The 72089-nt window shown below is 38.1% G+C and overlaps 6 protein-coding genes across 8 annotated transcripts; 3 read left to right on the top strand and 3 right to left on the bottom strand.

Moving 5' to 3' along the window:
* Nucleotides 1-16997: 16997 nt before the first annotated feature.
* On the bottom strand, nt 16998-18237 carry LOC108288304 (olfactory receptor 51B4-like). Its single transcript, XM_017507186.2, is given in 2 exon segments — nt 16998-17376; nt 17378-18237. Coding segments are annotated over 2 exon segments (933 nt in total). The 5' UTR covers nt 18079-18237; the 3' UTR covers nt 16998-17144.
* An 8236-nt stretch (nt 18238-26473) lies between these two features.
* On the bottom strand, nt 26474-28587 carry LOC108288303 (olfactory receptor 51B2). The gene has a single exon (XM_017507185.1). The coding sequence runs from the start codon at nt 28444-28446 to the stop codon at nt 27505-27507; it is 942 nt and encodes a 313-aa protein (XP_017362674.1). The 5' UTR covers nt 28447-28587; the 3' UTR covers nt 26474-27504.
* Nucleotides 28588-38659: 10072 nt separating this feature from the next.
* On the bottom strand, nt 38660-68701 carry LOC108288375 (olfactory receptor 51B5). Of its 3 annotated transcripts, XM_037730950.1 has the most exons (5): nt 68504-68701; nt 45843-45986; nt 44676-44802; nt 44160-44250; nt 38660-42049 (listed from the first exon to the last, which is right to left on the bottom strand). In XM_037730950.1, the coding sequence occupies exon 5, from the start codon at nt 42032-42034 to the stop codon at nt 41006-41008; it is 1029 nt and encodes a 342-aa protein (XP_037586878.1). In that variant the 5' UTR covers nt 42035-42049; nt 44160-44250; nt 44676-44802; nt 45843-45986; nt 68504-68701; the 3' UTR covers nt 38660-41005. The 3 variants fall into 3 exon arrangements, with proteins under 3 accessions (XP_037586878.1, XP_037586879.1, XP_017362773.1); XM_037730951.1 differs by lacking the exons at nt 45843-45986; nt 68504-68701 and adding an exon at nt 45280-45416; XM_017507284.1 differs by lacking the exons at nt 44676-44802; nt 45843-45986; nt 68504-68701 and having other exon boundaries at nt 44160-44637.
* LOC108288372 (olfactory receptor 51B6) lies at nt 52532-53927 on the top strand. Its single transcript, XM_017507282.1, has one exon. The coding sequence runs from the start codon at nt 52697-52699 to the stop codon at nt 53726-53728; it is 1032 nt and encodes a 343-aa protein (XP_017362771.1). The 5' UTR covers nt 52532-52696; the 3' UTR covers nt 53729-53927.
* LOC108288374 (olfactory receptor 51M1) lies at nt 67118-68189 on the top strand. Its single transcript, XM_017507283.2, has one exon. The coding sequence runs from the start codon at nt 67133-67135 to the stop codon at nt 68123-68125; it is 993 nt and encodes a 330-aa protein (XP_017362772.1). The 5' UTR covers nt 67118-67132; the 3' UTR covers nt 68126-68189.
* Nucleotides 68702-68838: 137 nt separating the features above from the next.
* Nucleotides 68839-71823, top strand: LOC108288267 (olfactory receptor 51L1-like). The gene is given in 2 exon segments (XM_017507153.1): nt 68839-68930; nt 70860-71823. Coding segments are annotated over 2 exon segments (1056 nt in total).
* Nucleotides 71824-72089: the final 266 nt, after the last annotated feature.

The raw sequence follows: 72089 nt of genomic DNA, 5'->3' as shown, positions 1-72089 counted from the left end.
GAACTCAGTAACCCCATCAAGGCTCTGCCTGCTGAGGGCTAACTAGCTCTACTCAGGCTTCGCACTTCCAGCACCACTCCACTGATTCCTCTGTGTGTGCATAGCAGTGGATGTGTCAGCATGTATTCTTTTACTTATAGTTGTATATGTGTTTGACTGCTCATTTGTTCCTTCAACATTCTAAAATTTCTAAGAATACAGCACAAAAATAGAATAGAGGAATAAAAGCCCTGTTTTCATGGACTTGATAGTGGAAAGAGCTTGACAGTAAATAAGCAAATAAAATATGTTATATGCCAATGAGTTTAGGTGCTATGGAGGAAAAAGAAACTGAAATGAAGGCGAGTATGATTAGGACAGGGTAGAAGGGTATTGCTACTTTCAGTAGTTTTGCAAGAAAGTCTTTACTATAAAGTTAAGACCTGTGAGGGTACCCATAGACCATAAGAAGCCTATTTATATGCAACCATGATTAAATATTTAAGGCATAGGGAATGGCAAATATAAATATCCTAAAGAAGAAGGATGCTTAGAATTTTCAAGGAATATCAGTAAGGTCAATGCAGGATTAGATTAAGTGAAAGAGAGAGTAAAAGATGAGATCACAGAAGTCCTGAATTTTAAAGTTTGGGACACTAATAATACCAACATCACAGAGTTGTAAGAAAAGAAAAATCTACACACACATATGTATTTATGTATTTATATGAGAACTCTACATATACACATATATATACACACATATATATGAATACACACATACACACATATATATGTATATACACTTGCACACACACACACACACACACACACACATATATATACACTTGCCAGTCTCTGGTGCATGATAAACACAATATATGCATGAATAATTATTGTAGAGAATTATAAAGATTTGGCTTTATTATAAGTTGTAAGTGATATAGGAAACTATCAGAAGGTTTTGAACAAAGAAGCGACCATATATGACTTACATTTTGAAAAGATTAATTTGGATGTTTTATTGGTAAGAAACTGTAGTGGGGCAGTGGTAGAAGGAGGACCATTGTTATAAGTCAACAGCTATAATTTAGGTGACTTAAACCAGAATGGTAGCATTGGAGGTGAAGACAAGGGGTCAGCCTCTGAACACATCCTTTAAGGTAAAATCAACAGGATTTTCTGACAGAGAATATGGAATTGGTATGTGTGTGTGTGTGTGTGTGTGTGTGTGTATGCACTCATGCACACTCTGGTGCATGCTAATTTCTGGTTATGAGTATGTCTCAGCATAAGGATTTTGAAGCTAGGCAAAGTGAGTATTTGAGTTGAATTTTGTCAAGGTCTTTGTTCATCACAGTCTCAACCTCAGAACTAGCTTTAAAGTTAGAAAGCTGGGTGGGTATACAGGGAAACGAGAAACCATCTCTGGAGCTTGTCTACACATCATACCTTTAGCCAAAGTGACATCAACGAATATTTCTTGGATGCTGACCAGAGGCTTATGAGCCATGCCCCTCTAGCTGAAGGAAGTTCACAGTTTCTTTGAGGGGGGAAAATGGTAAGATAAGTCAAAAAACAATCAGATGGAATTTTGTTGAGTCAGGGAATTTTATGGTTTTCTTTCTTTCTTTTTTTTTCTTTTTTCTTGAGACAGTCTCACCCTAGAGGCTGGAGTGCAATGTCACTCTCCGCTCAATGCAACCTCCACCTCCCTGGTTCAAGTAATTCCCCTGCCTCAGCTTCCTGAGTAGCTGAATCACAGACTCCTGCCACCACACCCAGCTAATTTTTGTATTTTTTAGCAGAGATGGGGTTTCACCATGTTGGCCAGGCTGGTCTCAAACTCCTGACCTCAGGTGATCTGCCCTCTCGGCCTCCCAAAGTGCTGGGATTACAGGTGTGAGCCACCTCAGCTGGAGGAATTTGATATTTAGGCTGTGACCTCTGCACTAGGAAAGGAAGGTTAGCCACCCCCACTCCACCCTTCTTCTTCTAAATACCCAATCACACTGCAAAGCATCAAGCACCTTCCCTAGAGGCATTCCTCCATCCCTGATAAGTTATTCCTCCATGTGTAGAATGGAATAAGAAGGCTAGAATTCAATATAACAAGCTTTGAGTATGCTGACAACTATGCTGGAGAGAGAAATAGACAAGATATAAACTTTTCCTCAGGACCATCTACATAATTTTTGGCCCAATATAACATGAAAATGAATAGCTCCTTTGTCAGAAATTATTAAGGATTTTATGTCAGCAACAGCAGGGATGTTAAACCAAGCATGGCATCATCAGGCTATATCTGCTATTCATGCTATAAAAACAGTATTCTAGTAGCTATGAAAAAATAAACAGTGTTCTAGTTAATGTAGCCACCCTTTCAAGTTTAATCTGATATCACCCTTTAAGCACTTCCATTCAACCTAAACCATGCTAGTCTTTCTAGACCCATCCCTGGAAATTTTTCCGTACTGTTTTCTTCCTAATTAATTTGTGATTCAAATGGCTCATATTCCAGCCTATGCCACAGTTATTACACATTTAACTCACTCTCTGTATTCTGTTTAAACATTTTTCAGGTTGATTTCCTTCCTTAATGTTTGCATTTATGTTAGACATGCATCATGTAGACTGTCTTTATTCCTATAACAGGCATATACTTGAACCAAAAAGGAGGTTTTAACATAGCATCACTAAATCTTTGCTCTGTGCTCTTAGCAAAACCAAGTAGACTATAAGATATCATTCATTCACCAATGAATACAAAGAAAACTATGTTAAGTACATGTCAGGTCCTGTAATGGGTCCTGGGCCTGCAAAACCATCATAGCTGCTGACCTCAAGAAGCTCAGCGGAGACATAAATCATCTGAAAATTCCTCACGGGTCTGTTGAAATAATTTACCTGCCTCTCTTTAAATTTGTTCCTTTTTGTATAGTTCCTCAGGTCATGTCGCATTTCTGAAACATCTTTGCCACCATGAACTCCTATGGAAGCCAGCTTCCAAGCCATTCTTCTGGAGGCCTTCTTTTGACCTCCTGTTTTTTCTCCCCACAAGAATTATCTCTGACTGTCATTGTTTTTCAGCCTTTTGTAGTCCTTCACAGTTACCCACACAGGTGAACCCTTTTAGCCCTCCTGGAGGAATGTTTTTTTTTTTTCCTCTCAGGATCAGAGTTGCCTACATCTTCCCAATAGTACCAAGACTGGCCGAAATGTGTCCTTAAGGCGAAACCTTCTCAGTAGTACTGCCAGTCAGTGAGCATGTGTCCTCTAAGAGCACAGGCCTTTTGTCACTTAGCTGTCCAGACGTGCCTTAGAATGGCAAACAATGTTTGTTTTCTTTTCCTTTTTTTATGCCTTCCTCTTCCATACCCTTGTCTTAATCCAAGTCTCTAGGACTCTGTGCAATGTAGATATTCAGTATGTGAATCCTAGAAAAGTGAGAGCTGAAAAGATCCTTTAGCCATCCAGCCCTGCACCTAGTTATACACAGGAGAAAGCCTGTATATAAGATTTTGCCCTGGATTATAGAATGCATGAGAATGTGTCAGGGAATTCACTAGCATAGGTTGTATGCTTCAAATGACTCTAATAGCATTGATTAATGACTATATAGTTTATGAACAAAAACTCTAGGCGCATGTGCTAACAAAGTCTGATTCTGCCACTTTTAGATATAGAGACCACCTGTAAGATAAATATTTTATTCACAATGACTGATCATTCTATGGCAATTGATAATAACAACATATATATATATGTATATACGTATATATATATATGTGTGTGTGTGTGTATATATATATATTCAGGAAATATATATTATATATATATATATTACACATATTTACATATATATATAATATATATATATATATATTCAGGAAATACTATATTCCAGAATATGTCACATTCTGTCTCAGGCATCCATTTTCTTTATGATGCTGTTTGAGGTGCAGTTTTAGTCAGGTGGTCAACTTCTTTTTTTTGCCATCTGTCCTATAAGCATCCTGCTGGGGACCCAGATAGGAGTCATCACTCTAGGCTGAGAACATCTGGCCACACACCCTAAGCCTCAGCATGACTCAGCATGATTCAGCTTTGCTGTGCTGGAGCCAGATGCTTGCCTAGAAGGTTACACAGAACCAGAAGGCAGGGGGCAGGGCACTGACTCCAGCTGGGGCCTGACCAGAATTGCTCATGCTTGGGCTATGGGCATCAGCAATGAGACTCACAGAAATGTAACAGGAACTAAGGAAAAACTGGAGCTCGTTTAATCAGCCATGAGGAGGCTGGAAGCAACAGAGGGAGCTTGGCTTGTAAAAAGTGTAGTAATCATTCAGCTAACGGTTTTGAAGCACCTGCTGGGTGCTAAACACAATTTTCAGTGCTTGAATTATAAATAAGAATAAAGGATGTATTTTGCCCCCTTTCAAGAGTTCAAGTAAAAAATAATAGTTAATTATAACACATGCTCTGTCACCCAGGCTGGAGTGCAGTGGCACAATCTCAGCTCACTGCAACCTCTGTCTCCTGGGTTCAAGCAATTATCCTGCCTCGGCCACCTGAATAGCTGGAATTTATAGGCACATGCCACCATGCCAGGCTAATTTTTGTACTTTTTGTAGAGATGGGGTATTGCCATATTGTCCAGGATGGTCTCCTGAGCTCCAAGCAATGCACCCACCTCAGCCTCCCAAAGTGCTGGGATTACAGGTATGAGACACCACATCCTGATTTTCCATATTTAATAGAGGTATTTATGGGATGGAGGAAAAGAACGTTTCACTATGAATTAGTTTTAGAGAGTGGAGAATAATCAAGTTTTTTTTTTAATTAAGAAAACATAAGTTAGACCTTGAGAGATTAAAATTTATTTTTTGATGGACAGTACATATTCTCTATCTCCCATCAGGGCAAGGTATAAGGAACTGGCTAAGACACAGTGATACAGAGGGGCTTAGTCTTAAGGGCCCCATTGGTACCCAGATGAAGAGGCATCTTCATCACTCATCACAATCAGCTCTGCCTTGCTCCTCTCTTCTACATCAGAAATTTCATAATCCTACTAGGGTCAGGAAGATCACATAAGGAAAAAGGATGCCAGGTAAGGTCTGCAATGAGTATGAGCCCTTTCCTGATGAATTAAGGCAATCAACACTTTAGCCAGCCAAATGTTGCCATTGAGAGATTGGGAGGGCCCAGTGGGCCCAGAAATACCACCTACTTCTTAGATGATCTTGAGCAAGTTGCTTAACTTCTTTAAGTCTCTGAAATATAGGAGGTATTTCTTGACTCTAAATGTTGGCAGCAGATTCAGCTTATTTATTTATTTTTGAGATGAAGTCTCATTCTGTCACCCAGGCTGTGCAGTAGTATGATCTCTGCCTCCCAACTTTAAGCGATTCTCCTGCCTCAGCCTCCCGAGTCGCTGGGCCTATAGGCCCCCACCACGCCCGGCTAATTGTTGAGTTTTTAGTAGAGACAGGGTTTTGCCATATTGGCCAGGCTGGTCTCGACTCCTGACCTTGTGATCTGCTGGCCTCAGCCTTTCAAAGTGCTGGGATTACAGGCATGAGCCACTGCACCTGGCCTCAGTTTATTTTAAAACATTATTCAGACCTCCCAAAATAATTCCCTAGGAGATATTTAGATAAGAAGCCATCATGTTGTAACCTCTCATCTGTCTTCTCTCCATTTCTTACCCTGTCATTCGCTCACTTCTTTTGCTCTCTGTCCTGTGAAAGTGTCCTTCTTCTTAACCTACTTTGGACCAGTGTGCAAGTCACTTGGCAATATAAGACCGCTGAGCTTCGTTTTAGAAGAAAATACAATAATGGCTAATTTTTGAGAAAGAGGAACTCTAACCCATCACCAATGACACAGGAACTTCTATAGGACTGAGTTCTTCATTCTTTTTACGGATGAGAAAAACAATGTGAAGCCCAAAATGACTTTAAAGTAGCTAGAATATGGAGCAAGGGCTTGCACCGGTAAAATTTGGGGAAACTTTGCTGTCAGATCCTGCAAAGGGAGGTACAGAGAATTCTCAGTTTCTTCTCATTCTTTGTATACCTACCACAGCACCACAGCACTACTCCTAGCATAGTTTAGGGCCCTCAGTTCTTGAACCTAGTTAGAATTCCACACAAACTTAAACTAGACAAATATATGTATGTTTCTGAGATAGTGAAGTTGCTACAGGATGAAAACAGAGCCAGTGGGTTAGACCAGAAGACTAAATGAAGAATATAACATATAAACACTCCCTTTAACCAAAGTTGCAACTTGACCAAGGGGTCAAAGGGTAATTTGGGCAGGCATGAGCCTTCAGTTTTCTCAAGTATCTGCTTATAATTTGTCGTATGACAATCTCTGTAACCCAAGAGAGAGTCTCTTTATTCTGAACTTGTTTATAAATTTTCTTTATCTCTTTCTCCTTCAAACTTTCCTGAGGAGATTAAATCATGGTTGAGGAGGTATGGCCTACAGCTGTGGTTTGAACCATAACTTCCAATCTTTAAGAAGTAAAAATGAGAGGCAAGGGCCAGAGGGCAGGAATGTCTACTTCTAATTTCTTGGGTCCACAGTATTTGTGTTGATGTTTTGCTGTGGAAAGAACGTTTTTCTTCAGCGGCAGTAGAACTGAGCCTACAACCTAGCCTCACTATTTGGTGGCTCTGTAAGTTTCAACACATTATTTCATCTCTTTGATCTTTGAGTCCCTAGTTAATGAGAGCTAATGTAATGTAGACAGTAGGACAGCCCAGACCACCTGGTTTCTGATCCCTAATTGTCTACCTATTAGTTTGTGCTTTCAATAAGTTGATTTATACTACAAGAAGTATGTTGGGTTCCTCATCAATAAATGAGGTAATATTCTACTTCTGAGTATAGATGTGAGGATAAACTAAGTTAATTCATATAATAAACTTTTTTTTAAGATGGAGTCTCACTTTGTCACCCAGGCTGGAGTACAGTGGTACAATCTTGGCTCACTGCAACCTCTGCCTTCTGGGTTCAAGAGATTCTCCTGCCTCAGCCTCTCAAGTAGCTGGGATTATAGGCACGTGCCACCATGACAGGCTACTTTTTTTGTATTTTTTAGTAGAGACGGGGTTTCACCCTGTTGGCCATGCTAGTCTGGAACCCCTCACCTCAGGTAATTCGCTTGCCTCGGCCTCCCAAAGTGCTGGGATTACAGGCATGAGCCACTGAGCCCAGTCTCATATAATAAATTTGATTCTAGCATATACTAAGCACTCAAAAAGTGGTACTTATCATCAGTATTAATTACAGTATATTCAATAATACATCATACCTCACAGAACTACCATATGTAATGAGATTATTAAATATCATAAAATGGCACCTGACATATAGAAAGATTTCAGTAAGGATTAACTCCCCTTTCTCTTTCATTTACCTTCAGCCTAAATCTACATTACGTCCTTGTTTCCCTCATGTGGTTTCTAGTCCCTTCAACATCTTGTTTCTCTCTCAACCTCTGTGCAGATTCCTAAAAATTTTTCATGCGTCAGAATCTTGGGCTTTCATGTTTCCAGTGAAGTGGGATTTTTTTAGATGGCAAAGTTGCTGTTAGCCAATTTGAAGTGTGCCCTGTGGCCTTGGGAGCTTAATTTTTAATGAAAGCTAAGCTTGGACTTTGACTGCAGCATCTGGCTAGATGGCTCTACTGGAGGAGGGTCCCAGCCAATTGCGAAATTAACATCTGGCTCTGAGACTGGCACTGTATCTCTAACAGTGGTTGGTACATTGAGACCGCTGACCCGTAGGGAGCCCATAGCTCTGTCTTGAATTGTTAGGCCACTGCTCCAGAGTATGTGCATCTCCTTTGATAACAACCCCATGAGATAGAGACAGTTATTATTCTTACTTTATAAATGATGAGCCTGAAAACACAGGAGTCAAGCGCTTGCCCCTAGCTGGGAGGATAGGGAAGCAGTCCCACGTGGCAGTAGAATGAAAAATGCTGCTGTGCTGTGCCTCCCCCACCTTTCCCATGCCTGCTCTATACTCATGGTCTATCTCTCCTGGCTCCTGGGAGTCATGGACTCCACCCAGGGCCAGCAACCTGACCTAACCACCTATCTGAGCCTGCCAGCCTATAACCCATCTGGGCCGTGATAGCTGGTGACCAGCCCTGGCCCCACCCTCCCTGGTACCTCTGATAGATACATCTTGCACACCAGTTCCCAAAGTCATTATGAGAGTCTTGGGTTTGCTGAGTCAAAATTCCTTGAAATCCAAGTCCTTAGAGACTCCTGCTCCCAAATTTACAGTCATAGACTTCTTCGTGGCTGCCTCCTTTATCCACAGAATGATTCCTTTGCTTCATTATCCCATCCATCTGATCCTCATCAGTGGAGCACAGGCCCATGAGCAGCAGCTTCAGAGTCTCACAGGGGTCTGGCACTGCCTCTGAGACATGTCTGACCTTAGGCAAATGTTGGAATATTCTGAGTCAGTCCTGTCATCCCAAAATAAAGATAATAATAGTGTTTATTTATGGAGTTAGTATGAGGATGAAAAAAATAGCAAAATGGATAAGACTTTAGACTATAAAGGTCTCAATAAATAGTAGATTTTGTCATCTATTTATCCTTTCCCTCTCCTCTCTTACTCATCCCATCACCTATTCCCCCTACTTTTCCCTTACCTACAGTGATTCTTCTTATTATAGTCTTCATTTAATGAGGAAGATGTTTCTCAAAGAAGCCATTCTCCCCACATAGATCATTTCAGCAGGGTTCAGGAAGATAAGGGAGGATCAAGGTCAAAGGTAGGAGCTAAGGAAGAGCATTGGGCAAGTGGATCCAGAATGTCCAATGCTGAAAGTAGGAATCTAAGCACTAGTCTCTGGATGCGGGGAGGGCCTCCACATGGGTAGCTCTTTCAACTAGCCAGGGCCTGGACTGTGGAGAAACCATTTCCAGACAGAAGTGAGGAGATTCGAGCAGGAAAGACTTAAGAAAGTGTCCCTGGAAGTCTGGGGCAAGAGGCTCCCTGTCACATGAGGGAAACCTGCTTAGCATAGGCTCTGAGTTCTCTTCTACTCTTATCCTATGGGGCTTCCTATTTTAAGCAAGGCTTCACAAAGCCACAGACTTCTACCTGCTGGAGCTCTGAATGAAGAGGATGCAGGACCCCTGAATGGAGAGGAAGCATTGTGATTTCTATTTCACTCAGAGCTCTTTCTTGCCCTGCTTCCCTGTAGTTTATCTCAACATTTCTGTTAACAATCTGATTCATGCAGCCAAGAATTATGAAAGAGACCTCAATCATGCCTAGGCCTGTGCTCATTGTTGTGCATATGATGGGGGAGCAGATAAGAAAACGTGATGGTGTAGACCTTTTCAGAGTTACATGAGTTTGGGAATTAATCAAGACCAGCCTTTTGCTTAGGGTAGGAATCCCCTATGGGGATTTATTCAATCATCGGTGCAAAGCTTTCTATATGGTGAGGGGCTCACGGACTTTCCAAGCCCTTGCTTTTCCTAGGCAACTTAATGTTTAGAAAGTTCTTACATATATAAGAATCCTGTAATCCTGAGTCACATACTATAACTTGATTCCTCATTTCAGAAGATAGTATTCCCATGTTTGAAGTATTCATGCATTTGTTAAACACAAATAATAGGGATAGTGACAAGTGTCAGAATTCTAACAGTAAACCAGAGAGCCACAGTCTTCGACTTCACAAAGTTAACCCTCTAACTGAAGACAGCAATCAAAACCAACACCCCTTCTCCACTTGGGGTAGTGTTTCCTGATGTCAGGGATGTTATGCTCAGGTTAGGAAAGCCAGACTATCATCCCAGAGCAGGCCACAGAGGAATAAAATGCAATTTTTTAGTCATTTAGGAAAAACGGTAGACTCCATAGAGTGAAAAATGCTTTCTGGATGAATAACTTGGCCTGGGAGCCCTTCGGAATCAGAGACTGGAGCCTAAATTTAAATATCTTTGAATCCCCAGTATCTAGTGTAGAAACTGCCAAGAAGTATATTGGATAATGAGCAAAGAGATACTTAGGACCAAAGCTCAGTTCTGCCATTTGCTAGTAGTTTATGTTTTTGTGTGTGTGAGTGTGAGAGTACATGTATGCTTGAGCAAATTGAGAGGTAGTTTTTTTAACTATAGTAAATGGGGATAATAATAGTATCTACTTGAAAGAATTCAAGACTATTAAATATAATAAGTTATGCAAAGCACCTATTACGGTCTCTGATAGCTTTCAATAAATGTCAGTTATTTTTATTATTACTGTTAAAGATGAATGGCATAAAGTACAGAACAATAGTTTTCAGCTGCAGCGAGAATTATTGCAGTTAAACACAAGAATACTAGCAAACATTTCGAACGTAGTTAGCATATATAAGCACTATATATGCTTTAAACTGTTTGCATGTATTAACTCACCCGGTCCGCACAACAATCTTATAAGCCTGTTAAAACTCGTGTAATCATGGTTATAATCCCAGCACTTTGGAAGGCCAAGGCAGGCAGATTGCTTGAGCTCAGGAGTTTGAGACCAGCCTGTATAACATGTGAAACCCCATCTCTATGAAAAATACAAAAAAAAAATATCCAGGTGTGGTGGTGTGTACCTGTGGTTCCAGCTACTCGGGAGGTTGGGGTGGGAGGATGGCCTGAGAGACGGAAGTTGCAGTGAGCCGAGACTGTGCCACTGCACTCCAACCTGGTTGACAGAGTGAGACCCTGTCTCAAAAACAAACAAACAAACAAACAAACAACCCTCCATTTTACAGATGAAGAAACTGAGTCATTCAACTACTAAGAGAAACAGTCACTAACCACTCACGCAGTCTGGCTGCAGAGTCCGTACTCTTCACCTCCACTCTACACTGCCCAAGACTTTTAGAAAGCCAAGGGTCGAATCACTGAAATGAGTTATCGGGATGACTATGTGGGAAGGGTGCTAAGTTCTTTCCTAGAAGTGGGTGAGGATAGGAAAGAAGCATCCTCTTTTTTACACATGTGAACTAGCACATACACATCTGATCGTGGGCCTGGTTGAAGATGAGAATTTTGTTGCTGAGTGAGAGCGTCTGGGGACATCTTGCCAGTCAAGGAGTCTCGGGTTCAGTTTCCTTCTCAGTCTCAGAGTTAAGGGAGCTCATGAATTTAATCAACAGAAATTTTGTATTGAAATAAGAGCCACTGGAAATCATTTGCTCCAGACTCCTACTTATAAAAGGGGAAACTGAGGCTTAGAAAAGGGTGGGGGCTTTCTCAGTATGATGTAATTTGTCATGGAAATGCCCAGGCTAGGATTCAAATCTCCTGACTTGCTGTCTAGTGTATGTGCAGTGAGCCCCTTTGCCTCTAACTGAGAGAAGGTAAAAAAAAATGGAACCTAAAACATTCTATATAGTTTCCATGTCACAGCCAGGGCTGGGCAGACTCCTGTTATTTCTTTAAAAATAAATATATAATTTAAATGCATAAATAAGCAAACCATGCTCCAGGATGGGAGGGAGAGGCTCTGGAGCCCACCCCTTCTGGGTCCTGGCTCTGCAGATAGTGCTATCAAAGCCCTGACAGAGCCCTGCCCTTTGCTGGGCCTTGGAGTGAGTCAGCCTTGTACAGGGGCAGGGCAAGCCATCTCATAGCTGCTAAGTGGGAGAGAAGAAATGGCTCATAGTCTGTAAACTCAGATCGTGACTATTATTCTCACACAAAGAAAAAGAATAATGTAAGATGTCTACATACACCCTGCATCCCCTCTTGTGTGCTGGGGTCCCAAATAGCTCTCTAAAAGTGATGGCAAATTCATTGCACTAGATGCTGTCCCATCTGTTATAAATCCGCATTTGTCTCCACATACCAGTCATGGATAATTACCCTCCTCCCAGGTCCCCCTGCTTGTCTTTGTACAATACTCAAGGAAATTTCGGAAATATTTATTCTTTCAAGCTTGTTCTGTTATTTCTGCCTCAATGGCTCAGTTGAAAAAGCACATTCTTGTTTTCCCATAAATTGATAATAAACAATTTCACAACATCTATATGGGTCATTGTTTGTTGTGTTTGTGAAAATTTACAATAACTTTATATTGTTACTGCTCTAAGAAAGTTACAATTTGGTGAGTAAAAGAGAAAGCTATTACAAGTCCAGAAAATAAAAGTTATCATCTTGAGGCCACAGCTTTTGAAGAATAATATCAATATTACACAATTAATCTAACAACTGTGAACAGTAATGAGATAATGTGTATAGAACCCAGACCTCTGCCCAAAATATGGTAGAGTATCAAGGAAGTGCATTGCAGAGTATTTTCTTGTTTTTGGTTTTTGGTTTTGTATTTTCTTTTGTAAGACAAGGTTTCACTCTGCCTTCCAGGCTGGAGTGCAGTGGCAGATCATGTCCTGCCTCAACCTCCTGAGCTCAAGTGATCCTCCCAATTAGGCCTCCTGAGTAGCTGGGACTATAGGTATGCACCACCATGCCCGGCTAATTTTTTTTTTTTTTCTTTTTTAGTAGAGACAAGGTCTTGCTATGTTGTCCAGGATGGTGTCAAATTTCAGAACTCAAGCAGTCCTCCCACCTCTACCTCTCCAAGTGCTGGGATTACAGACATGAGCCACCACTCCTTGCTTCCAGACTATTTAAGCGACTAATTCCTGACACTACCTGAGGGATACTAGACAGTAGACACATCTTTAATGTACCAAATGGGTGACTGTAGGGTTGAGAGACAGATTAGAATTCAATTTTTTATGACCAAAAAAGACTTAAATGAGGCACAAGCTTAGGTCTTTTCAACTGTGGGGACCGGGTTGAAAGTGTGCAGTTCAAGGCCCTGTAGTTGGTATTTAACTGTTCCCAGGTGGAAGTCTCTTCAAAGAACTACTGGTGCAAACTACCTGGGGATAAATATTTCCTCCAGAAAGGGGAAAAGTGGAAGCTCCCCTAAAAAAAGGACAAGGCAAGTCGTTGTCTACTTTCCCTGAAGTTATCAAAAAAGATGAGACCTGTGTTTACCTTCAAGATTAGGGAAGTCTTGAGAAGTTTGAGCTGTGCCTTTGGAAGCCAACATACTTTTCTCCTTTATTGACCAAGTTCAGCTCTCCTGAATACTTCCAAGGTCTATTGCATCAAGAGTGAGACTTCAAGGCCCTAGAAGCTGGGATCTCAGATATAGGGAAAAGAGATTTCCTATTCACTCACTGTTAACATGTGGCTGAAAACTTTTGATCTAGTCATCTATAAAGCACGAGTTGTGGGTCAGAAATTGTTTTTCACATCTTTTTATTTCCTTTGACAGCAGAATAAAACCTAGGAATTGATGACTTAAGTGAATGCAAGGTACTTTGGTGTGGAGAGGAGCATTTTGAACCAGGTAGGGAGACAGCTATGAAGGAAAGCATTTATTCTATGTATGTATGTATGTATATATGTATCTATCTATCTATCTATCTTTCTAGTCTATTTTTCTATCCACTTATTTATACATATAAACAAAAAGTATAGAGTGTAGTATAATATGTAAGTGGTCAGGGCTATGTGTTTATGGATTGTTTGAAATGAAACTAAAGTGGGATTATAATTCTGCTGTCCCCACAACCCTGTGGTCCCTACACTACCCTGCAAGATTCATTTAACTGCTTAGCTTAATTGTGAGGCCGTTATGGGGGATAGCACCCTGTCCTCTCTGTCTTTCAACATCCCCATAATAACTAGGGAATAACTTTGTAAAATGGCAGAATAGGGTCATGTTTAGTTGGATGATATATAAAATTGGACAAACCACAGTTTGAGTTTACCCTTTTGAATAAATATATGACAAAAGGAAATTTAATTATTTTTAAGAGTCTGGAGGTATCCAGCATGAAATTTGGATAATGTTTGCCTTCTAGTGCTGAAATTAGAACTTAATAATATAATACATCAATGAACTTATTACAGTTCTTAGCACAAAGTAAGAACCCTTTCAATGTGTGTGTGTGTGTGTGTATATATATGTATATATGTATATATGATAAATTTCACTGATGTGAAATTTAAGTGCACTAGCTCACTTAATCCTTATTAGTAACTGTGAAGTAGGCGTTTGAATTTTCCAAGTGAGTTAAGTGTAGCTTATCATACATAAGGAAATATCCACAGATTACATACCTAGTGTATAACTGAGAAATAATTTTATTTATATTATAAAACGTTCTAACAATACAGATGCATATAAACTAAAAACTGAAAGGGCTTATGCAACCCTACCTTCTCAATCTCACTTCTCTACTTTGAGAAAACCAGCCTTAGCTGTCTGCTATGCATCCTTTCAAAACATATTTCTGAGTGATGAGAGAGAGAAATAGGGATGGTGGAAGGAAAGAAGAAAGAGTAAGAGAGAGAGAAGGAGGTGTGGGGAAAGAATTAAATTATTCTTTTCTCTGTCTCTTGAAAGAGCCCTTTCCATTACATTGAATCGAAGGTAATGTTGCCATTTCTGGACTCTCGGAATAAGGAAAGACTGATACATTAAATCATTTTCAAAGTCTACGGCATTTTTAAAATGCAAGGTGATATCTTACTAACTAGCCTTTGCTTTATTAGAAACAGGGGAGTGAGTATGGGAAACAGGAGAAACTGGGAAGAGCATCCACATGTCCTGTCCCTATAAGGTGGAGGTACCCACCTTCAATCAAAAGGGCTCCTTAACACTTACTTTCCTTGCTTGTAGCTCCACTGTCCTGGACCATTAGCTCCACAGGTATCTTCTTCCCTCTAGTGGTCATAACAGCAGCTTCGGCTACTCTGAAGAGTCCTGCCAGATATATGTCAGGGAATGTAATCCACTAATAAAAATAAAAAGAACATTTTAACTGTAGTATTGGTTTTTTTTTTTTAATTGTGACTACCAATAAAGCTCTCACTCTTTCATCAGTGATTACTCAGGTTGTTCTGTGACCAACACACTGGGAAAACTCAGAGAAGGCATCCATGTGCTTACTGGCCTAAACTGAAATGGCCACAGCAGAGTGAACCAGAAGGTTTACAGATATCTTCCGCAAAGAGTAAAAGGATTGAAGACTTCTCCAGATCAATGCATAGGAAATAACCATGGGTCCTATATCCCATATTATGATGAGCAACATTACGATAAGACCATATCAATTTTTAGTCCAGACACAAGCACAGACTACATGAAGCATGTCCAGGTGGAGGCAGGAAAAATGAGAGAAATGATAGGAGCAAGAAAAGAGGAGGCATTTGAGCAAGAAAAGTAGAAAAAGGAAATAATTCTGTATCTAATACAGATTAGGCATTTAATGAGTTTTGGTGAATAGGTAAATACCAAATTTTTCCTTAAACATTTATCAGATATTCACTATGACACATACTTATTGAAAATCAAGTAAATAGAGATTTTCAAACACATTGTAAAGAAAGATATACTTACAAATTCAAAGTATTTGGCACCCCAGGCACATAAAACCCTAAGAGTATACAGCACACTTTTATACACCCATTATTCATAAACATAGACGATGGATGCAGAAAGAAGTTAAATGTGTATTTTACATATAATTTCATGAACATAGCCTTACCAACCTCCTTCCCCTTTCTGTTAGAGTTACCTGCCTTCATGCGTCCCTTGATCTGATACCTTGAGTTATCCCCACACCCAAATCTTCAGCAGAAATATAAAGTCCCATTTAACGTGTGATAGATGAACTAAATATTCTATCTCAGTATTCATTTAACAGCATAGGAAGGAGAAAAAACCCTCTGCCTCACTTACACCACAGATTCTGTTTCTGTGGCTAAATTAGCTTAGGTACTACATTGTGTAGCCAGTTAGAATGGTGGTCGTTAAAAAGTCAGGAAACAACAGATGCTGGAGAGGATGAGGAAAAATAGGAATTATTTTACACTGTTGGTGGGAGTGTAAATTAGTTCAACCATTATGGAAGATAGTGTGATGATTCCTCAAGGATCTAGAACTAGAAATATCATTTGACCCAGCAATCCCATTATTGGGTATATACCCAAAGGATTATAAATCATTCTACCATAAAGACACATGTACTTGTATGTTTATTGTGTCACTGCTCACAATAGCAAAGACTTGGAACCAACTCAAATGCCCATCAATGATAGAGTGGATAAAGAAAATGTGGCACATATACACTATGGAATACTATGCAGTCATAAAAAGATGAGCTCATGTCCTTTGAAGGGACATGGATGAAGCTGGAAACCATCATTCTCAGCAAATTAACACAAAAACAGAAAACCAAATACCTCATGTTCTCACTCATAAGTGGGAGTTGGTCAATGAGAACACGTGGACACAGGGAGGGAAACATCACACACCAGGCCTGTAGTAGGGTGAGGGTCAAGGGGAGGGATAGCATTAGGAGAAATACCTAATGTAGATAATGGGTTGATGGATGCAGCAATCCACCACGGCATATACCTATGTAACAAACATGCACATTCTGCACATGTGCCCTAGAACTTAAAGTAAAATAAAAAATAAAAATAAAATACACTTTAAAAAGTAAAAAAAAAGTAAATAAATTGAATATACAAAAATGAAAATACCAAGTTTAATTTCATATTCCAGACATATTAAAATGTTTTTATCTAGCATTTAGAGAACACAGGATAAAAGGAAACAAATCAATTCATGAAATAGACAAATAGCACATTAATGATTTCAGACAGATTCTACTGTAGAGATTTTAAATGACACTGTATCATTTGGAATGAAACCTCTAATCTCACGACCCTCAATCCACATACTGTTATGTATTTTTATATAGCCAAAACTGGATCTTTTCTTTCCAAAGTCAATAATATTCCACTTTCCTAGTATCTCTCAATTAATAGATGTTAGTTAGATAGATAGATAGATAGATAGACGATAGATGTCTGTCTCTATACAGCTTTATGTCTACATATGAATGTATTTATAACTGTCTGCATATTAAAATATCAATTAGATGAATACATTCATTGCATTATTGTTCAATGTAGCTTTTCACTTTACATAATAATTAAAACCTATCTAACACTGATACAAGAGATATTAGGTATAAATCTGAGGTCCTCTTCAATTATAAAAAAGGCCCAGAAATCATGAAACTGACAAAATTCTGGAAGGAAGCGTCAAGCCCTTCTGTGTCCAGAAAACAGACGAATAATGCTTCCTTGAATCCACTCGGTCTTGATGCTGCAAATAATGAGGTTCATGAAGGGAGGGAAGAGAAAGTGGACATAGCTCACGGTTATGTGGGCCACATGTGGTACCTGTTTTCCAAACCTATGAATGAGTGTCAGGCTGATTACAGTGATGTAAAATACCAGGAGACAGCTAATATGAGAGACACAAGTGCTGAGCTTTAGTTTGTTCCCCTCTGGAAGCAATGCCTATAACTGTTTTAAGGATTAGAACACAGGAAAAGAAAATGATCAGAGCATCTAGAAAGAATGTCAAAGCAACCAGAATAACTGGGTATAAGCGATTAAATGTAATATCAGCACAGGCGAGTTTCATGACATCTTGGTGGAGACAAAATGTGTGCAAGACAACACAGGAATGACAATATGGGTAGGAGTAGAGAGAAAGAATTAGGGGCACAATAGCCACAAAGCCTCTCATCACAATCCCTAGTCCTACGTTCATCACTTGTGAATTGGTAAGAGTAGAGCTGTACCTCAGTGGTGTGCGGATGGCAATGAAACGGTCATAGGCCATGGCAAACAAAACACCCGATTCTACAATTGCCAGTGAATGAATGAAGAAGCACTGAATGAAACAGGCAGCCTGTGCAATCTCCCTCTGGTCTAGCACCAGGACACCCAGGACTGTGGGCATTGTAGTGAGTGTCATCCCAAGGTCCGTGCCTGCCAGCATAGCCAGGAAGTAGTACGTTGGCTCATGAAGGCTGTGGTCATTCCAAATGAAGACAAGGAGTGTGCCATTCCCAAAAAGGATGGAGAAGTAGATGACAAAGAAGGGAATAGAGATCCAATGGTGAATTGTAACTGAGCCCAGGAAGCCAGCCAGCAAGAAGGAGGCGGCACTGTTGTTAGACAACATGGTAGGTTTTGCAGATGGAGGAGGTCTACTTTAGGGGTGATGACCTCGAAATATGCAGTATTCTTTCTTTCTCTCACAGTCTTCTTTTAACACATCATCAGGTCATTTTTCACATCAAAATTTAAATACTTTGTGAATTGTCTCATAATGCATTGTAAGCCTATAATAATTAATTGTAAGCCTGTCTCATAATTAATTGTAAACCACTGAGGAAAATGCTTATTCAATAGAAATGAGCCCATCACCATGAAACCATGAAATTCCTGAGAAATATTGTAACCAATATTTCTATCTCAAGTGGACTGTGAATAAGAAGAGAACTCAGCCTGGGCAACATAGCAAGATCCTGCCTCAAAAAAAAAAAAAAAAAAAAAAAGGAAGGAAGGAGGGAGGGAGGGAAGGAAGGAAGGAAGGAAGGAATTAGGTTGGCTTGGTGGCACACACTTGTAACCTAAGCCACTAAAGAGACTGAGGCAGAAGGATCACCTGAGCCCAGGACTGTGAGGCTGCAGAGAGCTATGATTGCAGCACTGCTCTTCAGCTTGGGTGACAGGGTCAGACTCTGTCTCTTTAAAAAAATTAAATAAAATAAATTGAAAGAAAATAATTCATCTCATGTGAGTTTCCACAGAAATCTGAAAACCTGAACAAGTGGGTAAAGTTAGCAAACTCATTTTAGAAAGTCCTCAGTGGACTTGGGACTCACCAAGTTCTCTGTGCTGCAAACAGTCAAAAAATCTGAGTTTTGACACAGTAGAGACAAACGAAAATAGGAGGAGACTCACATTGGAAGCTCATAACAGAAATATTTTAAGTGCCGACCTCTATAATGAGGGCGTCCACAAAATGTTAATACTTAGAGTCATAAATTTGTAAATACGTTGGTCTGAAGGGCAATAACAACATCAGAAGTTGGTAATTTAGTTAATAAACTTCACACAACCGGATTTAGGGAAAAGATAAGCACTCTCAGAGAGAAAATATGGCACTACATTGCTGATGGAGACAATCTTATAGACTCTCTAATCATTATGAATCTATAAGGCTCCTACTGAGAAAAACTCGTAAGGACCTTCATAGGGAACTTTGAAATACAGCCTATTTATAATTACACTTTTACAAAATCAAGATTTTCGTTGTCATGTTACCAAGAAATTTTGTCGCCGGTTTATTACAAAACAAAGAAAACTACAAGGGAAACATCAGTTTCCCCCAAATTCAATTGATTCTATATGTGCCCAGAATCTTTTAGAATATCATTTTATATTATAAATATTACTACTGACACCTTTCAATGGTTGTTCAGTAGAAATGAAGTGATAACAATCTTTGCACCTTTTTTATCTTATAAAAACCTATAGAAACAATAATAATTATGTTTCAGAATTTTGGCACATACTAACATCTCTAATATAAGCAATTATTTGTGGAGAGGGATGGATAGAGGAAAAGTGAAAGGACTTTGGAAATGACTGCTACCTCATGGGACACTGTTATAACAAAAATGTCAGTCTAGGCATTAAAGTAGCAGGTACTATATTCGTATGGATACTAAAAACACTGCTAACTTGAGCCATGAATTATGACCTGTGTGGTGCTCAACTTGGCAAAACTTATCTACTCCACAGGAGTGATGTGTATATCATTATAAGTCCCCTTAACTTTCCAACATTGCCTTACAAGAGAATGGATAAATGCCAAAATTTGTTGTATAGGATAAAAGCTAACCAATTATTTGGATCTATGGTCGCCCAGAAAGTGGCCCAGATTGAGCAAGCAGGAGAAGGCCTGATTATTCTTAAACTATAGTCGTGTTTTCAAAACCTTAGCTAAGTTTTGGACATTCGGATGCACAGGGTTATACTAAAACTGTGTGGTAATTACTTGGGAAATAGTTAATACAATTTACAAGTATATTTTTATTGACCTAAAGATAGCCCACTATTTAATATCTGCAGGCTCTAGCAGCAGCTACGCTGGCATTTAATTGTGGCAAGTTTGGTGGTACCAGAAACTGTTCACATATCCAAATATTCCAGGGATAATAGTTTCCCTAATAGTTTAGGGAGTCTCCTAGAATGTAATGCATGACAATAGTGACAGTCATAACTTTGGTGGAATTTATCACTCTCAGGCAAGCACGGAGGCCCCATGAGGGATGCAAACATGACTGGAGCTCACTACTCTCTTGCCCCTTTCTGAATGCCTTTGCACTGATTCTTTGAAAACAGCTAACCCAGGGTCCTCAAGAGTTTCTGAGATTAACATAGATCAATCATCCAGGGCTTCTTCAGCTTGCCATGCTGACAAGAGGATTAGTAACTGCTCAGGAAACCATTTATAAAGACATAAACTAAAATGAGAAGGAGAAAAGAGAATATTAAGATCATGTTAAAAAAAAAAAAAAAGAAAGAAAAAGCCTTCCGTTTAGCTCCAGATAATCTGCAAGCACCCTGCACAATCAGTGTCCCCTGAATCCACCTTTTTATCTCCACACATTGCCCCCAAATTGTATTCCTATAGAAGAAATTAATAAAGATATCGAAATAAACATTTAAAGCTAACTGACGAAGGGAAGTCATAGGATAAAGACAAACTATCTGAAAAATCTCAACTTTTAAGTGAGGTTTTTATATCTTACCTTAAGTATAAATTAAAATGGAAGAGGTGGCTGGGCGCAGTGGTTCCCACCTGTAATCTCAGCACTTTGGGAGGCCAAGGCAGGCAGATCATGAGGTCAGCAGTTCAAGACCAGCCTAGCCAACATGGTGAAACCCTGTCTCTACTAAAAATACAAAAGTTAGCCAAGTGTGGTGGCAAGTGCCTGTTTTTCCAGCTACTTCAAAGGCGGAGGCAGGAGAATTGGTTTAAAAAACCCAGCAGGAGAAGGTTGCTGTGAACCTAGATTGAATCACTGCACTTCAGCCTGAGCAACAGAGCAAGACTCTGACTCAGGGAGAAAAAAAAAAAAAAAAAATGGAAGAGGTTTGGATAGAAACACTGGGAACCTAGGAAAAACTTTACTCTCAGTAAAAAGAAAGAAGATCTCAAAGGAAATAGACCCCTAAGTAGGCAGAGATATAAGAGGGTAGCAAAGTTGATCTGTACTTAAAAAAACAATGAAAAGGGAAGTTTATAGGTGTGGATACTTATGGTAGTTTAATGGTGAAAAATATAGAATTATCAACTAAGATAAAGATAGAGAATGTTCATTGTTTTGGACAACTAGGTCTTCAGTAATATTGACAATGTCAATATAATGGCAGAAATAAATGCCTAATGACTGAGAGATGAAAAGTGAATTAAAAACAGCTGGGCACAGTGGCTCATGCTTGTAATCCCAGCACTTTGTGAGGTTGAGAAGGGCGGATCACTTGAGCTCAGGAGTTTGAGACCAGACATGCCAACGTGGCAAAACACCATCTCTGCTAAAAATTACAAAAATAAGCCGGCTATGGTGGCACATAACTGTAATCCCAGGTACTTTGTAGGCTGAGGCATGAGAATCCCTTGAACCCTGGAGGAGGAGGTTGCAGAGAGCCAAGATCACACCACTGCACTCCAGCATAGGCAACAGAGAAAAGTCTGTTTAAAAAAAAAAAAAAAGAGAGAGATAAAGAAAAAAAAAGTGAATAAAAAATGAGTCACTCTCAAACGTGCCATGACCTTAGAAGGGGAAGATCAGTCACTTTGTAAATGTTAACATTTTAAGTACATTGCCCCTTTTCAAACTGTGTATTATATTCTCTAATCCAACCTTTTACAAAATCCTTGAGCCACCATCTAACCATTTTGTCTTGATGGTTATTCATCAGACATTTATTTATTCTTTCTATTTGATTCAAACCTCACTACCCTACAATGAGTTAACTCATTCATATATATATGTGTGTGTTTCATTTAATTATTTAGTATAAATATATGAATATATGGTATTTACTATCAATACACGTATTCATGTCTCTCTCTCTCTCTCTCTCTCTCTCTCTCTCTGTGTGTGTGTGTGTGTGTGTGTGTGTGTGTGTATTCACAGAGAGAGAGAGAGAAATAGAATTCTCTGAAAAAATATAATATCTACTCCTTATATTTAGACCTGATCTCCAGAATAAACACAATCACATATTAGCCATTACATTCACACATAATTTTTTCTAGATGTATAAACATATCTGCATTAAAAACCCTCAGACTTCTTTCCTGATGGGTGAACAATAGCACCAGTCTTTTAAATGTTTATCATGTAATTATTCCTAATCTTGATTTATTTCCTATGATGCTCCACCTTGTTGATCATAATAATCCGGGTGTGTCATATTAGTCACATTCTGAAATCACTTTTTTAGTTGGATCGTGTGCCAAGTTTCTATTTAAGCAGTCTAAGATTGTGCAGATCCACAACGCTACCCTAAACTCTTATCTCAAGATACATGTCAAACTTAGTCTTTCAGATTTAAGATAGTGATAAAATATATATTCTACATAATACATGTGACACTTGCAGTAAGTTGCACTCTGTTAACTATCACCTGTTTATATGTAGGGGAAAAAACTAAATATTCTCTCAGATGTTCAGGTAAAATTTTGCCAAAATGTGATTTTAGGTCATACAGCAACAAATGCATTCCAGAATTCATTTTGCAGAGCCTGTTGAATCTAGACTTGTAGCTAAGATGTGACAGCTTTTTTAATAACCGTATCATAAAGTCAATTCTCATTGCACTCACAGTAAACAAAACTTCTGAAAGATTTTAATGAGTGGCATTTTCAGTGCTTAACATGGAGCTTAAGATATGGTGGTTGCTCAGTAAGTACTAGCTAAGTAAATGAATGATGTTCACGTAATCAAGACATTGGTTTTGTAACCAAATTGTAGACCTTTACAAGCTTTACATTTGTTTGTATTAAAATTACAAGTTCAAGCATGCCAAAAAATGCTATATTCTTTTCTTTATTGCTTAGTACTTTCATGTCTCCAATTTTTATATCAATCATAATGCGGAGAAAAATCCATAACAACATGAAGAAGAGAGAGTTTTTAAAGTTTCTTTTTTTCTTTCTTTCTTCCTTCCTTCCTTTTCTTTCTTTCTTTTTCTCCCTTCCTTCCTCCCTCCCTTCTTTCTTTCTTTCTCTTTCTTTCTTCTTTCTTTCTCTTTCTTTCCTTCTTTCTTTGTTTCTCTTTCTTTCCTCCCTCCCTCCCTTTTTCCTTCCTTCCTTCCTTCCTTCCTTCCTTCCTTCCTTCCTCTCTTTCTTTCTCTCTTTCTTTCCTTCTGTCTCCTTTCTTTCCTCTTTTTTGAGACAATGTCTCACTCTGTCGCCCAGGATGGGTACAGTGGTGAGATCATAGTTCACTGCAGCCTCAAACTTTTATGCTCAAGCAATTTTTCCACCTCAGCCTTCCAAGTAGCTGTGACCATATGGGAAGAGACATTTACGTGTCTTTATATTTCTTAGTACTTTGGCTGCGAGTGAGTCTCAAGATAAAATGTCTTAAGCACTTATGGAACTTATATTCTTCCACCAATGAAAAGACTACTTTGAAAATGTTCTGTTGAAGTCTAAATACACCAAATCTACCTTTTCCTGTGATCTATCTATACTACTAACTAGCTAGACCAATGCATGAAAAGAAACTCTTATTCCCAAAAAAGAACTATACCCCAACAATAATATATCAGACATTATATTTCATTTTTTCTTCTTTATGTTGTATCAGTTATGTTACCATATAGAAAGAGAAAGAAAGTCATAATTGAAATCACTGTGTACCATGTCATATCTATGCAAGGCAATTTCGCCTAATAGTCCAGGGACAAGACTGAAAGGAGACATTTTAGTGTGTTGAAGGCATGCAGCAAAGATTGTCCTTTGGAGATTATGTTGAAAGAAGTTACAGTGAGTCAATCTAATGAGGTTATGGAAGATGAATCCACTAACCTAATGTTCCTGGTAATGACCTGATACCTGGGAAGTGTCTAAATATGTATAAAGGAGTTGATAATATAGACCACTTGCCCTTTGGGACCCTGCTGAGTAAGAATTTGTGTCAACTAAACAAAATGATAGGAAATTGTATTTCCCCAAAGTCATTTTGGAAAAGTTCTCCTTTAGCATCAATGGTAGCACCTAGAGCTGAGCACTCAACTTCCAAGCCGAAGTTTGGGACAACTTCACCCATAAATCTACATTCCTCCAATCTGTTTCCTCCATCACGGAAACAACCCTGCATATTCAAAAGTGAGTGTCCGTCTCTTATACCTCTTCAGAGGGATTCAAATATTGTCATATTCACAATCCGCACCAGGCCCAGATAACCATTCAGTGATACTGGTCATCACTGAAGATAGATTGAATCTCCCTTTCTTCTTGGACATAAATTCAGGTTATTGAAAAAACTATGGCTTGAAGTTTCATGGAAGAAAGATGGAATCTTTCTCAATAAAGCATGAGAAAAACAAATAAGTTTTAATTATAAGGGCCTTAGCCAACTTAGCTAAAGTCCCTTCCACCTAACATAAAGCTGTAAAAGAGGAGCCTAGATATATAATTTAGATATTGGAGTAGCATACAGTATAAAAATATCCCATGAGCACCAAATAAACCATACATTTTTCACAGTTTCTATTCTTCCAAAATAACTTGCAAAGACAGTCTTTCCTCTGCCTTAAGAAACTGCACCCAGGTCAGCAAATCAAGATGGAAATGGTCTGGATTGAAATTTTCTGCTAACACGGTAATAAACATCAGGAACTTACTGGGCACATTATGAGAAACAGAGGAAGTCTTTGGGGGATAAATAGATTTTAAGATTTTGTCTATACCCACTGTCTATAGCTTAAACATTGTACTCAACAGCATATAAAATGTGTGAATAAATAATAGGTTTTACATTTGAATCAATATGAAAAAGTTTTAACAAGGACGTAAAGAAAACTTGCTCCTACACCTATTTTTTAAGCATTCCATAGATTGCATCTCATTTCTCTCCACATTTTTCTGTCTTCCCAATATTAAACTTTACTCAGTGAAGTCCAGAGCAAAGATTTTTTGCAAACAAATCACCAGTTCTGATCTTTCTTCCTGAACATGTACCTGTAAAATGCGGATGCCATATATTTTTAGGTCTGGAAGGATTGTATTATCGTTTCTCTGCATTGCACTACCATAAAATTTCTAGTTGAGTGAAACATTTATTTAAGCAATTATAACTGAAAATTTCCTTCCTCCAGAAAGCTTGTCTCATTTTCTTCTTCCATGGAATATTTGAAGGATTATTCTTGGAAAAGCAGTATATTCAGAGTGGGAGGAGGTAGACAGGTATATTTAGGTAGAATCTGGGGTGTATTGAAGGGAAGCTGTCAATAATTCACTAATTAGTATAAGAAATTATCCATTGTGAGGGATTTAAGACTTTTTATTAGGAAAGCATGAAATGCAATTTAAAGTTTCAAGGAGTCTCCCAACTCAGACTAGAGGAATATCTAAAAGAACATCTGCAAAGACTAATTTCAAAATAAGTCAGTATACATTTCTCCAATGAAGACATACAAATGGTCAATGAGCACATTCAAAGGTGTTTAAGATTCTCAGCCAATGGACAAATGTAAATTAAAGCCACAGTGATACACTACTACTCACCTTCTAAGATGGTTGTAATAAAAAAAATGGAAAATAACAAGTGTTGGTGAGCACGTGGGGAAATTTGAACCCTCGTACATTGCTGGTGAGAATGTGAAATATGGCAATAGCTGTGGGAAACAGATTTTTCAAAAAATTGAACATAAAATTGTCATATGATCCAGCAATTCCATTCCTAGGTATAAATCCAAAAGAATTGAAAACAAGGACTCAAATAGACACTTTTAAGTCGATATTTATTGCAGCATTATTCATAGTAGGCAAGAAATAGAAAGAATACAAATGTTTATCGATGCATATATAAACAAAATGTTGTATACATAGGATAGAATATTATTAATCTATAAAAAGTATATCTGACACATGCTACAACATGGATAAACCTTCCAAACTATCCTAAGAGCAATAAGTCACACTCAAAAGAACAAACATTGCATTATTTCAGTTACACAAACTACCTAGAATAAGCAAATTCATAGAGACAAAAAGTAGATTAGAAGTTACCAGAGTGTAGAAGAAACATGGACTGGGGAGTAACTGATAAATCAATACAGAGTTTTTGTTTGGTGTAACACAAAATTTTAGAAATAGTGGTGGTGATTGCACAACATGGCAAATGTAATGTGTGCCACTGAATTACACAATGTAAAAAGGCTATAGTGTCAAATTATATATAATACCACTATAAAAATAATACAATAAATGTATTACAATTCATTAAATTTATTGTGAAATGTTTAAAAACAAGTTTGAGGTTAGAAATTATATCTAAGATAAAATATTGAAAGATTTGTTCCACACGTGCAGATGTCCACACACACATGCAAACACAATTATACATGTACATACTAGTATAAAGTATCTTAAATCTTAAAGACCATTTATTTGATTTTAATAAATAGAATAGAATGGTTGATTCAACAATTTCACCTGAGAGAAAGAATCAAGCATAGATTATTTTCAATTTTATATGAGCTTCCTCAAAGATCTATGGAAAAGCACGTTAAAATCATCTGAAGAGCAAACGTACCCTTATAAACTCACTTCTTACTTTTTGCAAGCTGACAGGAAGCTTGTCTAGGTTTTCCCTTCTAAGATTTTGTTTGGGCAAAAGAATATTTAAAGAAGAATAAGGTAAAGAGATATACTTTTTATAAAATCCAGCCATACTGTAATAAATGTATTGAAAACTTAAAAACTCTTATTGAAATACTTTGTAAGTGACTTATGACTATATCAAAAATATTAAATGCAAATCATGGCCCTGGAAAGTACTCTAACTCAGGGTAGAGGACATTTAAAAAGATAACCAACACTTACTTATTTAAAAGTAAATTTAAAATGTTAATTTCTTTTCACTATATTTGCCATGAGAATAACGAAAATTTTAATTAAGAATTTATTTCCAGAGAATGATGATCAAAAAAATTTTACACATGTGTACACTAGCCTATGCAAACACATAAACATGTATGCACACTGATGCAAAAGTTTTTCAAAAAGATTATATGTTCTGTCTTTTTTTTTCAAATTTCACCGAAGTGGTTAATTTCAGGTGCGTTGGAAAGAGGAATTTAAATATGGAGTTTTTCAGTTCCATGCAGTCTACTCAGTCTTCTGTCACCAGGCATCTTAGGCTATGCCCCAACCCTATAGTAAAGTCCTTAAGCCCTTCTGAGTGAAACATTGTCTTCCAATATATTCTTGCTCTTGGCTAAGAAAGAAGTCCAGGCTTTAGTTTTTCATTCTGTCTTCATTTTTGTGTCTGTGTCTGATTCTCCAGACCCGAGTTTAACTACTAAACTTATGTTTCAATAAAAGGCGGATAATACCATGTTGTATTTGCTTGGTCTTGATGCTATAGATGATAGGATTCATTAAAGGAGGAAAGAGGAAGTAGATATAACTCATGATAATGTGGACAACCTCTGGCACATTCCTTCCAAATCTGTAGATGAATATCAAACCCATCACTGCAACATAGAAAATAAGAACACAACTAATGTGGGAGATACAAGTATTGAGGGCTTTGGCTCTCTCTTCACTGGAGGCAATGCCTATAACAGTCTTAAGAATTAGAATATAGGAGAAGAGAATGATCAGAGAGTCTAGGAAAATTGTTAAAGAGATCAAAATTACAGGGTAAATTCTATTGAAAGTTATATCAGCACAAGCCAGTCTCATGATTTCTTGGTGAAGGCAGAAAGCACGTGTGACAACATGAGATTTGCAATATGAAAATGAAAAAAGACGCAAGATTACAGGCAGGATGGATACAAAACCCCTTAGAAACACTCCCACTCCTAATGCTACGACTCTAGTATTGGTGAGAATAGAAGCATATCTCAAAGGATTGCGGATGGCAATGAAACGATCATATGCCATTGTCAGGAGGGAACCTGATTCCACAACAGAAAGGGAGGGAATAAAGTAGGCCTGCAGGAAGCAGCCCACACTACTGATCTCCCTGTGATTCACCCATAGAACACCCATTACTGTAGGCATTGTGGTTAATGTCACCATGAGGTCTGTGACTGCAAGCATGGTGAGGAAGTAGTACATGGGCTCATGAAGACTGTGGTCATGCTTGATGAGGTAGAGGAGCATGCCATTGCCCAGAAGGATGCACACATAAATGACAAAGAAGGGGATGGAGATCCAGTGATGAGCTGCCTCCAGCCCTGGAAAGCCAGTCAGCAAAAAAGGGGCTGCAGTAATATTTGGCCACATCATGTGTCCACAGGTCAAGATCAATTTCTTGAAACCTTGAAACCAAGAGCCCCCAATCTTCCTGCGTGGGGATAGTTAATTGGTGTGATAAATTTGACTCTGCAACTATTTTCTTGAAGAAGAATAGTCATGTAGAGACTATGGTCTTTCCCTAATTAGAGAAAATACAGAGTTAATTGTTCAATTTTTCTCAAATTAAAAGATTTTTCATTAATTTTAAGTATGTTATCCCCAACTATTTTGAGGGTACTTATAAATATTTGCAAAAGCAGTGATAACAAAAACAAATAAGACAAATATACATAAATGGATAAAAATCTGGCTTAGTTGTTTTCTTGCTGTGATTACTAACCTTTTGGAAATGATTGTTTTATTTTCATTTTATATTTCACAATTATGATAAAGACAATTTTTTCAGTTAATATAATTTTTCTCAGTTTTTGAAATTTAATGTCAGTGTTTATGCACTATAACATGCATCACCATCACTTCTAATGGTATGCTTTGTCACTCCAACAGTTACTTGAACTTGGCCACCAGAATTGTGGGTCACAGACTAAATACATCTAACAAGCAGAGGACTTGTTAGAAATGCATCCTCAGATTCTGCCCCTTCCAACATTCTGAATCAAATTTGCTTTTTTCAGGATCCTCAGGTGATTCCAATGCAATACAATATCTGGGCATCACTGCTATAAGCATTTCACACCTAATTCATCTTTTGAGATAGAAACATTTTCATTCTTTCATCTCATTTATTTTCTCCAAATACCTTCATAAAATTATATTTTTTATTGTTCTTTCACTATTTACTGGCTTGCTTTCTACCGCTTGCTCTTTCCAACATTATTTCCCATAATCAAATACTTAGTTGGTTTTCTGTCTCTTCTTATCTCTCTCTGCTTTTCCATCAATTCTAAACTCCTGAGGTGCTGTTGCAGTTCTGTAACAGGTAAAATTCTAATGTTTCCACAGCTTAAAGATGCTGACCATCACCACTGTTTCTGTTTTCTTGGTTGTCACAAACCAAGGCTGGGAAAAAAAGAAAAGAAACTTATTACCTGCTCTGCTGCAGTCTTATGTAACCATAAGTTCAGAATCCTAAAGGCAAGTCTTCAGGACTTAGCAGTTTTCTTCATAAAATGACCTCAGTATGAAAAATAAATCAGAATCAGAAGAAATCACAAAGCATCTAACTACTGTTTAAGGAAATGTTCTGATGCTACATGTGTAAAGAACATGTACCTGTAAAGAAAAAAACAACCCCATCAAAAAGGGGGCAAAGGATATGAACAAAAGGAGACACATATGTAGCCAACAACATATGAAAACAAAAGCTCATCATCACTGGTCATTAGAGAAATGCAAATCAAAACCACAATGAGATACCATCTCATGCTAGTTAGAATGGCGAGCATCAAAGAGAGGAGACAACAGATGCTGGAGAGGATGTGGAGAAATAGGAATGCAGCTGCTCTCTACCACCCTTTCACACACTGTGTTTCATCAAAAAAATGTTAAGAATAAAAATTATTTCACACATACTTTAAAACTAATACACGTATTACAAAAGAAAGGCTTTTTCACTAGCTATTTTTTAAATAGGTGTGATAGGCATAATTTTAAAATCCACCTCTTTACCACAAGATTTCCTATGCTAATATCTGGGACTGTGAATATTACACAATATCATGCTTGGGGTTATACAGACGTAATTAAAGTTACTGATTTGTTGACTATGAGTTAATTGAAAATGTAACTACTTGGGGGACTCTAATCTAATTTCATGAGCCTCTAAAAAGCAGAGTTTTCACTGAGTAGTAGTAGAATAGGAAACCAGACATATTCAAAGTTTGAGAAAGGTTCATGGGCAGTTGCTGGTTTGAAATATAAGGAGGTCACAAAAGAAGGAACGGAAGAACCCCCTAGGTACAGAGAGGGGGTCCCAGCTAACAGCTTGCAAAAAAAACCGAGACCTCAGATTTCAGCAATAGGAAACTGAACTCTGATAACTGTGTGCAGTGGCTCACTCACGCCTGTAATCCCAGCACTTTGGGAGGCTGAGGCAGGTGGATCACCTGAGGTCAGACCAGCCTGACCAACATGGTGAAACCCTGTCCCTACAAAAAATGCAAAAATTAGCCAGACATGGTGGCCAGTGCCTGCAGTTCCAGCTACTTTGGGAAGCTGAGGCAGGAGATCACTTGAACCCAGGAGGCAGAGGTTGCAGGAAGCAAGAGATTGTGCCACTGCACCCCAGGCTAGGCAACAGAGTGAGACTCCATCTCAAAGAATAAAGAAAAGAAACTGAACTCTGACTATAATCTGAATGAGCGTGGAAGCGAAGTCTTCCCCAGAGCCTTCAGATAAAAGCCCAGCCCTCCTGACATTTAGAATTTGACCTTATGAAACCCTAAGCTGAAAACCCAGTTAAGCCTATTAGAGTACAGACCTATCGAAGTGTGATATAATAAACTAATAATGTTTTAAGCAGTTCAATTCGCAGTAATTTATGTATAACAGAAAATTAATGCAAAGTATTACTATTATCCATATTTTATTAAGAGTTTGTAGAGTTCCATAATAAACTAATATTTACAGAGTTTATGTAAATTATTGTACCAATTATCTAGTAACACAGAATTGTCACATGACAAAGCCCTATAGAGCATCAATGGCTTACAACATTAAACATTCATTTTTCACTCTCATGCATGGTTCAACTTATTTAGGCTGGGCTTGGCTGGGCAGCACTAATCATTTCTGCCCCATTTGCTCATGTACGTAGGGTGCAGCTATACGTCATCTCCATCCTCTTGTTATCCTGTGTCTTTCTTCCTGTATCAATTACACTTTTGTTGTGTCTATTTCTATATTGTCTCTCACTTTGCCCTCTCTAACTAAACCCCAATGTCTTTTGCATCAACCAGACTTTAGCATAAAACTTAGCACAAAATTTTTACTGTTAACATTCTTTTACTAGTCTCTCAAACCTAGTGGCTCTAACTAATTCATTGTAGTAAAAAACACGGTTCTACTCCCACTCCAACACTAACATGCTTACCATCCTGACTGTTATACTAATACATCAATGGCCCTGGAAGCAATGACAGAGTGTGACATATTGATTGTGAGGTTATTTATAAAATTTTAATTATTTTGTGATTAATGTATTGATCACTGGCTGGTATGCTGATTGTTCAACTGACTTACATAAGAACAGTGATTTCAAAATAATACTAATATCCTCATTGGCTAATATATAAGCTGAAAATGTGGGAGCTACAAAGCAGAGAAAGAAGAAGGCAGAAAGGGGCCATAGGTGGATGCAAGATAAAGAAAACTGAGCCTAGAGAACTGCTTCAAGAGGAGGAGGAGATGTGATATAGAGACCAGGTGTCATGATGAGCCCACCCTGCACATTCACTCCCAAAGTCAGTCTCTTTTCTCTCCTGCTTCTTCCAAAGAAAATTTCTATTGAAGGAAAAATGTTCTTAATAGCCCTGAGCTAACAAGAACGTCTAGATAGCAATTCAGAACTCTTAATTATTCATGTAAGCACCCAACACATAAAACGACTGTTTTTTTTTCAGAGTTGGCATTTTCTAGGAAATTGAACTTTTATGTTGGAGATTGTTATACCTAGCAGACTCCATAGATACAGATGTCTTCCCTCTTTTCTCTATTTACCCTCTTGCAACAACTAGGTAGTGGAAGAGACATACAAGAAAATTGGTCATCTTTATTTTCCTCTCGAATACCTCCATTCCATTCTCCCATAGTCACTAGAGCCATACATGGAGTATCAGAAATTAAGGGGAGATGTAATTTCTGAGTCCTGGTGTAGAAATTGGTTCAAAGGGTATCTTCGAAGACTGCTAACAGGATTAATTTGTGAGGTTATTTATATTCAAAATTGTTCCCCGGTATCTCTCTTGATGCTGGATAATTAGACTACTGGGATTTTTTTTTTTTCCGGTCTCCTTTGGAGAAGGAGGTAGGTCCAGAACTGTGTTCTAGAGCCCCATGTTTTCTTTTCAGAAAGAAAACAGAATTGTAGTTTCAGCCAAAAGTCTGGAGTCATGCTACCAAACCACCTTTGCCTTGTGTGATTCACCACCTCAAAATGAAGACACCTTGAAACCTACTTTTGTTATTCCTTAACCCAATAGCCAATAAACTCACTCAACTTAGATGAAGCTTCACAAATCCCTCACACTTAACCTTTACTTGGTTTCAAATAAGATTGTTTGTTATCTAGTACTTGGCATATGCCTTCTTGAGTGATATTTTCTCATAAATGAGTACTGCTGATAAGTTCTTTCAGACAGTAAGCTTGTTCTCTGTCTCTTGGTAAGTCTTGCCCAAGGATCAGAGTTGTTGCTCTGGAGCAATATAAATCAAGTTAAAACAATCTTATTTACTTTAACTGTCCTGCAGTAATGTGGAAAAGGGGACATGGTGGAGGTATCTTTTACATCCCTGGCTTTCTCTGATAATTTGTACTTGAATACAATAATATTCATAGTCTGGCAGAGTGATAAGGATCTGAGAATTTCTATTGTCTTATCAGTCTTGTATTCTAAATTTATCCTGGAACTTAGCCCAACTGTGAGATTTTAAAATGAGTATGGGTGCAATGTGTGAACCATGTGGGTCACATTTTGGCACTTGACATTTTACATCAGTTAAGTTTCTCCTGAACTGCATTCTGCTCATAGGTCTTTCCAAATATAAGTGGCATAGCAGTAGGAAATCATGACTAAGAGTCAGTCTCTGGGAATGGCTTAAGTCTGAAAGTTTGTGTGTCCTCTTTGTACTAAGTGAAAATTTAGGACTGGATTGATTTAGGGGAGCTATGATTTGAAGTTAAAATGAGGTGGAGATAGTAAGAACCTGAGATAATTGATTTAATTTCAGGCTGCCCTCCTGTTTCATTAGTAGGCATATTGACCCTCTCACTGGCAGTACATGAATCTTCTGCCCCATGAATATAACTCTATTCCTGGAAACATCACTTATCTTAGAACAGATATAAAAGTAAGTTCCTGCAGACTATCCCAGGGTTGGGTTAGTCTCCCACATAAAGTACCCTGTTGGTGGAGGATAAGCCTCCAGAGAATGGGAACCGCTATTGTCAGCCAAAATTCAAAGTCACTAGGCTTAGGGCAATGGGAGGAAGTAGGCAGGGTATCCAAAGAGTCCTCTATTTCCTTAAATAGCCATTTATGTCTCTCTCATTCTTGATGTTCTAAGACCTTGTTCATTCTTTTCATATTTCTTGCTGTATTGCCTGTGAAGTGGAGAATCACATCACAGCAGCATAATCTCAGATTGGGCAGAACCTCCCATCTCCTGTAATAAAAGCCTTCTTTGGTGCAGTGTTTCCTGACATAATCTTGTATCTTTTTTATATATAAATTATATAACTCAATATTTGTTAGAATGTCTGTTCTGAAAATTCTCAGGTAGTCACATTATTAGAAATTATTTAACTTTTAAAATCAAAATATGTTTCTGGTCTTCCATTTCTTGGCTCTTGGCCTGAGCTCTGGTGTCACAGCCTGTGTCTAACTGCAGCCCTTTATGGCATATAGGAAGCCAACAGTCAGGTATTATAAGCTTATATCACTAACGATTCAGGAAGGTCTCTATCCTAGGAGTTTTGCTGTTTGTTGAGTAAGTCTGTGCTGACAATACCAACTTCTTTTATTTTTTCTGTGTAGTTTGATTCTATTATCTGTCAGCCTTCCGAATTCCACAATAATCTCTGAAGATCCCATCCTTTAAATTATCCTCTACAGGCTCTGATGGTTAATTTTATTTGCCAATTTGACTGGGCCATGGGGTGCCCAAATATTTGTCAAACATTATTCTAGGTGTTTTTGTGAGGGTATTTTTAGATGAGATTTACATTTAAATTGGTAGGCTGAGGAACGCAGACTGTCCTTCCTACTGCAGGTGGCTTCATCCAGTCAGTTGAAAACTTGAATAGAACAAAAAGTCTGACCCTAGCCCAAATCAGAGATAATTCTTCCTGATTTATGGCCTTCAAACTGGAATGTAGGCCTTTTTTTTCTGCCTTTAGGTTGAACTGAAACATCAAAACTTCCTAGGTATGAAGCCTGATGACTTTTGGCTTGCAAGCATGGCCTTCACACTTGGAATGGGACTAAACTACAAGAGTCTCTCGGGTTTTCAACTTGATGACTCACTCTGCATATCTTGGAACTTGCCTTCCTCCATGATCATATCTGTTAATTCCTTATATTATGTTGATATCAAAGTAATTGCAGTTTTTGTCTTTTTTTAATGCAGTGAATCATATTTATTAATTTCCATATTTTTATGTACATTCTAAGTTTTTAATTTTTATTTTCAGGTCTGAGGTACATGTGCAGGACGTGCAGGTTTATTACATAGATAAACCTATGTGAAGGTGGTTTGCTGTACATATCAACCCATTACCTAGGTAACACACCCAGCATGTACTAGCCATTTTTCCTAATGCTTTCCCTTAACCCACCTCAACCCCTGACTGGCCCCAGTGTGTGTTGTTCCCCTTACTGTTTCCATGTGTTCTCATTCTCATTGTTCAGCTCCCACTTCTAAGAGAGAACATGTGTTGTTTGGTTTGCTGTTCCTGCATTAGTTTGCTGAGGATAATGACTTTCAGCTCCATCCATGTCCCTGCAAAGGACATAATCTTGTTCCTTTTTACGGCTGTATAGTATTTCATGGTTAACATGTACCATGTTTTTTTCTATCCAGTCTATCATTGATGGGCATTTGTGTTGATTCCATGTCTTCGCTATTGTGAATAGTGTTGCAATGAACATACAGGTGCATGTTTCTAAGTAATGGAATGGTTTATATTCCTTTAGGTATATACCCAGTAATGGGATTGTGGGATCAAATGGTATTTCTGGTTCTAAATCTTTGAGGAATTCCACACTGTCTTCCACAATGGTTGAACTAGTTTACACTCCTCCCACCAACAGTGTAAAAGTGTTCCTATTTCTCTGCAACCTAGCTAGCATTTGTTGCTTCTTGACTTTTTAATAACCGCTATTCTGACTGGCATAAAATGGTATCTCATAGAGGTTTTGATTTGCATTTCTCTAATGATCAGTGATGCCTAGCTTTTTTTCATATGTTTTTTGGCCACATAAATGTCTTCTTTTGAGAAGTGTCTGTTCATGTCCTTTGACCACTTTTGTGTGTTTTTTTGTAAATTTGTTTAAGTTTCTCATAGATTCTAGATATTAGACCTTTGTCAGGTGGACGGATTACAAAAATTTCCTCCCACTCTGTAGATTGCCTGTTTCCTCTGATGATAGTTTATTTTGTTGTTTAGAAGTGCTTTATCTTTACTTATTTATTTATTTATCTATATTTTGAGATGGAGTCTCACTCTTTCATCCATGCTGGAGTGTAATGGTATAATGTCAGCTCACTGCAAACTCTGCCTCCTGGGTTCAAGCAATTATCCTGCCTCAGCCTCCTGAATTGCTGAGATTATAGGTGCTCATCACCACACCCAGCTAATTTCTTATATTTTTAGTAAAGATGGATTTTCATCATGTTGGCCAGACCTCTCTCAAACTCCCTAACTCAAGTGATCCACCTGCCTTGCCCTCCCAAAGTGTTGGGATTATCAGCGTGAACCACCATGTCTGACCTCTTTAGTTTAATTAGATCCCATTTGTTAATGTTTGCTTTTCTTCTAATTGTTTTTGACATTTTTGTCATAAAATCTTTGCCTGTATCTATGTCCTGAATGGTATTGCCTTGGTTTTCTTCTAAGGTTTTATAGTTTTGGGTTTTACACATTTGTCTCTAATCTATCTTGATTTAATTTATGTACAGGTGTAAGGAAAGAGTCCAGTTTCAGTTTTCTACATATGGCTGGCTACTTCTTCCAGCACCATTTTTTAAATAGGGAGTCCCTTCCCCATTGATTGTTTTTGTCAGGTTTGTTGAAGATCAGATTGTTTCAGATGTGCAGTCTTACTTCTGAGTTCTCTGTTCTGTTCCATAGATCTGTGTATCTGTATTTGTATCAGTACCATTCTGTTTTAGTTACTGTTACCTTGTAGTATAATTTGAAGTTGGGTAAATCCTGTTGATTCTATTTTTCTAAAGAACCATGACTAACATAGGGCCATCTCATCTTATTTATTTTTGAGACACTTTGACACTAATCACTGTCACCTGTCAGTTTGGTGGCATGTACTAGAAGTCTACGGACAAAAACTCCTAAATTTCCCATAAAATAAATTTTGTCTATGAGTTTATTAATAACTATGACTTTGTCTAAGGATTTAGGTTATATAATCAAAAGAGATTTACATTATTTAATTGGACATGAAGACCTCCGGGCCCTTACTCATTTCTAATCATCCTTGGTGCCTAATTTAATATTCATAGAATCTAGTGGTATCTTTAAATACATCACCTTTCATTTACAGTATAAAAATCTGCATCTCCAGTGAAGGAATCCAGCAATTATTTGTTAATGAGATGAATAAAGTTCATGTGTCTCTTATCTAGTATAAATTCATTTTATATGAAAGGAAATGTGATCTGTCAACTCATTAGACCATACATATTTTTTCAGTGTGTCTCAGATTCTTCCATGTCTTCTTAATCATTTCTAAGATTGGTTTATTTATTTTGTTTACTTTCATTTCCTGACTCAAATTAAATATTCCTAAGACATATTATCCCTTCAAGCCCATACTATACAATTTATAGTATATTTGGAAAAGAAAGGATGATATTTGGCAAAGGCTTTTTTTTTTTTTTTTTTTTTTTTTTTTTTTTTTTTTTTTTTGAGACAGAGTTTCACTCCTGTTACCCAGGCTGGAGTGCAATGGCGCGATCTCTGCTCACCGCAACCTCCGCCTCCTGGGTTCAGGCAATTCTCCTGCCTCAGCCTCCTGAGTAACTGGGATTACAGGCACGTGCCACCATGCCCAGCTAATTTTTTGTATTTTTAGTAGAGACGGGGTTTCACCATGTTGACCAGGATGGTCTCGATCTCTTGACCTCGTGATCCACCCGCCTCGGCCTCCCAAAGTGCTGGGATTACAGGCATGAGCCACCACGCCCGGCCTTTTTTAATGTATATTCTTTTACACCTTAGATTTCCTATAACTACATGCTACTTATTTATCTTAAGAGGCACCATGAAATTTATTCCTCATGAGATCCTTTCCTATATAAGTTATATTCTTTCAGTCTTGAGTGATCGAAAGCAGAATTACAGGTTTTATCTATTGTAAGAAGGTGGCTCACCAGTTTGTTAGTCCACTGGGCCACTCTGAATTCTACTCTTCTTATGAATACAACTTATGTGCAGTGTTTCCTGGGAGATAGTGTTATAAATAGGCTTTGTTTTTTAACTTTTATTTCAAATTCAAGATTATAAGAGCAGGTTTGTTACATAGGTAAAATTATGTGATGGAGTTTGTTGTACAGATAATTTCATCACTCAAGTATTAAGCCTAGTACCCTTTTGTTACTTTTCCTGATCCTCTCCCTCCTCTCACCTTCCACCCTGCAATTGGCCTCAGTCTGTTATGTACCCCTTGATGTGTCCATGTGTTTTCATCATTTAGCTCCCATTTAGAAGTGAAAGCATGTGGTATTTGGTTTACTATTCCTGTATTAATTTGGCAAGCCTTCTAATAGTACATAGTGTCTTACCACAGGAAGGCTTGTAGGAGATCATAGAAAGTTCTAAATTTTATGTTTACAGTAACATAGTATGCTTTTATTATGTTTATGCTGATTGTTAAAATGGGTTTTGAATAGGAAAACATGTCTAAATGGATTTCCACCATGTAACCTTCTGTATAAATGAGTAGAAATAATTATTTAGTCTTCCCCCAAGATGTCTTGCGTCTGTATTAATCCTACAGCATATTCTCAATGAATTTAGTTTCTCACCTACTTTCAAATCAGAAATGAACTTCTTAACAGGGGGAATAACTTCATAAACCATTCACCAAATGGTCAACTTTTCTGTCATTTTTAGTTTCCATTTCCAGTATTTTAGGAAAAGAGGCAGCTATTCTAATAACAGCATTTTCCAGTTTAAATTTTAGGTTAGAGAAAATTCACATATCTGTAACAGAGATGATATAATTATTAATAGTCTCTGGTTATAAGTGACTGAAACTCAACTGAAAGTAGGCTGAACAAAAAAAGGAAATTACAAGAAGATGACTTTACTAGACTGTGGAATCAAGAAAGAATTCAAACTGTCCTTGTTACTGAGTCTCAGGAAGACATGGGATCAGGGATATGAAGATCCTTTTTATTTATTATCATTTTTTTATCTATAATTTACTCTAAATGCTTATTATAGTTTGAAGTCACTTGCCTGATGGAAAACATTGTTATTAACAATTCTCAGCATTGCATTTTAGTACTTTTACCAACAATAAAACGATTACTATTTTTTTTACAATGTCATATTGAAAAATTCTTTTAAAAAAGCTCTGTGGTTAGGAGTTTGGAGATACAATGGAAAATATCGGTTTTCATAGGGAACAATATATTTGGAGTAGAAGGAGAAGAAATTTTCAGAAAAAGGAAGTAGGTATTACTTCTATAAGCATGGTGGAATACAAGGCACAAAGTAGAAGCAACTTAAGATAGACTATTTTAGTGGAGTACCAGTCACACTGGCCTTATAGTTAGAAGATATAGATTTGAATCACAACTATACCACTTATAAATTTTATGCCCTTGGAGGGGATGTTTAATTTTTTATATTAAATTCACCCCCACAAGAAAATAATGATAATATCTACCTCACAATATTCTTATTAATAAAATAAGTTGTGGATGTGGTAGAGAAGAAGTTGAGGGACACATGATTGCTTTCCTGAATGATTGAAAGCAGGACAAAAACCTAGCATCACATACATGTACTCACACTCACAATTGAGCATTCAGACTGTGTTGCTCAGATGACATGGAGTGACAAGGATGAAAAAAATGATAAAGCCCATAGTTTTTCCTACATGCTCAGTTCTTTCCCAATCACATTTCTTAATGAAACAAAATATGAATAAGGAGTGCAGTGTTTAAGCTGGACTCTCATTGAGCAAAGCCTGAGGTAGATTCAGATGTGTGTCATTTATTAGTGAATGCTTTCAGGAGACAGGGAGCAAGAAAAAGTAGCATAGCCAAAGGAAGGAGGTAAGCAAGTGCACAGTCACAGCTGGAGCTTAGCTTTAGAAGCAAGAGGGTCAATATTTGCCTATGGCCTGCATCCTGGGGAGCAGGGGCCATTTTCTTCATGAGACATTTCCTACTGAGTAGAGAACACTCTGCAGAATGCAGAAACCATGAACAACAAGCAGCCAACATTCACAGGTGCACAGTTATGTAAAATTATCTGGGCAAAACACCAAAGACATAAACAGTATCTTCCATAGAGACCCCTCTCCTCTCTCACTGAAGTATTATTTTTTCTCTGATTAAAGTGTAAGTAAGACATAACCTCTCTCTTTCTAGGATATTTTAAATTGAGGGATGAGTCCCTTCCTAACGCATTAGACACATTTTAATCAAATAAGAAATGAAATTGTTGTATTTTTTTGGGAAATTTACACTTATAAAATGGAATCAGACTATATATGTACAGACAGCCATCATTCTTCAAAAAATGCATCAACCTATTTTTTGAGCCTTCAGACCTTGTTCATAGCAGAAGGAGAGTGAAGGAACTGTCTCTTCCACTAATTCAGACTAGTTATCCATGGGTAGATATCTTGGGATGGCTTCAACATCAGAGTTAACAACGAGGGTAGTAGGATAAGAATGAGAGCAAAATAGGAGGTACTGACTGTGTCTGTGTCTTCTCATTCATCCGTGATTCCTCTTCTCACATTTTTTGTTAAAAGTTTGTAGGAAGGAACTGTCTTGGGGAATAAATATGAGTTTATGGTCTTTGAGACAAACTTATGATCATTTGATGGAGAAAGGAGGAGCCAACTAGACTGTTGGGATGATAAGTGATTAGGTCACTAATCAAAGATTACATTTTTTTTTTTGCAGGAAAATTCCTGGACTTCAGTGTCCAAACTTATAGGTCCCCATTGTTTATATGGACATCTGCAGAGGAATTCATAAGAGTTGGAAATTGGATTTGATATAGTAAACCAAACTCTATTCCATTTCACTCAAACCAACTAATAATTTTATATTCTTATTGCTGTTCCTATCTGCTAACTTTATACCATGAAATAAACATGTTAGTTACATTATAGACACACCAATAGATGCCTAAGGTATTGTTATCACAATAACTTAGTGGAAATCTTAGAGAAATATTCAATATGCAGGAATGCAACAAAAATTTGTGCAAACTACATTTAGCTAAAGATTTGGGCTTAAAAAGATGCCTTAGGGAAATCTGAAACTCTATTTTAACATCTATTTTACCAAGATATATGAACATGCATGCTAGATATGACACTTCTTTGCTCTCCCCCTAAATATTAGAGTTTTTACATTCTGTGAGCATGACTGTGATGATCAGAGATCAGGTTCCAGTTCTACGGGTAGTAAAACGGTGAAGAATACCATTCCGAATCTGCTTGGTCTTGACACTATATATTATAGGATTCATTAGTGGAGGGAACAGAAAATAGACATAGCTCACAGTGAGGTGAACAATATGTGGAACCTGCTTTCCAAAACGATGAATCAGAGACAATCCAATCACTGTGACATAGAAAACCAGGACACAGCAGATATGGGAGACACAAGTATTGAAGGCCTTGGGCCTCCCCTCTCTGGAGGCAATGCTCAGGACAGTCTTGAGTATCAACACATAAGAGATTAGGATAATCAGAGAATCCAGCACGAATATAAAGACTACAAGTACAACTGGGTATAGTCGGTTGAAGGTGGTATCAGCACAGGCCAGTTTAATGACATCCTGGTGAAGGCAGAATGCATGTGAAAGAAGATGGGAGTGACAATAGGGAAAAAAATAGAGGGGCATGATTGGGGGAACAACAGATACAAATCCTCTCATCAGAACTGCCAGTCCAATCTTCATTATTCGAGTGTTAGTAAGTATACAGGTATATCTAAGAGGGTTGCAGATGGCAATAAAACGATCATAGGCCATGATGAGCAGAACACCAGACTCCACAAAGGAAAGTGAGTGTATAAAGTAGGCCTGGGAAAAGCAGGCTGCACTTCCAATCTCCCTGTGATCCAGCCAGAGGACTCCCAGCACCGTGGGCATTGTGGTCAGGGTCATCCCCAGGTCGGTGGCAGCCAGCATGGCGAGAAAGAAGTACATGGGTTCATGAAGACTGTGGTCTTCCTTAATGAGAAGGAGGAGGGTGCCATTGCCGAAAAGGACAGAGATATAGATGAAAAAGAAAAATATGGAAATCCAGTGATGAGTTGCCTCCAAGCCTGGAAAACCAGTCAACAAGAAGGAAGGGGAGCTGCTGTTGGACCACATCCTGAGCTTATACATAAGAAATGTCTTTCTCTTTCTGTTGTTACCACAATGCGCAGTTCTAACTTCAAGGTAGCACTTTGAACATATCATTCTCAGAATTTTTTCCTGAAGACAATAATGACATCAATATAAGTGATTGTTTCTCAAAATACATTCTTAGGGTTACCCGTAGTGTTTAACTGCACGTTCCTGGTGCTATCTCCTACCTACTTAATCAAATTCTTGGAGTTTCAACTGTTTCTATGCATTTAAGCATTCTCTCCAGAAATTTTTTTATGCAAACTTCAACTTCTAAACTGTTTCCCTTAACTACGCAGATTTTAAAGAATACGTATTCTATGGGGCATTCAAGTGGATTTCAAGGAACCCAACACTAACTTTTTTCTAGTCTACTACCTAACCTGTAACTGCTTTCACAGTAGTGATCCTTAATCCACATTTTCTTGTATATGAAGACTCATCTGAATTATCAGCTGAAGTCTCCACAGCCTAAGAGGGAAAAGTGTGGGAAGAGAAACTCTTCCACTACTACTGTAGCTTAGGAGCAGACATTGAGAAAGAGACACGTGACCTCCTGATTTCATGGACTAGTGATGGGGAACAGACATTCATGATTAGTGTGAATTACCCTCTTGCTGGAGCCTGCAGTACTACTCACTCCTTGTGACAATGGCTCAGTCTAATAGTTAGATAGTCATAGACTTTTTGGCTGGAATAACTGATCAGGACAGCCAAAGACATCACTGAAAATAGTGTATCTCTTTCAGTTTAAACATCTTACTTTTTTTTATTTACAAGTAGTGTATTTTTCTTTTTTAATTATGTTTCTGTAGGGCCACTGAAGTAACTCCCTAGAGTCTGATCTCTTTCATTTCAAGCTCTCCATTTGTATTTACACAACCATCTTCCTGGTTTCCTTCCCTTTATCCTCAGCCATAGGCTTCTGAATCTGATCTCCCCAATATTGAGTGAGAACTATTTCACTGCTTAAACAGGGTGCTGTCTTTTACTGAAGGGATTAGTCCTTTGAGAAGGCTTTACCATCCCTTCTGACACTAAACTAGGGGCTTCTTGCATATTGACATGGTGTTTATTTGCTTTGCTCAACATTTTGCAATGTATCTAATATGTGGCTAATATACATTCCTTAATTCACCTAATATGTTTGAATACCCATCATGTAACAGCCATGACATTTAAAGCTCTCTGGAATTAAATGGCAATAAGACAAAATCCCTATTCTTAGAAACCATAAATAAAGTTGAAAAATAAATAAGACAATTTTAAATAAATATAAGTACAAGTTTAACATAAAACAGTACTACTTAATGGAGATAAATTCAATGATATTGTATACAGGTTAGGATAGCAGTTTGAGGGGCTTAGAACTCCACCTATGAAGAGGTTCCTTTTGAGCTGAGACCTGAATAACAACAAAAAAACCTGACCATATACAGATCTAGAGGAAGACTGTTCCAGAGGGAAAATCAGCATGACTAGAGTTTGGTAAGAAAACAGGTGTAGGACAATACAATAGATAATGTCAAAGAAGCAGGTAGGAATCAGGTGTCACAGAGCCTTATGGACCACAATGGGATTTTTTGTTTTGTTTTGTTTGTAGTGTAAATGTAGTAAAGACAACATTTGCAAAATAGTGATGTGATATATTCTGATTTGTATTTTTAGATTACTCACTTAGACTGCTATGTGAAGAATACTGAGCAAGAGGGAAGAGATGAGTTAGAGAGCTACTTTAAAAATCCATATGAAGAATGATGGTGACCTTGACCAGGAAGAAACAGGGGAAATGAAACAAAGAGAAAAAATAGACCACTATAACAAACAGACACATTTTTGAGGTAGTGTCAAGATTTGCTGATATATTAAAAATGGGAGTGAGGAAGAATGAAATGAGGTTTCACCTAGATTTCTGCTAGCGCAAATGAAAGAATGGTAAAGCCATTTACCCAAAAAGGAAGTCTGAGGAGGATCCATATCTACTTATGAGGAAATCAAGAGTTATTCGTAAATATAGCTGAATTAGAGCAAATCCATGCCTTGCTTTTTTTTTCTTGTCACATACCAGAACAGCTTCTTCAAGTTGTTTTTATCCTAAATTAAAAAGATGGTCTTATTCAAATGTACCCCTTCAGAGTTTCTTTGTCAGCATAAGTCACTACCCTAAAAATGCCACCAAAGAAAATGATCCTCTTACCTTCCACCCATACAGATGAGATCTAACTGTAATCGTTTCAGTGAAGAGGTTCCAGACAACTAGGCATGAGGCAACAACTTAGCACTTTTGGCTTGATGTTAAGGAATAAAAAATTGAAAGAATCATTTTTCAGCATCCATATTCTGTCCTAAGACTAAGAGACATAAACCAGAATTCAGTGCCTATTGAAATATATAATGAGTGGTGTATATTCTCCAGTTACTAGATGCAAAGATAATCCAGCTCAGCTCCTCCTCTTCTGTGTTCTACGTACAACTTCCTTTCTCTGTAAACACCCTTACTTCTCTGACCTTTCAGCAATAATATCCTTTAACCCAATCTCTCACTGTATCTCAACTTTGTGCAAAATTCCTTGCTATAAAAGAATATGCAGCACAAGTGATGAATCAGTACAGGTAAAGCTAACAAAAGTGTAGGGGAATGATTGCATTTTGCCAACAACCTGCAACTTAAAGTTTCCCCTTCTCCATTCCCAAGAATTCCATGCAGGCGTACTTTGTAATGCAGCTAGAATAGTGATCTATAGAATCACTCTACTTCGTTTTGTGGAAAATTCACATGTCTTCAGCTAGTCACTGCTCTTGGATTCTCAGAAGAAAGACCATGAGGAAAGAGACAAAAGCTGAGGAAAAAATATAGGGAAGGAAAGAGATTACAAAGACTGAGGATAGAACCAAGAAGAAGTTGCTAAACTGAACACCTAGAAAATCAGATAAACTTCTGCCATTTACAGCCATAATTTTTTTCTGCTTTGTTTGAAAAGTAAAACCTAGTAGAAGAAAGAGATGCCTTCCTGTACATACATCTCTTAGAAAGGAAAGGAGACATATGGGAAATTGAACCATATTCACATCACTGAGTACAGAAGGTCTTAGGTACTTGGAATTGCTTTTGAAGTGCTATCAACTTCAGGCTGAGATCTGTGGACACATAAAGCTGTGCACTATTGAGATCTTTTACTTCTTTTCTTTATCTCTCTCTGGAGCACTTATAGAGGAATCTCCTAGTACACTCTTTACACTTCTGGAGGTATTACACCATACTCCCCTGTACCATAGCTTGATTGATGATGAGTAGGAGCAGGGTTATCATGTCTTACCTAAAGGCTCAGATCCTGTGGTTCTTTCATGACACCTGATAAGTGAGCCAGTCACTGAGGTTATTAATAAAGACAACACCTTCCCAGGTGTCTCCCTTTTATAGCCAACTTAGATCTTAAGAAATATTTACTCTGTATTAACTCCTTCTATGAGGGAGCTGGAACACTTAATTAGTCCCCCAAGCTCTTAAATAATCTTTTTCCAAATAAGTTACTGGGCTAATCAAGCCACTGGTAGGAGCTTTATGTGTGGGGAATCAGAGAGCCTGTCTTTATTGCCCCAGCAGACCCCGGTATCACCTTTGGGAGGCAATTTATTCCCTGCATTTACTTCAAAGGTGGAATGTTTCCCAGTTTATTTCAAGAGGAAGCTATACATCTTCTTGGCCTACATAACCTGAATTTCAATAATATATCCTGGTTGGTTTATATCAGAGAAAGCTTGAAAGCAGAGAGCTAGATGGACTAGAGTCAATGTGATAAAATATAGGCAGCCTTCTCTAGAACCCAGCGTGAACCCACAATCTGTGGTTATCACTATTCCCTTGCTGAGTTTAGCTCACCAGGAGTTTTCTCTTTTCCAGGGAATGCAGCAGGCATGCTTATCACATGGTGCTTCAGCCAAGCACACCACGTCACTTTAGTCCCAGGGTCTATAATATTTTTGGTTTTCCCTCCAATCCTGACAGGAACCACTCTGCCTGCTACTAGTTTTAAGGGGAAATATACAAATATACACAAATATGTAAATATATAAATATATTACCACGAGAACAAATTTCCTTTCACCAAATAAATTTTTCAGCTGTTACCAAGCCATGTTGTAATTAATGTAATGCTCAATGCAAATCCAAGACTCTCACTAGCTGTTACGAATTGAATCATGTCCCAACCCAAAATTCATATGCTAAAGTACTCACCCCTAGTACCTGAGAATATGACTGCATTTAGAGATAGGGTCTTGAAAGAAGTAGTTAAGTTAAAACAAGGTCAATAGGGTGCATCCTAATTGAATATGACTTGTGTCCTTATAGGAAGGGGAAATTTGGATATGGACAGATACAAAGGGAAAACCATGTGAACACACAAGGAAAAGATGGCCATTTACAAGCCAAGGAAAGAGGCCTAAGAAAAAACCAAGCCTGCCAACACATTGACTCTGGAATTCTAGCTTTCAGAACTTAGAAAAAATTAGTTATTATTGTTTAAATCATGCAGTCTATGGTACTTTGTTATAGAAGCCCTAGAAAATTAATTCTCCAGCAATGTAAACATGGGCAAGCTACGTACCCTTTTCAATACTGAATGTATATTTCAGTATAAACTTAATAAATATGTATAGAAATTAATGCTGCCTATTACAAAATGTTGATGATACACTTAGGCTAATAAGACATTCTTGGATATTTTCTCAGAGAAATGAACCCTTATGTCTATACAAAGATCTGTAGTGAGTGTTAATAAAATAAAATTCTGCTGAGTGAAAATAAGGCAAGGATTTCATCGATGTAGTTTTATTAAAATGTTAAAATTATTGATATGGAAATCAGATACCAGTACACATGCAGTAAAATGACTTCTTCAAAAACCCCAAAACACCTAGTGTTGTTAAAGATGTAACCAATTGAAATGCTGGTGAACTGTTAGTAGAATATATTTTTAACAAATTATCACTTTAGAAACTATTTGACAGTATCTATTGTAGATAAGCATATGTTTACCCGAGGAGTTATTCCCATGATGAGGCCTAATAGAAATTCATATGTATATGCACAAAAACAAACAATCTAATAAACATGTAGCAGAATTATCTAAGTAGCATTCTGTGACAGCCCCAACTATTACTCTTAACTGTCAAGAGCAGCAGAGTTAATACGGGGTATAATCATACAATGGTAATATTGTATAGGAATGAAAATGAACAAACTACTACCACACAAAAACACACAGATATTTCTCAAAAACATAATGATGAGCATAGAATCAAGACAGGAAAGAAAAGATAGACTATAATTCCACTTACATACAGGTGACAATTTAGTAATCTGGAAGGTGAATGTGAATGGAGTAGAAATTAATTTCTGAGATACTGTTAAAGTTCTATTTCTTGTTCTGGGTGGCAACTATGTGAGTGAACTTATTCTGCAACAGATTCAATGAGCTAGACCTTTATGATGTGTTCACATTTCTTTATGTAAATTAACCTTAATAATTTTTTACTAAATAACAAAAGGCTCATTTAAGACCTTCCTGCTCTGTATAATATACTTTCTCAATACTGTTTTCATCATTGTTGTATCAGTAACCAAATATTTAATTTAACTTATCAACCATCAAAATAAATTAAATCTCACCATTTGCTGAATGAGAAAAACAAATGCATTTGTGTGTTCATCATATATCCTTTATACATACATCTGTATTACTATTTACAGATGTTAAAAATATATATTTGCTAAGCAGAATAGTGTTCATGGGGTAGTGGTTTAATCTAGAAGTGAAAATTGCTCTCTCTAAATCAGAGAACTATTAAATTGCCTGTAAGGTCATCTATCTCCAATGGTAGAAATTGGAGAATATAACATTGATTACATGGTTTAATCACTTGAACATCTATGTGCCATAAAATTATGAAAGATAGAGTCTGTTTCTCATATAGTTCACTATACAATAAGGGAAGATAATCCAAAATGCAAATAATTAAAATAAGTTTAATTGGTTATGACAGAGATGACAATATTTGAGATGAATTGTTTATTAAATGTTGAGTGCCATTTCAAGTGCTTCCTGTTTAAACCATGCACAATAACTTCATGTGATGGCAATTATTATATGCATTTTAGAGGTAAGGACTAAGAAATATAGTGAGGTAAAATAATTCCAAAGTAGCACAGAAAGAGCCAGAGCCACAATATAGACAAAGCATTCAACTTCCAACAGAGGAAAGGCCATTAGCAATGTAATGCCTGTCCTCCACACCTTAGTCGTAACAATTAAAAATGACTTCTTGGCCAGGCACGGTGGCTCATGCCTATAATCCCAGCACTTTGGGAGGCCGAGGCGGGTGGATAACAAGGTCGAGAGATCAAGACCATCCTGGTCAACATGGTGAAAACCCATCTCTACTAAAAATACAAAAATTAGCTGGGCATGGTGGAGCAGCCTGTAGTCCCAGCTACTCTGGAGGCTGAGGCAGGAGAATTGCTTGAACCCAGGAGGCGGAGGTTGCGGTGAGCCGAGATCGCGCTGTTGCACTCCAGCCAGGGTAACAAGAGCAAAACTCCGTCAAAAAAAAAAAAAAAAAAAACAAACATGACTTCTTGCTCTGTCTTCTTAGGAGAACCTAGAGATTGAGGATGTAGAGAGAAGGGTAAAGCAAAATCAAGGACTAGAAAGGACTGCTCCCTTCTCCTGGGATCCAGTTCTCTGAGACAGGGCTGTGGGCTCATGTTGGCTGCAGTCAGACATCAGCACTTGGGGAAAAAGAGTGTGATGGGAGAAACTCTTTACTTTACCAAAATGGATGTCCTGTCCTCCTTTCATTTTCACACATTCCTGATTTTAAGCACAGGGACTGGGAGTTCTCAAACACAGCTAGAAAAAAGTGCACCCCAAGAACTCCTCTGGTCCAGATCCCTAACTGTTCTACTTTGACTTCCTTGTCCTGATAGAAACCACTCTCCTAGCAACGGTAAAAGCCAGGACACAGACAGAGATCTTGGGTTGTGCTGTTCAAAGCCTAATACTCCCAAGGCTGAGGGCACAGATAATAGATAAAAGATGGAAGGAAGGAGGTTGGGGGGTGGGGCGAGGAGGGAGCAGAGAATGGAGGGAGGGAGGGAATAATAATTATCTAAATCAGGAATAGTCTCTGGGGAGGAGCTTCTAAAATAAATGTTCCTACCAGTCAGACTTATGTGCAGATTCTGAAAAGATGATGCCCAAATCTTTCATGAAGCTAAAAATGTGAGATGCATGACTATGAAACTGAAGAATGAAAGAGAACAAAATTTCAAGTCAGTGAGGATATTTAATGATTCTTTTCTATAAGGTCTCATTGCAGGAACCAAGGCAGAGAGACAGGGAAATTGAAGCCAATTTCTCAGCAAGAGAAGAGTAATAATGTTGTCTGCCAAGAGTAGCTGTATATAGTGAGCATGGGTCCTAAAGACTCCCTGACATCCTAAACCTTGGTTTCTTTGATAGTTATCTCTTCAAATATAAAAAACGTAAAGCATAGATTCTGGAACACATGAGACAAAGAATTCTGGAAGCAAACCCGAGCATGGGTATTGACTCAGGTATGAATTATGGGGTTACATCAATTTTTCTCCTCCTGACTGATTTCTGTTTTCCATTCTAACCCTGAGAGTCCCCTTGCCCCTGACCCCATGCCTGTTACCCTAGAAGCCCAGATAACCACCAAATATGGAATCATCTCTTCCAAATTCTTGAAGGAGGTATACATCTGCAATCATCAGAGTTTCAAATGCTTTTTAGAAAAAGTCACTATCTGACTATGTGACTTATAAACCAATTCAAAATTAAGCTTAGATGCAGATTGGGTTATGTGTGCCTCTGGACCAAGGATAAAAAACAGAGATTCACGTAGCAGTGTGACTATAGCACCTGGAGAAGTTTATGTTGTATAGTAGGCATCCACTATTCTTCCTCCATCTTCTTTTGCCTGCTTTATTCTACTCACACTGGCAGCTGATTAGATGACACCCTCCCAGATTTAGGGTGGATCTGCCTCTCCCAGTCTACTGACTCAAATGCTAATCTCCTTTGGCCACACCCTCACAGCACACCCAGGAACAATACTTTGCATCCTTCAATCCAATCAAGTTTACACTCAATATTAACCATTACAGGAAGGATAAGAGACAAAGGTAAGAGGGTTAAAAAAGGGATGGAGAGATGAAGTGCTTGAGTTAGAAAAGAGGATCAAGAAACGTGAAGGAAAAAAGCTGAGGGGAAGGTGAGAGAGCATGTAAAAGTTGACATCTGAATGGGCTCTCTCTTAGGTGTCTGCAAAGAGCTATCAGTTTGTGTGGCAGAGTTTGAGACTTTGAGAATTAGTTTCTTATTAATAAAAACTCAAGTCTATTCTATGACAGAGAGCCTGGGAGGTCAGTAGCTGCAGGAATGAGGCAAAAGTTTTAGATGTGTATTCATATCTCACCAATCATCTCATGTATCACAAAAGCAACCGAGTGAATCAAGTGAAAGCACTCAGTTTTTCAGTATGAAAGCCAATAAGACAAACAGCTATGGTAAGGATTCTAACCCAAAAATGAGGTGTATATTATGCCCCTGTGCAATACTTGACACAGGGTAGAAATTCAATAATTATTTTTTCCTTACATTTGCTTCTTAGCTTTATTTTCCCTATCTTCTTCCTACTCCTGTTTTCTTTTTATTATTTATTTACTTATATGTTTATTTAGGAGTAATATAACACAATTAACTAGATTAAAGTTCTGTATTACCTTTTCCCTCCCAGCTTTATTTAGATGTACTTGAAATTTGCTAAGAAAGCAGGTCTCACATATTTTCACTACCAAATATATTGATATTATTATGTGAGACGATAGATGCATTAATTAGTTTGATTATGGTAATCATTTCACAATGGACACCTACAATAAAACAACAAGCTCTGTACTTTATTACAATTTTTATTTGCCATACCTGTTTCTTTAATCCTGCATAAGCTGAGTATTGTCTGAATCTTTCACTGGCAGGTGAATTAAGCAATATCTCACTTTTTGAAGACAGGGTTGCTTTCCCCACAACAACCCTCGGTCCCAGTGCCCCAGGCTCAATGTCGCTTTTAGCTGTGTCAGAAGTTCCCACACTGACTCATCACTCTTTTCTCCTTTCGCTTTCCCACCGAGATATATCACCTTTTATCTGCTGATTAGAGAAACTGTAGCTTAATATTTTTATTTAAAATCAAACGCAGACTCCTAAAAATCCCATCATCATCCTATATCTGTTCCCAAAGATTCCATTAAAAACAATGAAATCATTTGACACACCTCTGGGTGAATAATCCTGACAGGTACCCACCAGAGAAAGGGAAAGGAGGCTCTTCTCTGAAACAATAACAACAACACAAAAATAAAAAAATTATCTACTCTTTACAAAACATTTCCCCACACTTTGTGTCAAGAGAATGATTGAGAAAACAGAAATCACTAGTATGGTTTACTGGTTTTGTCACTGAATGTCAAGATTAAATGACTTTCCCATGATCATTACTGTTAGAAAGAGCAGAACTGGAACTTCAACCAATTCTTCTGAATATGAAAGTCCAGTAATCTTTGATTCATTAATTTCGTGTTCAGAAAGAGGTTTTGTAAGTCATGCATAAATTTACATCGATATGTTCTTTCTATAGTATACGAGATGTATAGTCCAAACCAACCACAGGGGATTGAGGGCCCCCTATTTTCTCTGACTCATGCCACCAACACATACTTTATGTATTCTCAGATGTTGGCTGCCTGGACCAGCTGAAATCTTAGAATTCTAATGAATCACAGAGCCTTCTCACTTTGGTTAAATCCCATCAGACTCCAAAGCTGTAAAAAAAAATCTCATTGATCTTACCTAAGTTACCAATTTTTATATTTGCATCCCCAAGTAAGTGATATGCAACAGTAGTTTTTTTCTGATGCTGTTATCAATTGGTGCCTTCAAATGCTTATCATCAAATCCACATTTTGTTGCTTATTCTTAAATCTATATTATGAAAATTTGAGCTTTTTGAAGCAACACACCAATAACTAGGGTAACAAAGCTGGGTGATATAGAGTTCTATGTGCTTTGGAAACACACACAAATAAGTTGCTCTTTTATGTTACTTTCTAGCTACCCAAAAGTCTCTAGAGTTTCACCAATTGAATTTTTCCTCCAGACATATTGAAGAAAAATCATTCTGTGAAATTTACTATTTTACTATATTTGTTCATATATTTCTTACTTGTGTATTTGTTTTTCCATAGGATGTGTATATTTACTCTTCCAACAGAACCATTTTTCTACTGATCTTTTAGGTCTCAAAAAGTCTGAGAAAGCTTTACCTCAATACTACCAGTCAAGATGAAGAGCACCATGAAAATGGAGCTGTACGTTTCAAGCCATTACAGCTCTTTTCAAATATAGTGATTTCTTCTTTCATTTTGTTTCTATTTTTTGGGTTATATGATTTACAATGAATTCAACAATGTTTATTCTGCATGCATAGCTGTGTCCCCAGCATATTATCCTATCATCTTACATATAGCAAACTAATATCTTCTTCATACATTCTATTTTCCCATACCTAGGAATCTCTCACAAATGACTAAATTATCATCTTTGTTGTCACAAAGATGATAATTTTGAAAGTCAGGCCGGTGAACACCGAATGAACAGGTGGAATTCTCAAGGAGCAACTTTTATACAACTGATTTCTATTGCATTACCTGGAGTAAATATTTTCCTCTTTGCAAGGCTGGCAATGAGGCTCAATAACACTGCTTCCACTTTCCAGCTTACTGGCTTCCTAGGCATGGAGAAAGCACATCACTGGATATTCATCCTGTTATTGGTAGTCTACATTTCCATACTTCTTAGCAATAGTACTCTTCTCTTCCTCATCAAGAATGATCATAACCTCCATGAGCCCATGTACTATTTCTTAGCTATGTTGGCAGCTACAGACCTCGGAGTGACATTGACCACAATGCCTACAGTGCTAGGTGTTCTGTGGCCAAATCACAGGGAGATTGGCCATGGAGCCTGCTTCTCACAGGCCTATTTTATCCATACTCTTTCTGTCGTGGAGTCAGGTGTCTTGCTTGCCATGGCTTATGACCGTTTCATTGCCATCTGCAACCCCTTAAGATATACCTCTATCCTGACCAACATCCAGGTAATGAAGATTGGTGTGGCGGTATTGACAAGGGCTGGTCTGTCCATTATGCCAATAGTTGTTCGCCTACACTGGTTTCCCTATTGTCGATCCCATGTGCTCTCCCATGCTTTCTGTCTACACCAAGACATCATCAAGCTAGCATGTGCTAATATCACCTTCAATCGACTCTATCCAGTTGTAGCTGTATTTGCAATGGTCTTGTTGGACTTTCTCATCATCTTTTTCTCCTACATTTTGATTCTCAAGACTGTCATGGGCATTGCTTCTGGAGAAGAAAGGGTCAAGGCCCTCAACACATGTGTCTCTCATATCTGCTGCATCCTGGTCTTCTATGTCACCGTAGTTGGTCTGACGTTTATTCATAGGTTTGGAAAGCACATTCCTCATGTGGTTCACATTACAATGAGCTACATCCACTTCCTTTTCCCACCTTTTATGAACCCGGTTATCTATAGCATTAAAACTAAGCAGATTCAGAGTGGTGTACTTCACTTATTCTCCCTGTATCACTCTAAGGCATAACTTTGTTTCACTGCTTTCTGAGGAATAATTCAGGAAACCTGGACAGGATGACAACATTGCTGCCATAAGTAACTAGGGAAAGTCATTGCAGTGAGAACTAACAAATCCCTCAGCATTTCAGTGGAAATCAACCAATCCTTCTGCTCCTTAGAACATTATTTCACCCTGCCCATCTATTGCTGATTTGTATATGATATAAAATATGCACATCTCAGTGCTCAACTGATGTTGTTTTTTCCAGGTAGTTTAACTCACACTATTTCATTAGCCTATGTCTGGCACCATAAGTATACATATACACATACACACACACATACACACACACACTATTATATATATTAAATTTATAATTTATGTATTTATAATTTAAATATATAAATATTTGTAATTTAAACATATATTAAATATAATTTATGTATTTATAGTTTATATAAACCTTGGGCCTTGTCCAAGCTGTGGTGACTCTCTTGTACTCAATCCCTTCCCATCAACTGTAAAGCAGCTTTCTCCAGACTAGATTTTAATTTATCTGCACCAGGTGCATGGTATTGAGGGGCTGCCCTACAGAAGATGTGATTAATTATTCTGCAGTACAAGATTATCTTATTCCTCTGCTCAGATGGGAGCCACTGCAGCTGGAGGTAGACTAGTTGGGATGAGCAGCTAAGTAGTCTTCTCTTTTGTCTTTATGAGATTGGCTCGAAAGATGGAACATATTCATTTATCCCAAAAAGAACACTGTAGGAACAGCTCCTATATATTTCCATTGCTTTATATTTATGCAATTCATCTTCACAGACTGTCCTATGGTAATATAGGTGATGTTTACTGCATCCGCAAGTCATGTGTGACAATTATGTTTTCAGTGCTGTGTCATTTCAAATAAACCTTGGAAAATCTCTTACAATTACCTTAAAAATTAAAAAAAAAGAAATAGAGTCAAGGGAGGTAGGGTGGTGAAATTTTCGTAAAGGATTAATGTAATGCCCTGCTCTGATTCCTAGAGTAACATATGTTTCAATACAGAGACAAGGTCCTGGAAGTTCTTTTAAAAATCTGCAGCAAAAAGGCCATCCTGCCAACATTTTCTTTTCTACCTCCATGTGATGCTTAAAATAAATCTTATTTCTGGAGATGAGGCTAATTCCCAAATCTAGACCCAGGAAGAAACCTTAGAGACTACTGTTCCGAAGTTTCAAATCCCTCAGTCTGGGAGAATAATGCAGGCAAGAGAGAGAAGTGTGACTTATGGGGGAATTTCTGAAACTAATGTTCTTTGCAACTTGGCTTTTGAGTATAATCTAAAAAAGTGGTGTTGGATCCAATATCCTGACCAGGTTTAGGGGTTTATAGTTACATCTATGGCAACAATGAACAGACTTATGAACAGGTCAGTAAGTAGCTCCAGTGTGTGTTGGCCTGGAGGCTCAGCATAGGCCACAGGGCATTGCAGGGCAGAATGGGGAGTAGGCAGTTGGTTTACTGGAGATTGCAGAAAGGCAAAGGCAGTAATGTATCAGTCAAGATGTGATGGGGCAAAGAATGCATCATCCCAAGACTCCCTAAAATCTTTAGAACATGGCTTCTGAATAAACTCTTTTAGAAATTCCTAGAAGAAAGAAAAACCTAGGCCTCCTTTTTCATTCCCTAGCAAAGAGATCTAGTTTGGAAAAAATCAAGTTGCAACTCCATGGGAAGAGAGAAAGGCATCTCTGGTGTAGTTCAGGACTCTGGTTTGGATTATCTGTTTCCTTTGTTGCTCTCTTCAGCTGCATAAACCAGCTTCCTCATTGCCTCTATGTGTTCCACCAAGTACTTACTCCCCAAAAAGATGAAATTAGGCTGAGGATGGGAGGCACTGTAATAATGAGGGTATAAACTAACAGAAAGAAAAATTTGCCAAATAGATTAGTTTCAGATTGAGTCAAGCAAACTTTGACATGAGACATAACATGTCAAATTTGCTACATATTCCCAGAAATGAGCTTAATATCCATCAGGAAATGGGTGCAAATCCTTGTAAACCAAAGTTAGAGAGAGATTCTTGGTTCACTTCATTCCATGCTGAGGTATCAGCACTGCAGATTTTCAAGATCTCAGACACCCAGATAGAGAGTGATAGTGGATCTGGTGTCTCTGTGGGGGACTGGGGGTGGATAAGGAAAAGTGTTAACTATTTTTACCAGCAGGGAAAAATATCCAGATAAAAATGATACTGGATGCTTTGGGCAAAAAGCCATTCAGAGCTTTAACAAGCAGTCATTATTTAGTTGTTTATCTAATGAGAAGCCTTTCTATTTTAGTAATTACTAGGTACATATACTATATTGGAGATTGAGTGATAAAAATAGTAATTTTATGATAGTGATAGCTAGGGCTAGCAGAACCCTTCTTCTGCTACTGGGCACTGAAATATTCTAGAAATTACAAGGGCATTGAAATATTCCAGAAATTCCACACCACATTCTTATGTTTATACTCTAAGCTACACAGCACCTTTCCCAGGAGCTAGGGTCTTTCACATTAGGTTGATTTATGCCCCCTACATTTTAGATGAAAAACTTGAGGAACCAAAATTGAGTAACGTCAATACCAGTGGCTAAACTTAGGAAGCAGGTGAGATTCAAACTCAGGCAGCTGGCTCCAAAGCCGAAACTCTAAACTACACTTTTATCTTGTTTCTATAACTTCACTGTAGAGATGCTATTAAAAAATTATTTTACCTTAAAAAAAAAAAAACTCAGACACGAAAGTTCAAAAAAGATTTGAATATATAATTCTCATTCTCTGTGGTTCATAAACAGTTAATAGAGGAATTGATGGAACTGTTTAAAACACTGAGTTGTAGCCTAGAGATATAAAATTTCAAAATAAAGATTGAACAGAATGACAAGAGGCAGAAGTACCCCCAGAGACAGTGAGAGCTGTAAAGAGTACTGACATTAAAAATAGAGAAAAACATATATCTCATTATATCCAAAGGTTTACATAAGTTTTAGGAGTGGAAATAACATGAAAGACCATAAACAATTAGGAAAAAAAAATTTGACTTGCTTTAAATAAAACCTTTTAAAAGATTTTTATCTAAAACAAGTAAGCTTGTTTAAAAAATACAGGATATACATGTACATAGTGAAATGATTACTTCAACCAAGCAAATTAATCTATCAATCCAACACCTTCCATAGTTACCTTTTGTTTTTTCTTTGTGTAAGGATATCTAACATCTACTGTCATAACAAATGTTCAGCTTACAGTACAGTATTAAGTCCTCATGTCATACACTAGATCTCTAAACTTATTTATCCTACAGAGCTGCAAGTTTATAACCTTTGACTTATTTTTTTCTTTCTTCCCCTTTTTATGTTCTTTCTATGTATTTGATTTTATTTTCTTTTGAGACTTCACATATAAGTAAAAACATGCCTTTATTTGTTTCTATGTCCGGTTTATTTCACTTAGCAAAATGTACCTAGGATTATACATAATGTTGCAAGTGGCAATATCTCCTTTTTTAAGGCTGAATAATATTACGATATCATATATACATATAATATAAATCACAATATATATAGACCTGTCACTATTTCTTTAACTGTTCATCCGTGTATGGACACCACTCCGATTGTTTCCATGAATTGGCTATTGCGAATAATGCTGCAATTAACACGAGAGGGAAGATATCTCTAAAAAACGCTGACTCTACTTATTCTGGATACATACACAGCAGAGGAATTTCTTCAGCATACAGTAACTCTATTTTTAATTGTTTGACAAACTTCCATACTGTTTTCTATAATGGCTATGCTAACTTACATTCCCACCAACTATGCAAAAGGGTTCTCCTTTCTCCACAGCTTCTCCAACCCTTATCTCTTGTCTTTTTTGATAAAAGCCATCTCAACAGATGTGAGGTGATATCTTGTGGTTTTGATTTGCGTTTTCCTGATGATTAGTGATGTTGCGTGCCTTTTCATATGCCTGCTGACCATTTGCATGTCTTCGTTGGAGAAATGTTTATTCAGATTCTTTGCTCGTTTTTACTCAGGTTACAATTATATTTTTTGGTATTGAGTTGATTGAGTTCCTTATATATTTTTGGTATTAAACATGTATCAGATATATGATCTGTAAATATTTTCTTCTGAACTGTAGGCTGCCTTTTCCTTTTGATGATTGTTTCCTTTGCTCAGCAGAAGCTTTTTAGTTTGATGCTGCCCTGAGTGTTTATTTTTGCTTTCGTTATCTGAGCTCTGGCACATTTCACAGAAATAGAAAACAATTTGAAAATTTGTGTGAAACCACAAAATTTCAAATTGTTTGAGAAAGAAAAACCAAGTTAGTGGCAGCACACTTTCTGATTTCAAATTATATTGCAAATCTATTGTAATCAAAAAAGTATGGTACTATCATATAGATAGACACGTAGAACAAATTAAACAGAATAAAGATCCCAGAAATAAACTTACACATATACGGTCAACTAATTCTCAACAAGGCCACCAACATAATAAGGAAAGGATAGTCTCTTCAACAAATAGTGTTGGGAAAACTGGATATCCAAATGGAAAAGAGTAAAACTGCACCTTTACCTTAAACTATAACTCAACTCAAAATGGATTAAAGACGTAAATGTAAGACCTGAAATCACAAAAAACTCCTAGGAGAACACATGTAGAAATAGCTGCTGGATATTGACCTCAGCAACAATTTTTTGGATATTATCTTGATTTGAAGAAAATTTTCATGGGAAATCTATACTGACAGATTTTTTTTTTCCACAAATGAAGTTCCAGTTTTTTCTTTTTTCAGGTCTCTGTTGTTTCCACTAATAATTTTCTTCTATGCAATATTTTCTTTTCTATGTCTGCTTTTAAGATTGGTGTATGTTTGTTGTTTATGCCATTTGTAAGATATGCGTTTGGTTGTATGTTTTATTTTTTAATTGACATTGATCAAGATTTACTAAAGATATGAATTAACTGATTCTCTTTATGTCCAAATTTTGAAATATGCAGTCAATAATTCTTCAAAAAAATGTTTAACCCACTTTTTCCTCTCCTTTTGGGAGATAAAAAGTGAAATTTGGGATTCTAATTTCACATATGGTGGACAGCTTGATACTTTCCCACAAGTCTGGCTTTCTGGGATTCTCTCCGGGGCTTCCTCTCTCACCATGCGATCTCTTTGCATGCACTAGCTCTTTGTCTGCTTTTTGCCACATTTGGAACCAGCTTGAGATCCTACCAGATGCAACCACCTGATCTTGAACTTTTAAGTCACCAGAATCATGAACCAAACAAACCTTAAAAAAAATAATAAGCTACCCAGCCTCAGGTTCTCTGTTATAGCAAAACAAAATATGCAAAATACACTAAGACTTTAGCCCAACTTGGGGTGGGGAGAAGATACGATTTCCCAAAAGGGGACTGTTTGAAAAGTTTCCACAACGAAAATGAAAATTGGTTCCCTTTCAGAATGACTGAAGAGAGGTAGGATATTAGGAAGAAGGCGTTCCTGAAAGAGTTACTGTGGGAAGATGTGGAGACTTCTCTGAAAACCTTCCAGATTCTCTGTGCTCACACAGATGCAGGTGTCGAGGGAGGCAGTGGGATGGACAAAATGAATTGTAACATGAAAGTTTCTTCTTTTTTTTTGAGATGGAATTGTTGCACAGGCTGGAGTACAATGGCGTGATCTTGGCTCACTGCAACCTCTGCCTCCCAGGTTCAAGCAATTCTCCTGCCTCAGCCTTCCAAGTGGCTGGGATCACAGGCACCCACCACCACGGCCAGCTAATTTTTTTTTTTTTTTTTTTGTAGAGACGGGATTTCACCATGTTGGCCAGGCTGGTATTGAACTCCTGACTTCAGGTGATCTGCCCACCTTGGCCTCCCAAAGTGCAAAGTGTTGGGATTACAGGCATGAGCCACCATGCCTGGTCATCCAGAAGACCCTTTTGGCAATCCCAAAGTCTGTGGTTCTTTCCAGCCTGAAAGACCTGCATCAATCTAACACCACAAAAATGCAGTTCTTCTGGAGAAGGACTTGTTCTAACAGGCCTGGGAGTGAGTTGACCTTGTGGCCATTTTCTATGACAGAGAGACCTAAAAGGAGTCTGTTGTGAGTCTGGAGACACTGAGAACTCTATGAGTAAGGATTTTATTTAGGCCTGTGTCTGGTCAGAGTGGGGATTTAAGTCTTGGTCAATATGATTAAGACTCAAGGCTACTGAGAGATTTGTGTGAAATTATCATCTGTGAAATCTGAAAAAGCAGAGAAAGCTATCTCTCTCCATCAATTTTAGGTTTTCATGTGGGTTTGTAAGATGTAGATATGTCTGTTTTGTGCATGTGAGAAAGGAAGATCATCCTCAAAGGAAGAATGAACTTCCTGGCAGCTTTGAGCTGTGTGGCGGGTGTTGAGGATATGGGAGGTGGTGCTGGAAGAAAAGGCACACTTTCTGAAGCCCTGAGGAGAGTAAGGCCTTAGTGCTGGTTGGAATTTAAGCCTATCCTGGGGCTGAATGCTCCCCCTGGTGGCCACATTGGAAAACCACAGTGTGTGTGTACACCTTGGGGGTTCAGTTTTCCTAGAGGAATCTTGTATTTCACCAAGCCTGGCTCAGTGGGCTGGGTAAGTATCAATTCTGGATAGAGGTTTCTGAAATACAACTTATACCGGGCCCCTGAAAGCCAAGCTTTCCGCCCTACGTTCGCCCTGCCCAGCCTCTTTCTCTATCTCTCACTGTCACACACACACAGACGCACACACACACACACACACACTTTCAAACAGTATTACATGCACTAAAAACCACTTACACATTTACAAATAGGCACACTATTATAATGACACTTTTCACTTTTAGTAATGGATTTAGATTCTTTAATAATGGATTCTAATACCCTAAAGGTTAAGGCCTGAATGACTCACACCAATGTATTGAATCATCACCTTTCCCAGCCATGATGCACCCGCATTCACTTCACCTAATATTCGCAAGATTACCCACGGTGATAGAGAGAGGTCCAGAGACTGCTCCTTTGTTGTCCCCATCATCTCCTCTTGGCCTCCAGCCTTCAGAAACCACCTCTGCCTTCCTTTGGAAACGTTGTTGAACAATCTAACATCTTTACTAAATGTGAGTTTCATAAAGGCAAGACCATGTCATGTTTATCTGTATATCATCAAGTTACTGATCAGAGTTTCTCACAGGAGACACTTAATGCACGTGAATGAAAATTAATGAGGCTGTTTAATGTAATTTCAGTCAAACTTCAAAGAGGACTATTTTGTGATATGATAAAAACAAATCTCAACATCATTTAGAGTGATATAGAATAAAAAATGCTCAATTTTTTTATTTGGTTTTCAAAAGACTATTGGTTGGGCACTGGTGTTTCAATTACATAAATCAGAAAAATAGAGTATGAAGCTATTATGCAGATGTTAGTTAAAAAATTAAGCAAATATTACAAGTCTCTAGATAAATGGTAGGCTATCCATTAAACAGTATTGTTTATCTACATAAAAAGCTGTCAATTACATATCTTCATCTAGCTCCATAAATCAAAATAAAATCTGTTTCTGGTGCAGACTTTAAATCCTCCCTGCATATTGCTAACAATGTACTCTGGTAAATACGGTTGTTATCTCTTGCATTTTTAAACCCAATCATCAAAATGTGCACAATCATTGACATGCCACATAAACTCCTTCAGGGTCTTGCCGCCGCCTACCTCTACTATTTTATTCCAAGACATTAACTCTCTTAAATGTTATATTTGAGTACTGGAAAATCTTGTAGTTCTCAAAACACATAAACAACTTTTCCTCACCTCCATGTCCTTGCTCTCGCTACTCCTCCTTTTTGGAAATATCTTTTTATAAAGCCCCATCCGTGGTTGATTCTTATCTAGTCTTCATAGCTCAGGTTGGGGCCTTCCCTGGCCCTCACCTGTGGTTCAGCTGCAACCCACAAATATTAATAGAGTTGCTATGTCTGTCTCTTACGTTGCACTCAAGAGTTGTTTTCGCGTCTTATATAGGATAGATGCCCCTGAATAATAGCAGTGTTTGCTGTTGCTGGCAATAATAGCAGCATTGTTGCTGCTATACTGTCCTTGGCTAGGATTCCAGTGAAAAAGGCCAAAATCATATTCTTAATAAATGCAGGATTTTCTCAATTTTTCTGGTAGTGGTGCCCTCTCCTACAAGCCTAAATGAAGATGCTCAGCTCTTTCCTCCCGTGCCCAAGCCAGAACCCTCTTCACAACTATGGTTTAATAAGACATTCTGTTCTCTTCATTTTGTCTTATCTCCCTGACTCTGCTTCTACACTCTGGTAAGTAACCAGCTACTTACTTGGGGTAAGGCGGTGCCACTTCTGTCTGGATGTGGTCCGATCACACTGGCAGGTCATAAACGTCCTAGGTCTCTGTCTTGACTTTAGATCTATATGCCCCATTTTGGAGCTCATCCCCACACAACTCTAATCAAGCGTCTCCTACTTAAAGGATGTAATACCTTGCTTCGTGCCAGTCTCCAAGAGTGTGTTTGCGTGTTGGTGGTGGAGAGGTTGTGTGTGAGTTTTGAAAGGAAAGAGAAATGTACACATCATCCGACTACATCAATTCAGATTCTGTAACATAGTCGATTTATTTTTTTTTCTAAAGTTTTTTTTTTTTTTTTTTTTCTGAACGTTGATGGCATTTGCTACCAGAAAAGTAAAGAAGGCAAAAAGTTTTGGAAAGGCTGCTTGCTGTAGGGCTCACTGAAGGAATGTCCAGTGCATTCCAAGATGAACTAGAGAGCTCTGGGAAAGCCTGAGACCTTGACCTGGACATTTGTTTGGGGTGGGATTGAATACGGAAGATTGACTTCTAGGTCCAAAGATAGAGAGGCTGGCAGAGATGAAGGGCAATTTAATTATCTGGTAAATGGAAATATAAAAATAGACAGAAAAACGAGTGCAGGAGTGAGAGAAGCTTGACGCAGTGGTGGTTGTGGTGCTTCGAGGCAGATGTGCAATTTGAAACCCACTGTGGATATCGCCTGGATAATCCTCTTCATATACCACATCTGGCCTCTCTGACAAACCACGGATCCATTCTAGTGGACAACAGAAGGCAGTAAATAAAATGATAAGTCTTATGAATTGATTTCTTTACGAAATTTTAAAAAAAAAAAAACCAGGATGAGGCAGTAGTACTTTTATTGCAGCAGATGTCTGTCAGTAGCCAAAACCTGGGGACTGAACACTAACAAGTTAGGAGTCTTTAGCTTCAGGAGAGAGGGGTGGAGATAAAGTTTCCTTCCCATAGGATTCCCAGCCCTGGGGACCCTTTGTTTACCATTAGGATATCTCAGCTGGAGCCATGGTCCTTAGGAGGATAAGTCCTTCTGTGACAGCCACAGCCTGGTGCCTCTCAAGGACCCTTGTGCCATCCTTATCTATACCCTTCCTTCTTGCTTTGGAACCCACTACTTGGCTTCACATTTTTGTTATTACCTGCTGGTGAGTTTCACTACTGTCCCGATTTTTCACTTGGAAAATGTAGTCTTAGAATCCAGGGTCCTTACAGAATCTCTTCTGATATTCCCAGAGTCTATGCACAGAACCAGAGCCAGAGAAAAGAACAAAGAATAGGACCTTCTCTTGCTGGAAAACAGGAGAGCTCATCTGTAGCATTCTGTTAGGAAGGCTAGGAAGCAGGGCTGCCTCACTCCCCGGATGAGCGCCTGTATGGCCAGGCCAGCCACTTCCTGGATCATGTCTAGGGATCAGGTTGTCAGAAGCCCTCTGGCCTCTATACTCTTTCCCGCTGAGCTATCTGGTACACACACCATCTCCTTTCTCTCATCAGCAAAACAGTCATTCACTTATTCAACAAATTATTAAATGCATTTTGTGTGCTGGCTATCCTCAATCTGCTTCTATTAATCCAAACATCACCTTGTAACTTCCCCAGTATCCAAGATATGACCTTCCCCTTCCAAATTCCTCCTCTATCTTACTCAAAACAGGCATGCTTACAGATGAGTTTGACCACTGTGGAAATATTCTCTAGGGGCTCAAAAATGAATAATCTGGTTAGAGTCCTTGTGTTTAGGTGCAGCTTCTTTTGCATATTCTCCTGTTTATAAGAAACAGTGTCCTCCACCAATATAGTTCATTTAAAAAATAACTAACATTAAATTCAAACAAAAGAATATTTGAACATAAGTAAGGTAAGGAGCCAATTATTCATTGTATACTGAAAATCTCTCTTTTTGGGAATTTTCTCCTGTGATCAAAGCTGAATCTACTCTGCCTTGAATATTATAATTGTGTTGTAATTAGACGTAACTGATTGTTCTGAGTGGACTCCTCTGTTGCTTAGTAGACGTGAAAAAAGTACTTTTTCTCTCCTACCATGGACAATTGTCTCCCTTGCTAGGAGAAACCCACTAATGCTTCCTTTTCAAGAGCAAATATCCTTTCCAAGAGGAATAATCCCCAGCCCTGTCATTGCCTCTGTATAAACATCTCACTCCCACCAGATCCCTCTCCCTGTCCATCTCATCACTCCGAAGTTGGTAAACACAGAGCTGACAACAGAACCCCAGGCACAAAGAATCAGGGCAAGAGGTGAGTACTTTATTTATTCACCCATTTAGTTTTTCATGTGGAAAAATATATAGTGGTATCTACCACACCTTAGACACTGTCAGTCTCCAGGGGTCTTTAGAGAATTTCAGCCTAGTCAGCTCAAAAAAAGGCGAATTATGAGGTTGGTACAATATTAATGGCAGTTTTTGCCAATAAAAGTTTATGTTCCAAACACATATAATAAATAATATTTATAAATACTACCTATAATATATAAATAGTATATGTTGTACAAATGTAAGTATAAATATGTGTACAAATACATAACAATAAATACTTTTATATATTTATATGTTTACATATTTAAATATGGAGATACATATGTATACTCTATACTTATATATAAAAATATAACGTACATAAAGAATATATAATGTATATACTAAAATGTATATTCTATAAAATATATGAGTAAATCTATGCACTTATATGTGTTATTTAAACTTATACATATTTGTACTTATATAGATCCATAAGTATATTGTAAATACAAGTATATATATATATATTAATAAGTATATATAAATATAAAAATATAAAGAATGTGTGTGTTTACACCTTAATACTACATTACAGGTACTACATGAGAACAGAGAGAGAGTTATCTAATGCTACAAAAGGAAGTCAGGAGACATTTGTCAGAACAAGTTATATTTGTACTGTCTTAAAGGATCAGCAAGCATTTACTGGTTGGAAAAACAGGAGTGGTTTTGCCAAGAAAGCAATAAATATAGAAGAATAAAAACAAGAGAAGTATGCATGGGGAACTGAAGAAAAAATGATATCGTCATGTTGACTGGGAAAAGGTGGGAGTGGAAAGGTGCCAAAGCAGGAAGGGCCTGGCTAAAGATAACGTTACAGTGTGTTAGGGTCTACCAGGGCCAAACATAGGGAGACAAGGGTCTCCCCACCTTGCTTCCTCCATTGAATATACATTGGCCTTTTTTGTCTTTTAAACTTGTCAAGCTGCTCTCTGTTTCAGGAAATTTCACTTGTTCTTCCTCCTTCCTTGAACGTTTTTCTCTAAGATAGCCATACGCTTGCCTTCTGGTTTTGATTGTTTCTCTAAAATTACCTCCTCAGAGAGGTCTTCTCTGACTACTGTCTGTAAAATGCATCATTCCACCTTCTTCCTTTACTCCATTTTTCTTCTCTGACTATCTTATATAAAATGCATCACTCTCACCTTCCTCCTTTGCTCCACACTAATTTATTGCATTACATTACCTTGTATTGTAATGTGTGTGTGTGTGTGTGTGTGTGTGTGTGTTTGTTTACTTTTGTCTCTATTTTGTTTCTGTTTGCTGTATTTTCAGTACCTAGGTACAAAAGTAATTGCAGCTTTTGCAATTGAAAGTAATGGTAAAAACCACACAGTTATTTTTGCGCCAACCTAGTAGAATCATATCTGCCATGTAATAAAATTTCAATATGTACTTATTGAATCAGTTAATAAATAATTACTGAAATAAGATTAGTAATGGTAATGCTACATATCTAATAATTTATTCAAATAATATTTAAAGGGTTCCAATGATGTGGTGGCTCAAAAAACCAATGCCTAGAGCTAAAAATAAAATTTAAACAGACAGTCATGGTTTATGTCCACAAGGAAGTCACATTATAGAGGCAATACAGAAACTGACAATGCTGCAAGGAAAGTATCACCATAATTAATGCATAGTGAGCTATAGGAACACATGGGAGAGGGGGCATCCAAACTAAACTTGAAGAATTTAAGAAAACCTTCTGAAGGGTATAACCCAGCTGATATAACCCAGCTGAGGTGGGATATATTAGTAGAAGTTAACTAAGCAAAGATTGAGGGAAAGCTATCTCAGGAAAAATTATTTTTATTCCAGGAAGAATGAAAATACAAATGTCTTCATATAAGCAAGAATACTAGATAAACTGGAAGAATTGTTTAGTGTTATTAACACTGTGAATATAACAGAAAATTAGGATACATAAAAAATAGGATATGCGCAGAGAGAAAATAAGGTAGGGTCTTGAATGTCATTTTAAGCCTTTTTTACTTCATATAAAACTTGTCTATGTATATATCTCTCCTCCTATATAGTGTCAATTTAATAGAGTAGTACAAAAGAGAATTCACTGGAATAGTCCAGAAAGAGTGATCTGAATTAGAACAGTATAAATGAAGATGATGATGAGTAAACAAACTTTAGGTATTCAGTAAACAGAAACCCCAGGACTTGTTGATTGGTTGTTTAGATACCAAGGAGACGTGTGATATGGAGAAATCCAACATAAAACATGATACTTGACTTGGGCCACTGAGATAATGAGAAGTACAGATGTTGCTAGATATATGAGTCTGGAAATCAAAAGAGAGGAAGACAAGTTCTGGAATTATATATTTGATATTTATCAATATATGGATGGTAAATGAAATCATGAGAGTGGATGACATTGTCTAAGGAGAAATAATAGAATATGGCCAGAAAATGGCCAAGGATGAGAAGAACTGTACTTAAGGGTGGAGCAATAAAGACACACCAGCAAAAAGGCTGAGAGGAACAGCAATAGTAGTGATACAGGGGGAAACTGGTGAGGGCAATGTTATCAAAGAAAGTTCAGTAAAATAGTGAGAGTGGTGGAATTGATAAGGGTGGAGTAATACTAAAGGTGATGATGACCGTGGAATTGTTTATGATGTTGTGAATGTTAATGAAGATGAAGAATTAATAACCAGAAATATCCATTTATTTTCAGCTCAGTCCCCAAGGATGTTGGCCCAATATTCGTTCAGTCCTCAATTCATGCTACTATCCAACATTACTCAGTTTAGCCCCATGTTCTATCTCACCAGCTTTCCTGGATTGGAAGCCATCAAACACTGGATTTTCATACCCTTTTTCTTTATGTACATGGTGGCCATCTCAGGCAACTGTTTCATTCTGATCATTATTAAGACCAACCCTCGTCTGCACACACCCATGTACTACCTACTATCCTTGCTGGCCCTCACCGACCTGGGGCTGTCTGTGTCCACCTTGCCCACCACTATGGGGATCTTCTGGTTTAACTCCCATAGTATCTACTTTGGAGCGTGCCAAATCCAGATGTTCTGCATCCATTCATTTTCCTTCATGGAGTCCTCAGTGCTCCTCATTATGTCCTTTGACCGCTTTGTGGCTATCTGCCACCCTCTGAGGTATTCAGTCATTGTCACTGGCCAACGAATGGTCAGGGCAGGCCTAATTGTCATCTTCCGGGGACCTGTGGCCACTATCCCTATTGTGCTCCTCCTGAAGGCTTTTCCCTATTGTGGATCTGTGGTTCTCTTCCACTCATTTTGCCTGCACCAGGAAGTGATACAGCTGGCCTGCACAGATACCACCTTCAATAATCTGTATGGACTGATGGTGGTAGTTTTCACTGTGATGCTAGACCTGGTGCTCATCGCACTGTCCTATGGGTTCATCCTGCACACGGTAGCAGCCCTGGCCTCTCCAGAGGAGCAGTGCCGTGCCTTTCAGACATGCACTGCTCATCTCTGTGCTGTGCTAGTATTCTTTGTGCCCATGGTGGGGCTGTCCCTGGTTCACCGTTTTGGGAAGCATGCCCCACCTGCTATTCATCTTCTTATGGCTAATGTCTACCTTTTTGTGCCGCCCATGCTTAACCCTATCATATACAGTATTAAGACCAAGGAGATTCGCCGTGCCATTATCAAGCTCCTAGGTCTTAAAAAGGTCAGTTCTGAGTTCTGGGGCTAAAACTGCCCCTAGGTGCCTGTAAGAAGGCCTCAAACCGGACTGAAAATTGGGAGTATTGGGTAAGTATTATAATATCCCATGCTCTCAAGGTTTTTTGCCCCTGTCCTAAATAAAGTATGGGCAAATTTATTTTGTGTGTTGTGGCTTTAAAAAAAACTGACCTCTCTTGCTTAAATTATAATGTTTTCTCCTATATCTGAGAACTGGCATTTTTGGTAGCATCAAAACTGCCCAGAAGGCAGCTTTATTGAAGGTCATCATCAATGTAACTAAAACTTTAAAATGAAACTAAATAAAAACTAAAAAGGGCAATAAATAACAGAGCACCCAGGACAGAGGCTGGCAGAGACCAGGTAAATGCCATTTGCTCTAACTCACCTCTGGAAATACACCTTCCATGGCTCCTTGGGACTTCTTCAGTCTTCTCTACCTTGCCAAGTTACTTCTCACCTTTTTCTATCCTGGTCAGCAATGAATTTCAGACCCCCAAGTCATATCAGAAACCTCAGAACTCCTGCATTCTTCCCCAACACCTGGTTCAAGCAACACCCCCTCCACCCCCACCAAAGCTTTCTGAGGTTGTTCCTCTAGAAGAAGACTTTGACCCTATCCTTGACTCCTCTCATCTCTGATTTTACCTTACAACCTCAGTTCCGACATTAAGCTAAGATCAGCGTTTACTTGTAAGTGCTTTTGTTGTGTGATATTGAACAATGACCTGTAACATGAGAAAGCTTCAGCCAAGGAAACTCTCACAAACATGTGGAAGTCAAAATCTCATTGCTCAGGAGGAAGCAAACTTTATGTAGGCTAACCAGCCTGTCCCTACGAGTGACTAAATGCAATCCGTGTGGGAGTCTCAGCTTTGAGGTTGCTTCCTCGAGGACTTTTCACAGATAGCTCCTCCCTTTCCAATAGTGGTGCACCAAATGTGCCATCTCTTTGCTTCCACAGTGCCCTGAATTTCCTGTTATAGCATTTGTCACACAATAATATCCTGTTTATGAAGGTGTGTGCATGTGTCCATTAGAAAGATTAAATCAAGATCCTTGGAGGAATTATGCATGCCTTGCTCTCCAGTAAACCTATATAAATACGATTCCTGGCCCACACTATATACTCAATAAACAAATACTAAATGTGTTGGTGGACATATGGATACATAAAGTGGGATCCAGAGCTAACAGAAGCTCTCTTCTTGTCTTGAGTAACTTCTCTTCACATTCAGAAGCCCAAGAAGATGCCTTTCTGCTGGCATTCATCAAGGTGGTGCCTTCTTAATTTTCCCAGTTCTACTTTACTCATGCCCACTAGATCCTCCACCCATCCTCCTACAGGTTAAAATTGCCATACGGCCAGAAATGGTGGCTCATGCTGTAAAAATGTGGCAAAATTTTTTTCCTGTTTGCTCACTGTTCTAAATCCAGCTCCTAGGTCAGTGATTAATAAATATGTGTTGAACTATTTAATAAGTATATATTATAATTTAATTGTGTTATTGTTCATAATTTGAAGAATGTAAGCACATAAAATGTCTAGGACAAAAATGTTACATAAATCAAAGCATATTCATTTGATAAACTATTTTTTATAAAATGACATTTAAATGCTTAGGAAGCTGTGTTAGCAAAATATTAAATGAAAAATGATAAACAATATTATGTACAAAACAATCACTGTGTAAAAGGCTATAAATATTTGTATCAAGAGGAAAACAGCTGTTATATATAATCTTATTTTCTATATGTATTTCTCCATCTTTGCCTTATACAAATTTTTTGAAGAAGATATTTCAGCTTTATAATCCAAAAAGAGCAATTTACAATGACTATAAAAGGTTATATATGATTATACTGAAGATGACGATGAAGCTGGTAATTATGATATGATAAATGCTAATATTTATTAAGCATTTAACTCATGGTAGGCAGCACTGAGTATTTTTTATTTTCATTATTTCATTTAATTTTCTCACCAAACCTGTGAAGTTGGGAGGTATTATCATTTTCAATGTTTTAAAATCAGGAAACTGAGGTTCACAGAGGAAAGGAACTTTCCTTAGTTAAAGACACAGGCTGCATAGGTTGGCTTAGTAAGACTCTGTGAGAGGAATGAGACTGTCGGGGCCCTGAGATTACACCTGAGTCCTGAGACATTGAGTTTGGAAAGAAGCAGAATAGATCTTTTTGTGATCATTTGGACAGATGAAGAGAATTACATAATGACAATAAGGAGATGGAAAATGGAGAGGAGATCGGATGAGGAAACTTAACGGGCATCCTAATTTTGCTTTAAAAGTTAGAGGTAACTTCTAAAGAATGGTAAAAGCTTGAAAGCAGTAAGTTTATACAAAGAAGAAAATTTGACAGTAGCAGGTTTTTAAAGCAGATGAACATTTTATGTTTGAGCTATATAAATTTTTATGAGAGAAATATTTTTAAGCCTATCTTTTATTACCTGTTCAAGAACAGGAGTAGGAAGAACCTTTGTTGAGGCTTACTATCATAGATTTAAGTAAATAATTAAATGGCATTAATTAAAATAGTGCAGAATGCAGAAGAAGAGTTTAGGCTACTGGTGAGGTCAGTGGATAATCAAGGGACCATCAAGTTCAGGCATTGCAGAGAGGCCAGAACATGCAGCAGGAGACTGGTGTCCAGTTATAGCAGAAGCCCTTGTGCTAACTGTCCAGTTAACCTTCAAACACTTTACCATCTTCCCCAGAGTGAATAAGCCTTTTGAAATTGACAATGCCCTCTCTATCAAGTGCCAACTTGAGCTTCTCTACATTCCTGCTGACGGGCTTCCCAGGCCTCGAGTGGGCTCACCAGTGGATCTCACTGCCCATTTTTGTAGGATACCTTGTGGCCCTTGTGGGTAATGCCACCATCTTGCATCTGGTATGAACCGACTGTTCCCTCCACCAGCCCATGTACTACCTCCTGGCCATCCTGGCTGTGACGGACTTGGGCTTGTGTATGTCCATGCTGCCCTCTGTGTTGGGCGTGCTGTGGTTTGATGCTCGCACAGTGAGCTTGGTGCCCTGTGTTCTGCAGCAGCATTTCCTCCACTCTTTCTCCTTCATGGAGTCAGCCGTACTCTTTGCTATGGCTCTGGACTGCCTAGTGGCCATCCGATTCCCACTGCGCTATGCGTCTGTGCTCACAGGTCCCCGTATGGCATTGGTTGGGGCTGTGCTGAGTGTGCGAACTGCCGCCATCACTGCTGCACCTTCATTGCACCTGTTAACATTTAACTACTGTCGCCCTGGGGCACTCTCCCATGCTTACTGTCTTCACCAAGACATGATCTGCCTGGCCTGCTCTGACACACATTTTAAGAGACTCTATGGGCTGTGCATCATTATGCTGGCCATGGGCGGTGATGTTCTTTTCATCCTGCTCTCTTACACTGTCATCCTCCGCACGGTGCTGGCCATTGCCTCTGCAGGGGAGCGGCTGAAGGCCCTCAATGCTTGTGTCTCCCACATCCTGGCCGTGCTCTGCTTCTATGTGCCTGCACTAGGCTTGTCCATTGTCCACAGGTTTGGACACCATACCTCGCCCTTGGTGCACATCCTCATGGGCACTGTCTCTGTGCTCCTTCCACCCTGGATGAACCCTGTTATCTACAGCATCAAGACCCAGCAGATTCGCAGGGCCATTCTCAAGGTGATTTCGCTGGGGAAGATAAAATGACAAATTGGGGATGGACCATGCAATTCAAAATAAGGAATTAGTTAATAACTCTAGAACCCTCTTACCACAAAGCAATTTTGTTTGCTTCTTTTCACTGATAATATATCATGAACTGACTCTACTGTTAAAGTTGATGCTTATTACTACTTATGTATAAATGTATAAATATATAGTCACTATTTTCTTACATGAAAAATAATTGTTATTATTTACAAACTTTCTTGTTTGGAAGCTCAGAAAGATTGTTTTATTTTTAATTTTATGAA

This window comes from Cebus imitator, unplaced genomic scaffold (assembly GCF_001604975.1).
Source record: "Cebus imitator isolate Cc_AM_T3 unplaced genomic scaffold, Cebus_imitator-1.0 Scaffold370, whole genome shotgun sequence".
Taxonomy (NCBI): Eukaryota; Metazoa; Chordata; class Mammalia; order Primates; family Cebidae; genus Cebus; species Cebus imitator.
Note: the sequence above shows the minus strand (reverse complement) of the source record. Positions and strands in the feature narration are given on the sequence as shown.

Excerpts from the sequence above, each read along its gene's own strand:
- LOC108288303 (XM_017507185.1), bottom strand. The coding sequence starts at position 28,446 with ATGATGTGGCCAAATATTACTGCAGCCCCTTTTTTGCTGACTGGCTTT.
- LOC108288375 (XM_037730950.1), bottom strand. The coding sequence starts at position 42,034 with ATGATATGTTCAAAGTGCTACCTTGAAGTTAGAACTGCGCATTGTGGT.
- LOC108288372 (XM_017507282.1), top strand. The coding sequence starts at position 52,697 with ATGAACAGGTGGAATTCTCAAGGAGCAACTTTTATACAACTGATTTCT.
- LOC108288374 (XM_017507283.2), top strand. The coding sequence starts at position 67,133 with ATGTTGGCCCAATATTCGTTCAGTCCTCAATTCATGCTACTATCCAAC.